General features: G+C 44.9%; 1 long non-coding RNA gene across 1 annotated transcript; it reads right to left on the bottom strand.

The window, feature by feature from the left end:
* Window positions 1–28,204: 28,204 nt before the first annotated feature.
* Window positions 28,205–43,730, bottom strand: LOC137376941 (uncharacterized). Its single transcript, XR_010976332.1, has 4 exons — window positions 43,649–43,730; window positions 43,470–43,509; window positions 41,058–41,175; window positions 28,205–28,247 (listed from the first exon to the last, which is right to left on the bottom strand). It is a non-coding gene; the product is annotated as an uncharacterized lncRNA (long non-coding RNA).
* Between the last annotated feature and the right edge of the window lie 28,359 nt (window positions 43,731–72,089).

Genomic DNA, 72,089 nt, shown 5'->3' with positions numbered 1-72,089 from the left:
ACTCTAATTTACTAATTCATTTTAACAAACATTGTTTTTACTCCCAATAACTGCTGAAATACACCAGCACAAGCTACTTGCCCTATTACATTATATCATCTTTCTCTCCGTGTCAAATACACTAGGGTGGACTGCACGGACAGGGCAGAATATTTGTGCTTTTTACATGGTCAGCCAATCCCATTAGATTTCAGGGGCTGCCGAATTTAAGTCATTTCCTCATGTTCTTTGAACACTGAGTGACTTGGGGAACACAAGCGTTTCTTACAGAATTGATGCCTTTAATAAGGGTAGCTGGTGGAGGTGACATGCAGTATGGTGGCTGAGGTCTTTTTGGGGCAGGAGCAACTGCACTCTAAACCTTGCAACTACAATGATAAGAGAAGCTTTACTGTAGTAAAATGTTCCAAGGCACTTCACAGGAATATTATCAGAGCAAAATCATTTTAAGGAGCTTCTTAAAGGAGAAGGGAGGTAGACAGATGGAGATATTTAGGGAGAGAATACCACAGTTTAGGGCCAAGGCAACTGAAGGCAAGGCAGACAATGCAGGGGTGAAGGAAATGGAAGCAAGCCTTGAAAGATCCCAGAGTCATGTAAGTATGTCTATTGAAGCACCAGGAATCAGCAAAGAGAAGCAAGTGGAGGTGATGACAGAGCCCTCCCCCCTCCCCCGTCCACTCTGCCTCCAAAGGGCTTAGATATCAGTTATGTTCATTTATCAAACAAAAACAGAATATTTTAGCCCCAATCAAAGATGCATATTTCAACATCTGCAGAGATCTTTTTCAAACTTAGAAACTAGTGTTAACAGACCCAACCCACTACTGTGCTGTCAAAAAAGTATGGCCCCTCCAATAGCCAGTGCTGACCAGTGCCAGGAATACATCAGTTTGTTAAACTGCATATTCCCCTCTGTAGTTCTGCCAAACACTAGGATCTCTTTCCACAGCATTGCTAATTCACAGGACTCCGGCCTTACTACTGCCAAGCTCTAACACGTCACCAAGTGCCGAAAATCTCCAGTCCCCACGATCAGTTGGATAGGAAGGAATTGTACTTCAAGAATATAAATTGTATGAACGCGCAAAAAGAGAAAAGGCGCTTAGTCCATTCTGACCCATCCTTCTAATAGACAGTTTCCAATCACATGATCTCTTCCCAAATTATTTACTTTCCTGTCAAAAGTGAATCAAATAATGAAGACAGTGATTTTGCGAAATTTCTCTCTGCTGATCTTAAGCAATTGTGTGCAGGTTCAGCAGATCATTTACCAGTGCACATCACACTCTTTCAATTATCAGTCTATCAAAGGCACAACACTTTTCAATCATCCATTCAACATTGCACCCTACATTCTCCAATCCTCAATTTAACATTGTGCCTTGCAGTGTTCAATTATCAGTTTAATATTGTTCCCTATGCTTCCCAATCCTGACTGGTCATTACTATGGTACAGCTCGAGATGAAGAACTAGAAATAACAATTCTGGAGGAGGGAACAAATGTCACGTTTTTGAGAATAAATGTTGGCATTTCAAATTAATTTTGAATGCTAATTATTTTCAAGGACGTAACTCTGTAGTTCTGATAATGACACCTGTGACAGTCGTACACTAGATTCTGAAGTGCCACAAATATTAGGAGGAAGAACCACCTTGAGAACCATTGGAAATGTTTGCAGTGTTCTCGGTTTAACCGGATAAGGCACTTACGTTCCGGTACATGATGTGCCTATACACTGCGTCTGTGTGTGGAAATGTGCCTGTACTTTGGTACAACCACATGCATCACAAATGACAGGTGCTGGCTCTGCAAGGGTACTCAGTGGCAGAAGACTTATGTTCATTTACTTTTCATTTTTGAACACATTTTATTCAGGAAATTTCTATTACATATCAAAAATCTCAGGCATTTCGTCTCGGTGTAAAGACAGTCTTGTTTCTATTATTTTCTGCAACATGGCTGAGTGAATAACTTTCTGTGAAATATAATCCTCTGCCCTCTTTTAAAGTCCTCCAGTTTGAGCAGTAACTTCAGATTTCCATGAATGCTGTCAGTGTTTAATATTGAAACTTGGAACTAACTGTAAACTGGAATTAGACATCCCCACATTCACAGACATACCAAACTTTAGCATTTTACACTGACAGCTGTGTGTCAGTGTTCGCTGTCAACAATCAGCATGGGCCAGTCCCTCTCCCCTCAGTACTGCTGCTGCCACTAACCAAATATATTCCAGCCACTGTATACTGTCAGAGAGAATTCTCCTGAGAAAAGAAGTTTTCCACCTACATTAAAAAGGATTCGCAGAAACAACATGGTCCACCTTGATTTAAAGTATCAGCATCTAAAGCAAAAATTCAACATTTTCCAGGCTATATGCCCCCGAGAAATCCACCATCAATTTTGTGCCTTCAATATTTAAATTTCCCCAACCAGATTGCCATGTAGTTATGCTGTCCAAAGGTAAGGATGAGAATTAAAATGGCAAGCCGGTCATTTTAATTCTCTGCCCCACTCCCACTCTGATGTCTCTGTCCTCAGCCTCCGACTCTGTTCCAATGAAGCTCAACATAAGCTGAAGGAACAGAATGTCATCTCTTGATTATGTACATTTTAACCTTCCAGTTTCAACATTGAGTTCAACAATTTCAGATCAAAACCACCGCTTCAATTTTTGCTAATGATTCTGCTCCTCCAAATCTATCTTCCCATAAAGAGATAGAGCACTGAAACAGGCCCTTTAGCCCACCAAGTCTGTGTTGACCATTAACCACCCATTTATACTAATCCTACATTAATCCCATATTCCCTACCACATCCCCACCTTCCCTCAATTCTCCTACCACCTACCTACACTAGGGGCAACTTACAATGATCAATTGACCTATTAACCTGCAAGCCTTTGGTTGTGGGAGGAAACCGGAGCACCCAGCATGCAGTCACAGAGAGAACTTGCAAACTCGGCACAGGCAGTACCCAGAACCGAGCCCAGGTCACTGGAGATGTGAGGCTGCGGTGCTAACCACTGTGCCACCCCTGTTTCTTTACTTGTCCCATTACCATCTTCTTTTGCCTTGCACCATCATCCCTTTTGTCCTTAATCTCTCCTGCCTTCCACCATATCACAGACCTTCCCTTTTGTTCTTACCCTCTCCCCACTTTCCCTGCCTCTGCATTTGCTTAAAATTTGTCACACTAACTTTTCCCAATTTTGATGAAAGGTCATTGACCTGAAACAGTAACTGTGTCTCTCTCTACAGATGCTGCCAGAGGTGCTGAGTATTTCCAGCATTTCCTATTTTTATTTCAGATTTCCAGCAAACACAGTATTTTGCTTTTGTATCAGTAAGAGAATAATTGGTGTCTCTATAGTTTATATTCATTCTTGGGATGTGAGTGTCCCTGACAACCCCAGCATTTATTGTCTATCTTTAATTGCCCTTGAGAAGGTGGTGGTGAGCTCCCTTCTTAAATCATTGCAGTCCATCTGGTGCAGGTACACCCATGTTGCTGTTAGGGAGGGAGCTCCAGGATTTTGACCCATCGACAGTGAAGGAGCGGCGATATATTTCTCAGTCAGGATGGTGTGTGACTTGGAGGGCAACTTGCAGGTGGTGGTGTTCCCATACACATGCTGTCATTGTCCTTCAAGGTGGTAGAGGTCATGGGTTTGGAAGGTGCTGTTGAAGGAGCCTTGGTGAATTGCTACAGTGCATCTCGTATATGGTACACACTGCTGCCACTATGCACCAGTGGTGGAGGGAGTGAATGCTTAAGGTGCTGGATGGGGTGCCAAACAAGTGGGCTGCATTGTCTTGGATAGGATTGATCTTCTTGGGTATTGATGGAGCTGCACGCATCCAGGAAAGTGGAGAGCATTCCTTCACACTCTTGACTTGTTCCGTGTAGATGGTGGACACGCATTGGGGAGACAGGAGATGAATTACTCATCACCGAATTCCCAGCCTCTGACCTGTTCTTGTAGCGATAGTATTTATATGGCTGTTCCAATTAAGTTTCTCATCAATGGTGACCCACAGGATGCTGACAGTGGGGGATTCAGTGATGGTAATGACATTAAACATCAAGGGGAGATGATTAGATTCTCTATTGTTGGAGATCGCCATTGCCTGGCACTTGTGTGACACGAATGTTACTTGTCACTTATCAGCCCAAGTCTGAATGTTATCCAGGTCTTGCTGCACGCGGGCATGGACTGCTTCAGTACCTGAGGAGTTGCGAATGGTACAGAGCATCGTACAATCATCAGTGAACATCCCCATTTCTGACCTAAAGATAGTTAGGCCTCAGACACTACCCTGAGGACCTCCTGCAACAATGTCCTGGGGCTGAAATGATTGGCAACCACAATCATCTTCCTTTGTACTAGGTATGACTCCAACCATTGGCGAGTTTCCCCCTGATTGACTTCAATTTTGTTAGGGATCCCGGATGCCACACTTGGTCAAATGCTGCCTTGATGTCAAGGGCAGTCTCTGTCACCTCATCTCTGGAATTCAGCTCTTTTGTCCATGTTTGCACCAAGGCTTGCACAGATGAGGTCTGGAGCTGAGTGGCCCTGGCAGAACTCAAGCTGAGCATCACTGTGTCCAGTGTCAAACTCCAGAAAGCTGGTGATGGAAGGATAATGCTGGAGCCTATCTTCACTCAGTTTCATGTTTATTGTAAAGAAGAAAAGGATTACATACATGTAGCTCCTCACTCAAAAACCTCCACCAGTCTCAGTGAGTGTCTGCTTACAAGTGCTCAAGTAAGACCCTAATTAACACCTTCACCTGCATTTAATCAAACAATTACACCATTAACAGATTAACATCCAGTGCCTTCAGCCATTTCTTGAAATCATGTGCAGTGAATCAAATTGTCTGAAGACTGGCATCTATCATAGTGAGAACCTCAGGAGGAGGCTGAGCTGAATCATCCACTCGGCATTTCTGGCTGAAGATGGTCACAAATGCTTCAGCCTTGTCTTTTGCACTGATGTGCTGGGCTCCCCCATCATTGAGGATGGGGATGTTTTAGGAGCCTCCTCCTCTGGTTAGTTCTTTAATTGTCCACCAATACATAACTGGATGTGGCAGGACTACAAAGCTTTGATCTGATCCATTGGTTGTGGGATCACCTTAAGTGTGCCTGGTGCAGCTCCTGGCATGCTCCCCTGCACTCCTTATTGAACCAGGGTTGTATCCCTGGCTTGATACTAATGAGTAAGGAATTTAAAAAAATTATTTCATGGGATGGGGGCGTTGCTTGCAAGGCCAACATTTGTTGCTCCCTAATTTTCCTTGACAACTGAGTGGCTTGCTAGGCCATTTCAGAAGGCAGTTCAGAGTCAACCACATTGCTGTGGGTCTGGAGTCACAAGCCCAGGTAAGGATGGCAGACTTCCTTCCGCGAAGGACATTAGTGAACAAGATGGGTTTTTATGACAATCTGTTGGTTTCATGATCATTATTAATGAATAAATTATGAGCTCATGTGACTGCTTATTTGCATGTTAGATGCCGTGAATTGCCCCAGGGCTTCTGCTGCTGCACTGCTGTAACTTCAATGATGGTTTGGCGGAAACCCTACTTACCTACTTAATGGGATGATCACCAAAATTACATCAGTGGAGCTGGAGAAACCCTGAAAAAATTCACAACAGCCTCATAACCAGAGCCACCCCAAAATTAACAGCATTTGGGGCTTCCGGACAGATTAGATTAGAGATACAGCACTGAAACAGGCCCTTCAGCCCACCGAGTCTGTGCCGAACATCAACCACCCATTTATATTAATCCTACACTAATCCCATATTCCTACCAAACATCCCCACCTGTCCCTATATTTCCCTACCACCTACCTATACTAGTGACAATTTATAATGGCCAATTTACCTATCAACCTGCAAGTCTTTTGGCTTGTGGGAGGAAACCGGAGCACCCGGAGAAAACCCACGCAGACACAGGGAGAACTTGCAAACTCCACACAGGCAGTACCCGGAATCAAACCCGGGTCCCTGGAGCTGTGAGGCTGTGGTGCTAACCACTGCGCCACTGTGCCGCCCAGCTTTTGGTTAGTTTGCTAGATTGGCTTGTAAGCATTTTTTTTAAGATTAAGTGCTTGTTATTGACTCAACATAAGTGGGATGGCAGCGTGGAAAGGGAATAACACCTGATTGCTCCTGTTAAATCCTCACAAAACCTCAAATCAAGAGGAGTTTCCAGGTCCCAATCCTTCGCCATTGCTGGAATGAACGGATGGTCGGGTTCTGAGGAGCACCAGTTAGCACTGTCAATCCATAATGTTTAGAGAGAGGGATTTTCAATGCTCATGTGCTAATGGAGATTAAAATGCAGATATTTAAAGTTGCATTACTAATGCTCGCTGGGTAAAGCCGATGATACACTAATTCGATTACTATAGGGCCATTTTAAGTTTTGCCGCCGAGTGTGAAATAGCCCTCAGCAGATCGCCCGCCAGTTTAACATCCCAGCCAATTTTCCTTCCCATTGACTTTACTGCTGAACTGCTGCCACATTTTCTGTTCAGTGGGAACAGTTAAAATCAACTCCATGTTACAAAACTATGGGAAAAGCTTTCAACCAGGCTGGGGCTTTAACTGTCAATGATGGATTAACTCCCATATATACCCTGCTCAATTTCCCTTTCCATCGACTTCAATCCAATCAAATTCCGCCATTTTGTGCCGCACTGAAGTTGAATTTATCAGTCTATATCTCAGTATTAGCATAGTCCATCAACATTGTAAACTTTGCAAAACAAGAGTCTAAATTAAGACGGAGGAATGAGTGTTGAATTGTGTAACACTTTGGACAAGGACAACAGCTGTTGGGCAAATCTTTCCGGTACATACACTACCTGAATCCTGCATGAATGATCTATAGCTGAAAGATTGAAAAACGTGTGTTTATATAGTATCTCAGCAGATCTTGCAGAAGCAGAGCTCAGTGCTTCAGTGCACCTGGAGTATTGTGTACAGTTTTGGTCTCTTACCTAAGGAAGGATATACTTACCAGAGAGGGAGTGCAATGAAAGCTCACCAGACTGATCCCTGGGATGACGGGATTGTCCTACGAGGAGAAATTGAAGAGACTAGGCCTGTATTCTCTAGAAGAATGAGAGGTGATCTCATAGAAGCATGCAAAATTCTTACAGATCTCGACAGGGTCAATGCAAGAAAGGATATTTCCCCTGGCTGGGGAGGATCTAGAACCAGGGGGCACAGTCTCAGAATAAGGGGTAGGCCATTTAAGACTGAGGAGGTATTTCTTCACTCAGAAGGTGGTGGATATTTGGAATTCTCTACCCCAGAGGCTCAGTCATTGAATATATTCAAGTCAGAAATCGATAGATTTCTAGATAATAAAGATATAAAGGGATATGGGGACAGTGTGGGAAAATGGTATTGAGAGGTAGAAGTTCAGCCATGATCTAGTCGATTGCAGAGCAGGCTTGAGGAGCTGAATAGCTTACTCCTACTCCTATTTCCTATGTTCAAACATTTGCTCATAGTAAGACGCCACAATCAGCAACGAGGTGCATGATCCGTTAATAACAACAGAAAATGCCAGAAATACTCAGCAGGTCTGGCAGCATCTGTGGAGAGAGAAACAGAGTTAATGTTTCAGGTCGATGACCTTTCATCAGAACTGATCAGTTAATCTGTCTTGATGGTGTTGGTTGAAGGAGGAAATGTCAACCAGGATATGGGGAGAACGCTCAGCTTTTTCTGAATGGTGCCACAAGATATTTAATTTCCAACTGAGCCACTTAAATGGCCAGACTTTAAGAAGACAAGACTTCTAACAATACATTCCCTTAGTTATGCACTGACGTGTAGGCTCAATTATTAAGTCCTGAGTGGGGGTTCAATCCATACACCCTACTGATTCAGTTTCTTTTTTTAAACAAACGTGAGGAATGGTGGGAATAAGTTACGTTGATGAATGTTGGTGTAATTTATGGACTAGTACCATGACTGGGACACGAAGTTTAATGTGATAAATGTGGGAAACCTTGCTTGGCCCTGGTACAGAAATGATTGCCACATTGATAGCCTGTTCCTTTTGTTATGCGTATTGGAACAAGGCCATTTATAATTACTGAAGCCATTTGTTTAATTGTGGCAATAAATGAACCAGCTCCAAAATAGTGTGTGGCCCTTAGCACCAGTGCTGCTGCAGCTTCATAGGTGGATTTTATGTAGTTCCGAGTGCCTAAGCTTCCAGCAGCAGGTGATAGAATTGATGGAAAAGGTGCAAAGGATGAACTTGTCCCTTCAGCTGCTTTTGTACTTGGTGGGAAGTGGACAGCCCAAATGGCCCTGATCACAAAGTCTGCCACTGAATGGGGGAGGAATGGAAGCAGGAGATGCTACTGAGGGGTCATAGGAAGAGTTAAACACAATGTAGTAAGCCTAGATATTTGAGACAATGGGTTAAAGGCAACCACTGACCACCTCCAGTCGCTTACCCATTGTCTCTCGAGACAAGGAGGCCAAAGAAGACAAAGAAGAAGAATGAATTATTGAAGACACACTTAAATTGTGGACATTCCTGCCTTGCAGTAATTGGAGACCTCTGACACTTGTGTTCTCCCAACAATTCAAATCCCATTATCCTCTCGCCTTGTTCAACCTAATGAGTTCCAGGAAGCCCGTGTGAATCTGAGCCCTGGGTTAAAAGAGCAGCTAATGAGCAGTTTACATATTTAAATGATAAACCCACCAGTGTCACAGAATTGTCTATCCGGTACTGATAGCTGATATCTGAAAGTGTCGATGTGTCAGGAAACCCCTGTGACACTGGTGGGTTTGTCATTTAAATATGTAAACTGCTCATTAGCTGCTCGTTTAACCCAGGGCTCAGAGCAAATGGGCTTCCTGGAACTCACTAGGTTGAACGAGGCGAGAGGATAATGGGATTTAATGGGGCTGAGCCACGGACAGGCAAGAAATGCTTTAAATGTTGAGATAGGGCAACTGCTTCCTTACCTAACTGAAAGGTTTTTGATCACAGAACTTGTTCTGGGAATGTGCTTTCACTGCATTGGAGGCCATTTCTGCTACCTTGGAGTTTTTTTGCCTTTGATCTGCACATCCGAGCTGTCACCCTTCACAGCAACATTGAGGCTGTTTATGCAACTCTACTTTGGACCCCAGATGAGGAACAAGAAAAGCAGCAATACCGACACAAACAACAGCAAGAACAGCACCCAAAGCAGCAGCAGCCTTTTCCTCAACCACCAGCCGCTCGACAGGATTGAGGAGGGTGAGCACAACGCTCCAGCTCGTAGGGCGGCACAGTGGCGCAGTGGTTAGCACTGCAGCCTCACAGCTCCAGCGACCCGGGTTCAATTCTGGGTACTGCCTGTGTGGAGTTTGCAAGTTATCCCTGTGTCTGCGTGGGTTTTCTCCGGGTGCTCCGGTTTCCTTCCACATGACCAAAAAAGACTTGCAGGTTGATAGGTAAATTGGCCATTATAAATTGCCCCTAGTATAGGTAGGTGGTAGGGAAATATAGGGACAGGTGGGGATGTGGTAGGAATATGGAATTAGTGTAGGATTAGTATAAATGGGTGGTTGATGGTCGGCACAGACTCGGTGGGCCGAAGGGCCTGTTTCAGTGCTGTATCACTAAACTAAACAGTAAACAATCGCCCCAACACAGGGTATTCTTTTGGGCCTCCTTATCTCGAGAGACAGTGGATACGCGCCTGGAGGTGGTCAGTGGTTTGTGAAGCAGCGCCTGGAGTGGCTATAAAGGCCAATTCTGGAGTGACAGGCTCTTCCACAGGTGCTGCAGAGAAATTTGTTTGTTGGGGCTGTTGCACAGTAGGCTCTCCCCTTGCGCCTCTGTCTTTTTTCCTGCCAACTACTAAGTCTCTTCGACTCGCCACAATTTAGCCCTGTCTTTATGGCTGCCCGCCAGCTCTGGCGAATGCTGGCAACTGACTCCCACGACTTGTGATCAATGTCACACGATTTCATGTCGCGTTTGCAGACGTCTTTATAACGGAGACATGGACGGCCGGTGGGTCTGATACCAGTGGCGAGCTCGCTGTACAATGTGTCTTTGGGGATCCTGCCATCTTCCATGCGGCTCACATGGCCAAGCCATCTCAAGCGCCGCTGACTCAGTAGTGTGTATAAGCTGGGGGTGTTGGCCGCTTCAAGGACTTCTGTGTTGGAGATATAGTCCTGCCACCTGATGCCAAGTATTCTCCGAAGGCAGCGAAGATGGAATGAATTGAGACGTCGCTCTTGGCTGGCATACGTTGTCCAGGCCTCGCTGCCGTAGAGCAAGGTACTGAGGACACAGGCCTGATACACTCGGACTTTTGTGTTCCGTGTCAGTGCGCCATTTTCCCACACTCTCTTGGCCAGTCTGGACATAGCAGTGGAAGCCTTACCCATGCGCTTGTTGATTTCTGCATCTAGAGACAGGTTACTGGTGATAGTTGAGCCTAGGTAGGTGAACTCTTGAACCACTTCCAGAGCGTGGTCGCCAATATTGATGGATGGAGCATTTCTGACATCCTGCCCCATGATGTTCGTTTTCTTGAGGCTGATGGTTAGGCCAAATTCATTGCAGGCAGACGCAAACCTGTCGATGAGACTCTGCAGGCATTCTTCAGTGTGAGATGTTAAAGCAGCATCGTCAGCAAAGAGGAGTTCTCTGATGAGGACTTTCCGTACTTTGGACTTCGCTCTTAGACGGGCAAGGTTGAACAACCTGCCCCCTGATCTTGTGTGGAGGAAAATTCCTTCTTCAGAGGATTTGAACGCATGTGAAAGCAGCAGGGAGAAGAAAATCCCAAAAAGTGTGGGTGCGAGAACACAGCCCTGTTTCACACCACTCAGGATAGGAAAGGGCTCTGATGAGGAGCCACCATGTTGAATTGTGCCTTTCATATTGTCATGGAATGAGGTGATGATACTTAGTAGCTTTGGTGGACATCCGATCTTTTCTAGTAGTCTGAAGAGACCACGTCTGCTGACGAGGTCGAAGGCTTTGGTGAGATCAATGAAAGCAATGTAGAGGGGCATCTGTTGTTCACGGCATTTCTCCTGTATCTGACGAAGGGAGAACAGCATGTCAATAGTCGATCTCTCTGCACGAAAGCCACACTGTGCCTCAGGGTAGACGCGCTCGGCCAGCTTCTGGAGCCTGTTCAGAGCGACTCGAGCAAAGACTTTCCCCACTATGCTGAGCAGGGAGATTCCACGGTAGTTGTTGCAGTCACCGCGGTCACCTTTGTTTTTATAGAGGGTGATGATGTTGGCATCGCGCATGTCCTGGGGTACTGCTCCCTCGTCCCAGCACAGGCATAGCAGTTCATGTAGTGCTGAGAGTATAGCAGGCTTGGCACTCTTGATTATTTCAGGGGTAATGCTGTCCTTCCCAGGGGCTTTTCCGCTGGCTAGGGAATCAATGGCATCACTGAGTTCCGATTTGGTTGGCTGTATGTCCAGCTCATCCATGACTGGTAGAGGCTGGGCTGCATTGAGGGCAGTCTCAGTGACAGCATTCTCCCTGGAGTACAGTTCTAGGTAGTGCTCAACCCAGCGGTCCATCTGTTTGCGTTGGTCAGTGATTATGTCCCCCGATTTAGATTTGAGGGGGGTAATCTTCTTGATGGTTGGCCCAAGAGCTCTCTTCATGCCATCATACATTCCTCTGATGTTTCCGGTGTCTGAGGCCAGCTGAATATGACTGCATAGGTGTTGCCAGTAGTCGTTTGCGCAACGCCTAGCCGTTCTTTGTGCAGTACTTCTGGCTGCTTTAAGTGCTGCGGATGTTAAATCGCTGGGGGCTTTCTTGTAGTTCAAAAGTGCAATGCGCTTAGCGGCTATGACAGGTTCCAGCTCTTCATTATGAGATTGAAACCAGTCTGCATTTCTCTTCGCACTTTTGCCGTAGGTGGTCAAAGCTGACTCATAGATGGCGTCTCTGATGTGGGCCCACTTGGTCTCAGCATCCCCTGTGGGAGTGTTTTGAAGGGCTGTTACAAGTGAATTTAGAAATTTTTGTAACAGCTGTGGGTGAGAAATTCTGCTCGTGTTGATGCGCGGGTGGCCCTTCTGCTTGGAATGATGCAACTTCTTTGGTCTGAGTCTAACCTTGCTGCACACCAGGGAGTGGTCGGTGTCGCAGTCCGCACTGTGGAAGCTGCGTGTGATTTGAACACTGTTTAAGGCGGCTCGCCTTGTGACAATGAGGTCTAGCTGGTGCCAACGACGTGATCTTGGGTGCCTCCATGAAACCTGGTGACAGGGTTTAGTGTGAAAGAACGAGTTGGTGATGCAGAGGTTATGATAGGTACACAACTCAAGCAGTCTCTGCCCGTTCTCATTCATCCTTCCAACGCCATAGCGCCCAAGGCAGGAGGGCCATGAGTCATGGTCGGCCCCAACCCTGGCATTAAAGTCCCCCAGCAGGAATAGGTGTTCGGTGTTGGGGATGCTGCTAATGATGTTATGGAGTTGTTCATAGAACTGGTCTTTAGCTTCAGGTGCGGAACAGAGTGTTGGAGCATAGATGCTGAGTAGGTGTACTGGACCAGAGGTGGTGAGCAGTCGGATGGACAGTATGCGTTCCGAGCCATTTGAGGGAGGCTCTATCATGCTGAGCAAGGAGTTTCTGATGGCGAAGCCCACTCCATGCTGTCTTGGTTCTTCAGGATCCCTGCCCTGCCAGAAGAAGGTGTAGTCTTGCTCTGCTAGAGAGCCACTCGCGGGGAGGCGAGTCTCCTGAAGTGCTGCAATGTCCACATTGAGTCTACTGAGCTCGTTGTTAATGATGGCGGTCTTCCGAGAATCGTTGATTTGTGTAAGGTCTTCCGACAGGCCAGGACACATAGTTCTGACGTTCCAGCTTGCAAAGCGAAGGGCTGGTACCTTCTTTCCTTTTTTCATGTTGTTTGGTGCGGTGTATCAGTCCACCTTTCGGGCAATGACCCTGAGCTCCAAGCACCCATTGAAGCAGGCAGACTGTGGCGGGACAGAACCTTATTGACCGGGGGCTGCCCGGTTTGAGGCGGGCGGTATACAGACAGAGAATAAGCTTATTTATTTATTTAGAGATACAGCACTGAAACAGGCCCTTCGGCCCACCGAGTCTGTGCCGACCATCAACCACCATTTTATACTAATCCTACACTAATCCCATATTCCTACCACATCCCCACCTGTCCCTATATATTTCCCTACCACCTACCTATACTAGTGACAATTTATAATGGCCAATTTACCTATCAACCCTGGTGATAGGTGATGATCCTGGTGATGACTGTGAACCAGTGCCTCAGGAAGGTCAGAATTTCCCATCAGGTAGCCATTTGGTGTTTGCAGCCTCCTGGAAGACAGGCTTTTGCCAAGTGGACCAGATGAACAAGCACTGTTGGTAGTGGTCAAGGTCACCACAGCCCTGAATTTCTTTGCCTCTGGCTCCTTTCATGGATCTGCTGGTGACATTTGTAGAATCTCACAATCTGCTGCCTACAAGTGCATCTCTCAGGTGATTAATGTTTACCAGGGCCATCACTTCCTTCCAGTTCACTACTGATGAGGCCAGGCAGAGTGAGCAGTCACTCAGATTTACTGCTTTGTCAGTCCTCCCACAGGTCCAGGAGTCATGAACTGCACACACATCACCCAGAAATTTTCATCAACTGAAAGGGATTCCATTCTATCAATGTTCAGCTGCTCTGCAACCACCAAAAGATCATTGTGAATGTTTGTGCTAGATTCCCAGGGATCTGCCATGATGCATTCATCCTGCACCCATCACATCTTCTAGAGGATCTCACACCTCAAAACAAAGTCAATGGCTGGCTCCTGGGAGACAGGGCTAGCCTCTGAAGACTTGGCTGATGATACCTGTGAGGAGCCCAAACATTGATGCTCAGGAAAGGTACAACTGAAGCCACATGAGTATCAGAGTTGTAACTGAGCAAGCAATCAGGATGCTGAAGATGTGGTTCAGGTTCAGTATGCACCAACAAGCGTTTCCAGAATGGTAGTAGTCTGTCATGCCTAGCATGACATTGTACAACAGCGAGGACTGGAACTCCAAGAGAAGGAAGGTGAGGTGGAAGATTGGAGAGGCACACATGAGATCATGTGCACAATACACAAAATCCAGTCCAGATCACAAAGATGTTACACCCAGGGTTATGTTATGGTGTGAATAGATATTAAACAGTATGGGAACACTGCCCAATGAAAGAAGCACAGAACTTTTATGGGAGTGACTAACACCACTGAAGCCAAGAGAATAGCTGAGGCATACCCAAGATTTGCAGCAATTGCTGGCAGCTGCCTGGGAAACTGGATTATATCAGTTATGCAGGTGGTTCAAGGTTTTTAAAACTTAAACATTGGCTGCAATTGTATGGAGCCTTGGTGAGACCGCACCTGGAGTATTGTGTGCAGTTCTGGTCTCCTTACCTATGGAAGGATATTCTTGCCATAGAGGGAATGCAACAAAGGTTCACCAGACTGATTCCTGGGATGGCGGGATTGTCCTATGAGGAGAGGTTGAGGAGGCTGGGCCTGTATTCTCTAGCGTTTAGAAGAATGAGAGGTGATCTCTTTAAAACATACAAAATTCTTACAGCACTCAACAGGGTAGGTGCAGGAAGGATGTTCCCCCTGGCTGGCGAGTCTGGAACCAGGGGACACAGGCTCAGAATAAGAGAGAGGTCATTTAGGACTGAGATGAGGAGGTATTTCTTCACTCAGAAGGTAGTGAATCTTTGGAATTATCTACCCCAGAGGGCTGTGGAGGCTCAGCCACTGAGCATGTTCAAGACAGAGATCAATAGATTTCTAGATATGAAAGATATCAAGGGATATGGAATAGTGCAGGAAAATGGCATTGAGGTAGAAGATCAGCCATGATCTAGTTGAATGGCGGAGCAGGCTCAAGGGACTGAGTGGCCTACTCCTGCTCCTATTTCCTATTTACTATGTTCCTAAAAATAAACTGAACAGAATCAGTGCGAGTCAAAAAATGTCCAAATTGAAAGAAGCTGATCTTGAGTTAGCAAGGTTAGTAGCAGGGGAAAGCTGAGCTTGGAGAGAGAATTCCAGTGAAAAGAAGCATGAGCTTCAATTACAGAGGCAGTAATGCGTTTAGGTATGTTATTGGATTCAGATTCGGTGCAGTGCAGATAACAAAGTGCCTAATCACAGCAAAGGAATTAGAAAGTAAAAATGCTCATGGGCCCTTATTATCATTAAATAAGTTGTGGTGGGGTGGGGGAGGGGTGGTGGTAAGCAGTGCTAGTTGCACTAGCTTATTGGCACCCTGTCTAACCGGAGGTGTGAATATCAGGTGTTCTTAATACAATTTAAAGGCAGCCAGCACCTTTTAAAGGAGAGTCAGGAGTCGGAGCAGCATTGCCACTAGGCAGCAGTAAGAGAACCTGCTCAGCAGTACTGGGCACAGCTAACAGAGTGCATTAGCATCAAGAGCATTGCCCCACTGACCTGGATTTAATGCAAGAAAAAAATTTAATGACCTGCCCAGGGCTGTCAAGGTAAAACTCCCAACTCTGATTTTGCATCACTCTCTGTTTCACCCTGCACTACCTGAAACCCTAACATTCATAACCCAAAAAGTCAAGCATGCAGGTACAGCAAGTAATTAGGAAGGAAAATGGAATGTTGGCATTTATTGCAAGGGGGATGGAGTATAAAAGTAGGGAAGTCTTGCTATAACTGCGTAGGGCATTGGTGAGACCACATCTAGTGTAGTGCGTACAGTTTTGGTCTCCTTACTTAAGGAGGGATATATTTGTATTGGAAACAGTTCAGAGAAGTTTCACTGGGCTGATTCCTGGGATAAAGGCGTGACTTATGAGAAAAGGTTGAGCAGGTTGGGCCTATTCTCATTGGAGTTTAGAAGAGTGAGAGGTGATCTTATTGAAACATATAAGCTTCTGAGGGGCTTGACAGGGTAGATGCTGAGAAGATGTTTTCCCTCGTGGGGTAATCTTAAACTAGGGGACACAGTTTTAAAATATAGGTTCTTCTTTTTAAGATGGCGATGAGGAGGAATTTCTTCTCTCAGAGGGTTGTTAATCTTTGGAATTCTCTTCCCCAGAAAGCAGTGGCGGCTGGATCATTGAATATATTTAAGGCTGAGTTGGACAGATTTTTGATCTAAAAGTTAGTAAAGGGTTATGGGGGACAGGCAGGAAAGTGGAGTTAATGCCACATTCAGATCAGCCATGATCTTATTGAATGGAGGAGCAGGCTTGAGGGGCCGAATGGCCTACTCCTTATCCTATTTCTTATGATCTTATTATGGTCTTTCCTCTCCGAATATCAGTACTGTCCTCTGATCTCTGCAGCACACTTCACTCCATAATATGTGCTTCTAATGCCACACACTACACCTCCTACTCTCCTCATGATTATAGCCTTCACCTCCTCACATTTCTGCCACCATTCACAACCAGCACTACTAATCTATCTTGACATGCATATTCACTTGGCTTTTCCCTTCTTTCTTGTAGGACAAGCTCATGAGCAATAACTGGAAGCATGTGAGGACAGGAGGAAGAAACTCAAAGAAAACATCATGTAGATAGTGGGAATGGGTAGTGGTGGGTGGCAAGGCTGGAAGACAAGTCCAGTAGGGTTCTTGGATATCAACCACTCTTTCTCTTCCCACTGATATCTCATCATCAGATACTAGGCATAACAAAGAGCAGCCACTCATCTGTTTCTGCTTATCCTTCACGTTAAGTGTTAATCCATGCCCTCATGCTCCTTTCAGATGAAGCATGTGCAGAGTGCACAGAGGCTGAAGAGGGAAGAACTCATCATTCCACAGCACTACTTGACTATTTGACTGTACCTTGCCAGCTCAGAGACTGGAACTGCACATACTTTACAGAATAGGCACGACAGGTCTGCACTCAGAGACTCACAGGACAGCAGTACCCAGGAGCATATCAGAGAGATGGAACAGCCCAGGAAGAAGCCTTTTAGAGGGAGAACTTGCATTCTAGCCTGCTTCAGAGACCACAGTTTAAGACTTAAAGGGCACAGTCTACAATATTTATATATACCAAGATCTTTTCAATGCACTGTACAGTCTGCTAGTGAACTTGGCACAATGGCAGAGTATGGAGGAATCCAGCACCAGCTTGTCATTGAGCATGGCATTGAGACCATGCAGTCAATCATACAGCAAATGGCCAGCTTGGTGAAAACTGCAGTAGGGCCCCCAATGATGGTGCTTCAGGTAATCACTCAGATAGCTTCCCTGGGTGCTCAGACTGCTGCCACCATGGCTATATGGCCTACAATTTCTTCAGCCTTTCATTTATGAAGGAGAGCATGGTTAGGAGTGTGGCGAGCATGGATGGAGTCTTCCACAGCAATACTATACTCCTTCACTGTTCTCACACTGACCAGTGGGAGTGTAGAGATGCAATACTTTGACAGTGGCATTGGCTCCATGGCAGTGACTGATGATGCCCTTTCTCAGGATGACAGGACGTCTGATTCCGTGCCAGCCTTTGTTGGTTCCACATAGCCAGTTGGCCCTAGAATTCCTCAGCCGATGCCGAAACATAGAAATCTGCAGCTCGGACCTCAATAGACAGAGCTGTTTGAGGCCCCCCACCATGGCTATCTCAAGTACACTCTGTGGATGATCAGTTGCCTTCCAGTTCTTGGCTTCTGTGACAGGAGACCCACCTCAAGGAGCACCAGAAAAGGTAAACATTCAGAGAGCAAATACTAAAGGATTGCACTAGGGTGATTCCAGTTCAACATTAAGAGAAGGGAAAGGTGTTAAATACAGAATTTACAAGATGTGAAGTAAAAAGGGTTTTTTTTGCATTGATGTTGGGCTTCATATTCTTCGTTATTTAAGAGGAACATTCAGGAGGCAGTGGTGTTGCAGGGCATTCAGAATGTGGGTGGAAGGATCGGACCATTGCTTTGCGGGAAGGGTATCTTAAGAGAATCTCTCAATAATTTGTTGCCTTACAGTTCTAGCAGCTGGCAGTCCTGCTTTGCCTTTCTCATCATCCTCCTCTTTGTCATCCCAATTTTCAGCTTCCTCCTTCAGTTCTTCCTTCTGTGGTGGATGCAAGGCTTGATCCCAGTAAATGATAAAATTGCAGCATGCAGAAAATCATTCCACATCTGGAGATTCTTGCAGAGCTATATTGCAGAGCTCCTCCAGATCAGTTTTGACATCAGAACATTTGCTTGAAGAGAGAGCTGTATTTTCTACGTAGTATCATTGTTTTGGTACTTATGGTTTTGTGCCCGGGTTCTTGAGAGCAGTCATTAGCCAATATAATTATGTGTGTAATTATGTATATATAATATGCTCGGAAGGAGTCGTGAAGAAATAAACAGTGAATTGGAGGAATTATGAATAAAAAATCAACTGTTAAACTGAACCACAAGAACATGGACACTTGTACCACAGACAAAATGGAGAAGTGATCAGGTGACCCCCCCCCCCCCCCTCCACCTCCCTGTACTGGAAATATCCAGCTCTGTCTGTGAGGATGAAACTCGTTGACCTTGTCTGAAATAGCTCTGGGGAGAACCCACTGAAATTGAAAGGAGCATCATTGCATGTTGATGACTTCTATCTACATGAATAAACTAGCAAAAAGTTCTGGAGACAGACTGACTCACAGCCCAAATCAAAATGAAGAGGGTAAAGTAGCGCCATTTAATCAGAATGGTCTCCATTCTGACATCAATAGATAGCCATGATTTCCATACCCTGATCTATTATGTGATCACACCATGGGAGACGGCCATGTGTCACCTAACAGAAACCCAAATGTGATGGATGTTTTACCTTAAAAGGTGGTCCTCTGGAGAGAGTGAGGAGATCAAGCCAAGACCACAGCAAGCCAGTTTCTAGCCAGAGGCTGTGAGAGGGATCCAGCTAAACAGAAGAACCTTGCTGAACAAGAACTAAACAATCATTAGAGCAGAAAAATCACAACGTGACTTTCAGACTCTCCATCTGTGAAGGTAAACCAAATTCACACCACAAACTTTGGGCTGAGTTTTAACTGCTAGAACTCTACACCACCTCAGCAAGTTCAAGACTGCAAACATCCAGTCCTGCACCTTTAAAAAGACTTTTCTCCCAAGAAGACACAACAGTATTCTGTAAACCATTATTTTCTCTCTATCTATTCTTGTGTATGCATGCGTGTATGAATGTGTGAGTGGGTAAAGGTTGCGACCATTTGGAATTGTTTAAAGATGGTTATCTTTTTTTAACCCACAAGAAAACCTGTCATTTGTCTGTTTATTTGACCCTAAAAACTCTGAGGGACTTACACACCTTTTTAACAAAACACAACTGCAGTCAGTTGGGAGGTGAAAAGTGGAGGCCACCCACACCACTTACCACCTATCTGTAACAAGGACCAAGTACAGATGTTTCATTTCTACTTTACTGCTAGCTTTGTGACTTGTGCAATTTGACATTTATATAGCTTATTTCAGGATTTCACTATGCTATCTGTGTGTAGCATATGATTTGTATGCTACTATTCTTCTGAGCTCAGCTCTCAAGGATTTAAATTCAAAGGCCATCAGAGAAGGAAGGTATAGATTAGATTTCAAGTGGGAACTCTGGAACAGCGCCCTGCTACAATGTAAAAGTATGACAATCTACTGACTGCACTCATTGTTCCTGCGACAGCTCTATTTGAATTTACCAGGGTCATTGCCAAGTTAGACTAGTGCTTACATTCTTGAGGGGCTATAATCCATTTGACTAAAAGCTGCCACTGGAGTCAGGCTTTGTTAAAGAAGAGAACGTGGGAGCAATCATACAGCAAGGAGGCATGAGAAGGATGGAACAGAGAGGAAGTTAGAAAATTAGCTTGAATTCAATCAAGATGATCCATTGAAGTGAGGTTGCATTTATTATTTTATATTTTTATACTATTAGACTAAGACGAGTTGTATTGATGGAAATAAGTGGAAATGATCATAACTACCGTTTTACATTCACCACACTAGAATAAAGCAGTTTAACAATTTGCATCAAACCTTGCCTCACATAATAGTAATTCAGTTCACTGTTGGGGGTTTGAAGAAATATGCATTGGAAGAGACATGTGCCTGATCCACATCACAATATTGTGACATCTCTGGTTGTGCTAATAAAGGTGCTGATATAGGGCACTGTGAGTCAACCCTCTTATAACACGAAGATGCTCAGACCACTGAAGGGAGTGACTGATGTCACTGAACTTGAGGGGTATCTACAGAAAACTCCAATTTGTAACAGCATCATCAATGTTCCCTTGAAAGTTTAGTTGTCGTGTCCGTCCCAATATCTTGAGTGTGCAGGCACTTTTAAATGTTTTTGCGCAGCCACACACACACGTGTTATTTATCCCAGAGCAAGGCCTACGTGGTACCTGCCAGTCTGCTGTGTAGTACTGGACCCACTCAGCTTAGTGGAAACATAGATCACCATATGTCCTGATTAAACAGCATGGGTTAGAAACAGAGTAAAGCTCTCACTACACTGTCCCATCAAACGCTCTTGGGGTCAAATATAACATAGATTAGATGGAGGATGAGACTCCCACTATGATGTTCCACTGATGCCTCCCAGGTCAACTACAGCACAGGTTAGATGCAGAGTAAATCTTGCTCCACACTGCTGCATCAAATATTCCCAGGTCAGGTATAGCACGGATTTAATAGAAGATGAGCCTCCCAATATTCTACTTCATTGAGGCATCCCATGCCAGGTGTGGTGAGAGGTCGATGCAAAGTAAGGATCTGTTTACATTGCCCCATCAAGGATGCCCTAGTCAGGAACACAACTGGCTAGCCGTTGAGTAACTCTACCTCTGTAAATCTACCTCTGCTGTGCTCCATTAAGCATTCTTGGGTCAAGCATAGCAATGGTTTGATACAGTGTAAATCTATCACAATATTGCCCAAACAATGTAACTAAATCCGAGGCCGGAATTTAACCCTTGGTGGATGGGAGCCGTCCATCTACTGAAAAGTCGGTGGCAAACTCGCATCCACCTGACCTGGGGATCCGATCTGCATTTTGCGGTTCCCAGGCCTTTAGTTGGTCTGAGGCGGAAACTCCACCTCATTGAGGCAGGAAGTCCTGCCTAATGGAGCTGCTGGCCAATCGGAGGGCCGGCAGCTCTCTGTCCCAGCAGTGCCACCGGGAGCGGTGGCTACTGCTGGGACTGCAACCCAGCCATCGCAAAGAAGATAACGGGGAGCCCTGGAACCAAGGTAACTTTTTGGTACCTCGCCGGGGGTGATCGCTCTGGTCCCGGCGAGGCAAGGGTGGTCGACTGGGGGGACGGTGGGGGGGGGGTGGGTGGCTAGGTGTGGAGGGGTGGTTGGGGCAGTGGAGGTAGCCCTCCATCCGGCACAGGGTGCCTGATCATGAGGGCCCTCCCAAACAGGCCTTTAGAAAGCCGCCTGCTTTTGTCAGGCAGCTTCTCTCAGGCCTGGGCTGCCCGACCAGCCATGGGTAAAATCCCCGTGGCAGCAGGCAGAGGCCCTTAAGTGGCCACTTAAGGGCCTTGATTGGCCTGGGGTGAGCAGGCTGTTTTGCGTTGTCGCTGCCCTGCCTAAAGTGGCAACAGAGGTGGGATTGGGTCGGGAAGGGCCCCCCAACCTTCCCGCTCTTTTGGGGGGGTTGTAAAATTCTGGCCCTAATCTCAGAACAAGCTCCCCAATACACCTTTATGACATTTGTTTATGCTATGGTAGCACTCAGTGTGAGAACAGCAGGATTGCTGAATGGAGCTGTTTGAATGCATATAAACTAGGAACAGTGATGAAACAGCCACAAATCCACTTCAGTTAGGCCCCTTATGTACAGTGGTCCCTTACAATTCATCAGCCTTCTGCTGGAGGATTTCCCAAAAGTCGATAGAGTAATTGGGGGTGCAGATTTCACTGCAGGTTAGGGTTTCCCTTCAAAGTGGCACATGTGGCAACTCCTCCAGTACTCCACCTAATCTTTGTGGAGTATCGGCCAGTCAAACTGTCTCCTGCCACTGCCCTGTCTCTCTGACCTCCTTCGGTCTTTCTTTCACTACTGGGGAAGCTACCGCCTTCGCCCCTGCCAGATCATTGCCGAGGAGCAGGTCAACCCCGTCCACAGGCAAACGAGGGACATTCCCTACGGTTACCGGTCCTGAAACTAGGTCGCACTCCAAGTGCACCCGACGTAAAGGTACGGGCGTACACTGCCCTGCAATACCATTCACCACCATTCTGGTATTTACTGCACTCATTGGGGAAAGGTCAGGCCTTTTCCCAGTAAAATTGATCTAGTGGCCCCTGTGTCTCTCAGGATTATTATGGGCTTGCTTGCCCCACTCGACGGGCATGGGGTTACTCTCCCTTCAGACACAAAATCCTGATAACCTTCAGGAATCCTATTACATTTTCCTGCACCCACGGCAGTATGTTTTCTGGGTCCTATTATTGCTGCAGTTAAGGCCACAGCTTGTTCTGCTGTGCTTTCCATCAGGGTTCCTTCTCCTGCACTGAGCGGGTGTGCCCTGATTAACCCCATAGGTTTTCCCCGTAGTTTCCAGCAGTCAGCTCTTAGATGACCTGCCTTAGTGCAATGGAAGCACACAGGCTCCGGGTTTCACTCCTACTTGCAGCACCTTCCTTTTTGGCTGGAGGAGGGCCCCCCTGTGTGTCCTGCTTTTCTTTCTCTCCCAGAACTGCTTGGGCTCCTATCACCTTCCCAGTCTTTGTCCTTCTCGGATTTGTGGAGGTCATAGAGTCATAGAGTTATACAATGCAGAAACAGGCTCTCCGGCCCATTGTGTCTGTGCCGGCCATCAAGCACCTAACTATTCTAATCGCATTTTCTAGCACTTGGCCCGTAGCCTTGAGTGCTATGGCATTTCAGGTGCTCATCTAAATACTTCTTAAATGTTGTGAGGGTTCCTGCCTCTACCACCCCTTCAGGCAGTGCATTCCAGATTTCAACCACCATCTGAGTGAATTTTTTTTTCCTCAAATCCCTCTAAACCTCCTGCTCCTTACCTTAAATCTATGCCCCCTGGTTATTGACACCTCCGCTAAGGGAAACAGTTTCTTCCTATCTAACCTATCAAAGTCCCTCATAATTTTGTATACCTCAATCATGTCCCCCCCTCAGCCTTCTCTGGTCGAAGGAAAACATTCCTAGCCTTTCCAGTCTCTCTTCATAGCTGAAATGCTCCAGCCCAGGCAACATCCTGGTGAATCTCCTCTGCACCTTCTCCAGTGCAATCACATCCTTCCTATAGTGTGGTGCTCAGAACTGTACTCAGTACTCCAGCTGTGGCCTAACTAGTGTTTTATACAGCTCCATCATAACCTCCCTGCTCTTATATTCTATGCCTCGGCTAATAAAGGCAAGTATCCCATATGCCTTATCTACCTATGCTGCTGCATTCAGTGATCTATGGACAAGTACATCAATGTCCCTCTGACCCTCTGTACTTCCTAGGGTCCTACCATTCGTTGTATATTCCATTGCCTTGTTAGTCCTCCCAAAATGCATCACCTCACACTTCTCAGGATTAAATTCCATTTGCCACTGCTCCACTCATCTTACCAGCCCATCTATATCGTCCTGTAATCTAAGGCTTTCCTCCTCACTATTTACGACATTACCAATTTTCATGTCATCTGCAAACTTACTGATCATGCCTCTTATATTCATGTCTAAATCATTAATGTACACTACAAACAGCAAGGGTCCCAGCACCGATCCCTGAGGTACACCACTGGTCACAGGCTTCCACTTGCAAAACCAACCCTCGACCATCACCCTCTGCCTCCTGCCACTAAGCCAATTTTGGATCCAATTTACCAAATTGCCCTGGATCCCATGGGCTGTTACCTTCTTAACCAATCTCTCATGTGGGACCTTATCAAAAGCCTTACCGTAGTCCATGTAGGCTACATCAACTGCTTTATCCTCATCTATACATCTAGTCTCCACCTTGAAAAATTCAATCAAGTTAGTTAGACATGATCTCCCCCTGACAAAGCCATGCTGACTATCCTTGATTATTCCCTGTGGAGATTAATCCTGTCCCTCAGAAATTTTTCCTATAGTTTCCATACCATTGATGTTAGACTCAATGGCTTGTAATTACCTGGTTTATCCCTGCTATCCTTCTTGAATAGGAAAGGTTTTCCCTGGGGGAACTGACTTGCATACTAAAGCAAACTCATTAGCTAGAACTGCGGTTTGCCTGGCTCTATACATTTTTTGTTTCTCCAAATGAGTCTTTATGGAGAGTGCGACAGAGTTTTTAAATTTCTCTAGCAAAATTACCTCTCTGAGGTTTTCATAGCTGGTCCAAAAGCCAGCTGCTTACTGCTCTCAAACTCCACGTAAGTTTGATCAGCTTGCTTCCTGAGGGTTCGAAGCTTCTTGTGGTAGGCTTCCAGTGCAACCACATATGCCCCGAGGATAGCATTTTTGGTCAGTTCATAATTTGATGAACTCTCATCTGACGACAGGGAATAAACCTGTTAGCTTACTTTGCAGCAGAAGAGTTCAGCTCTCAGCTGGCCATTTTAACTACCTTGTAGGTTTCTCAAAAGGTACGTCTCCTTCACTGAATTTTCGAATCAATTGGGAATTTTTTTAAAGCTCAATACACAGCCCTGAATTACTATTCTCCATATTGGCCATGCTTTCACTGGGGTTACTCTGTCGCCCCCTTAGTTAATTCAAACCACCTCAGCTCTTTCCTCCCATTCCTTCTGGAAATTTCTTTCATTTTCTCCTCTCTTTTTCTTTCTCCTGTCTCTCCCTTTCTCTCTCTCTTTTCCTATCTTCTAATTCAAGTTTCCTCTGTTCCAATTGTATCTTTGATAGCAATACCCTGTCGGTGTCTATTTCTAACCCTGTCTCTACTTCTTCGGATTCAAGCGAAAAATGGTTGGCCACTCGTCATAGGAGTTCGGACATCCTAGCCTTGGCAAGGTCAGTGATCCCACACTGCTCAGTCATATATCTCAACTCTTCCATAGACAGTGCCTTTAATTTATCCCAAGTTACTTCACCCTGGCTTGGGGAGTTACTGGCTTCAGTTGCAGATATGTTACTATTCTAGCACACACAACCACAAGAAAACCTGTGTTGAAATCATTTATTTTTTTGATTGGTATCAATTTGACTTCCCGCTTCCAATTTCTCGTTTGTCTGTGGGTCCAATCTGGGACGCTAGCTCCCAAATTTCTGTTCCGACCAGGTGAGGCAGGGGTCTAGGGCTCCCCGCTCAGCTTTTTCCTGGTTTGGCCGTAACAGGGTTAAACTTTGAAAACACCATGTTTTTAGCTTCCCCTCAGTGAATCCTTACTCACTGCTCTCTAATTGTAATTGCAAAGAAATCAACCAGACATGTTTTTCTCAGATTTAAACAATGTGTAAGTTTATTCACCTTAAAACTTAAACTTAGTTAAAACTACTAAGAATATGCGATGTGACGCAACCACACTAGCATGCATACTCAAAAAACATACACACACAAATAGAGATAGAGGAAGCGAAAGAATTAAGGGGGAAAGGTTTTAAGTAATAGATGGTATTCAGTTACTGGTTCTGGGTTAGATGTAAAGCCTTTGATTGAATTTAAGTCTTGCAGTTCTCATTGGTGCCCAGCGTACACTTTCAGACTTGTTTCGCTGGTACTGCAGGAGTCTTCTGGCTTGAGGCTTGGGCTATTTCCGTGGGTCCTTGTAACTTTGCGTGTGAGAGACCGAGAGAGAGAGAGACAGACAGACAGAGGGAGTGGTCTCTTCTTGAAGTTCAATTGCAGTCTCTTCCTTTCTGTGTCAGGCACAATTCAAAAAGTCCCAGGTTGGCCAGCAAGTTAGTCATGTGACTAGCTCCTTGTTTGGAGCAGCCTCGCCTGCAAGGTTTGTGGTGACCTCCAAGCTTACCAGACACTCTCAGTGGGGGTGGGGGGGGAGGGGCGGTGGTAGGGGGGCTGGTGTGGGGGGTGGAATCCTGTCTCTTACACATTCAATGACTCTCAATGTCTTTTGATCATCACTATTGACAAAACCATCTGGCTAATTGAATCTGGGTTTCTCCCATTGTTTATCCCACTGTCTTTTACAATGCAAATGTGCAGCCATGTTTTCAGCCACTGTTCTGTGGTCTTTTTAAAACAAGTTATGTTCAATGTCCAGTAACAGTTCAAAAATAACATTCCATATGACGAAATTAATGTTTCATTTTGGCAGGTGTGGTTTCCGTCACAACAGTCACTCCAGATAATGTGAATTCATTTTTTTTTTACTTGTCAGATGATTGTAATCAATTTATTTTGAAGTAAGAGAAGCAATGCATAACAAAAAGGCATAAAAGAAAGAAAGCATTTTAAAATTAGGTGAACAATTAATCATTGGGAAAATGGGAATGTTCAGCATTTTAAATATTATTGATGGTTCAGTTTCAAATTTATAGATGAAGAATTGCCAGATAACAAGGTGTTCAGAATCTTAAATACTCACTTCATAGTATACCGTCTCAGAGGTGACAAATAGGTTAAGAAGCGTTCAAGTTATATTGTTGGCAACATCGGAATATTTGAGTGTTGCAAATTGGTTACTCCGGACCCCATTCAACCTTCTCTCCTGCCATAGTAATGGACTTTGGGAGAAGGGCTTAAAGTGTAGGAAAGCAGCCTTGCAGGAGCAATTCGGATTACATTTGATTGACAGCTAACAGGAGAGCATAGCTAGTGCAGCTGAGCTGTTGGAAAACTTCATTATCCTTCGCTTTGCTTTTGAATTGTATAGTCACATTTCTCTCTCTGTTAGCAGTGGGTAAAAGAACGTATATGCTGGGGTATGGGATCTAGTTTGAAGTCATATGTTTTGAGTTTTTTAAACTCAATGTCCAGGGCTGAAAGAAGAGAATGTTTTAAGTTATCACCATACCTTGATCCAACAAAATGTTTGGTTAAAGCAACATCTCTTTTCATGTGCTTAGTAGCCTGAGTGTTAGACCTCACAAAAAGATCATTACTGCTTTGGACATACCGAATGTTGAATCCATTGTTAAATAGAATTTAGGGCTTGGTGTCACAGAGTTAAAACAAGTCAATTAATGAAAGCTCAGACAACAAATGTGGTCGATTTGCTTTTATTCACCATTATTATTGTGATTAATAGAAGAGCTCACAGTAAAGCTCAAAGCAAGGAGGTTTACGTGTAATCAGAATGCATGCAGAAATACCAAGCATAAAAAGCAAGGGTGAGACTGTAACTCCAACTCTTGCATTTACAACTTTTCAGTTGTTCTTACAAGTACATTTGTTTACAAAGCAACAGCTAGAAACACTGCCTTCAAAATAAGACACAAATTAGAAAGAACTGAAATAGCAGATTACTGTTTTTAATCTAACTGTATAACTGTAGGCAGTGATCAACAGTGTTGCCTTATCATTCAGCAGGCTAATAGATGGGATTGTGCAACAAACAGGATGGAGTATGTTTCATTTCTATAATAAAAGCAAAATACTGCGGATGCTGGAAATCTGAAACAAAAACAAGAAATGCTGGATTCACTCAGCAGGTCTGGCAGCATCTGTGGAAAGAGAAGCAGAGTTAACGTTTCGGGTCAGTGACCCTTCTTTGGAACTAAGTTCCGAAGAAGGGTCACTGACCCGAAACGTTAACTCTGCTTCTCTTTCCACAGATGCTGCCAGACCTGCTGAGCGAATCCAGCATTTCTTGTTTTTGTATGTTTCATTTCTATCTGAGCCCTTTTGAATTGATCACAAGAAGATAAAATGATGAACAAATACATGACAGTGTTTAAAGAAGGTAGAAACTGTATCCTTGACCTTCATGTTCATATTAGCACTTGTCTGAAAATTCGACTGAAAGATTTGGTGAATTTCCCAATTTATGTGGGTATCTGAGAGCTCCAGATTTTCTATACTTTGTAATCTTTGTTCTTCTTCAATTTACTGGGGGAGATCTTATGAGTTGGAGGCTCCGGCAACTGTTTGATTGGTTCTCCACATTTTGTAGATACACAGCCGCAATTCGTTACATAGATGTAGGTGAATTCAATTGTCGAGTCATCCGGACAAAGTAATGTGATATTTTGCTTGCCAGTTGCTAACTCCTGACAGCAGGTGCAGTTATGTGAAATCACATTTGCTTCAGCGGAATACCTGTCATAGACCAAGGGGAAATGTTACTTTGAATACTGGCTTCTAGATGTACAAAAATAAATTATTGATCTATCAACAAGTAGTATATTAAAAATATTAAATCTATGTGCACTTCCTGTCAACTTCTTTGATTATAAGCTTCTACTTTCACATTTATAACTGTCTATGCCAACTTGTCATACTGTCATTACTGACCACCCTAGTGGAGGCACTGTAGCATAACTAATGTGATTATGGTGCGGCAAATTTACAAAGCTAGTGTCTATTATAAACATCGACATAGGACATAGGAATTTGCAATGGGAATGTAAAAAATAAGAAAGAGTGTATGACTTTAAACTGAGGACTGACTGCCACCAGGGTGTAATTGAAGAATAACAAGTTTAAATAGACAGTTTCTACTATAAATGTGGTCACAGAAATTTATAATAGAAATGTACCAAAATAAGGACAGAATGTATAACTTCAAAATGAGGACTGGTCTTATTTCTCCTTAACCGCTAGCCCCGTTTCACCTAATGACTACACTTGGGCTCGAGTTGCTATATGCAATGTTGTAATAGATTCAGCAAGAATATATCCAGGAATTTCCTCCGAGCTGCTCTTGCTCTGCTATTGTATCTTTACCAAATGTGCAGTAGAAATTCCGTTTCCATGCATAAACCTGTTTTCTGCTGTTCTTCCAATGAAGTTGCAGCAGCAGAACATTAACAGCTCTGAGGAAATTCCTGACACTATGTCTGCAGCATTTCCTGTCAACTTTATATCATTATAAGTCCTTACATCCACACTAATAATGGAAATAATCTATCTAGCCATGAACATACCACATGGCCACTACTGGTGAGAGCAGTTAATTATGGCTTGACAAGTTTACATAGGCAGTTTTCATTATAAATATGGACATAGAATTTATATTGAAGTATAAAAATAAGAACAGCATGTATGACTTTAAAATGGTTACTGAATTACATTGCACACCCTGGTCCAATCATCCTCTTACTTCTAATCCCTTTTTATCGAATGACTACACTTGGTCTTGACTTCCTGTACACAAGGCCATGACAGATGTATAAATTGTCTGCATAAATACTCTTTTATTAGGCCGAATCGTTCTGGAAAAATAATGGCGTGTTAACGACGCATGTCATTATTAGAGTCATAGAGTAATTTATGGCACAGAAGGAAGGCAATTCAGTCCATGGAGTCCATGCTGGCTTGCCGTAGGGCAATCCAATCAGTCTCATTTCCCCACTCTAGCCCTATAGCCCTGCAAGCTTATTTCCTGCAAATGTCCATCCAATTTCCTTTTGAAATCATTGACTGTCTCCACTTTCACCACCCTCGTAGGCAGCGAGTTCCAGGTCATTAATACTCACTGCATAAAAAAGTTCTTCCTCACGTCCCCTCTGCATCTCTTGCCCAAAACCTTAAAACCCCTAGTCTTTGTACCATCAGCTAATGGGAACAGTTTTCCTTTGTCTACCTTATCCAAACCTATCATAATCTGGTACACCTCTAGCAAATCTCCCCGCAACATGCTTTGCTCCAAGGAGAACAACCCCAGCCTCTCCAACTTAGCCTTGTAGCTAAAATCCCTCATCCCTGCAACCATTTTCATAAACCTCCTCTGCACACTGTCAAGGACCCTCATATCTGTCCTAAAGTGTGGTGTCCAGAACTGGATGCAATATGCTAGTCGTGCCCTAATCAGAGCTTTATAAAGCCAGCCTTTCCAGTCCCTCCTCCAGCTCAATTTTAACCCTATCCATTTCTTCTATTCTCTCCACTTCTACCGATATTTTGTCAGATTCCCCTTCCTTAGTAAACACCGATGCAAAGTACTCATTAAGTATTCTAGTTTTGTCCTGCACCTCTAAGCATGTATTACCCTCTTTGGCCCTAATAGGCCCCACTCCACCTCTTACTAGCTGCTTACTATTTACATGCTGGTAGAAGATTTTTGGGCATCCTTTTATGCTGACTGTCATTCTATTCTCATATTCTCTTTTTGCCAGTCCTTTTTTGCCTCTTCATCTCCCCTCTCAACTTATTGTATTTGGCTTGGCTCTCACCTGGCATGCATCATACACCTTCTTTTCTGTTTCATCATAATCTCTGTCTTCTTGTCATCCAAGCAGCATATGCAAATCAGCCAGAAGGTTCAAAGGATTGTGTAATACGCACGAGTTATGAATCTTTACAGCTTGCTAGTCGATTTACACCACTCCTTCATTTGCTTCACACAAATGCTATCTCACCCATAGCCTCCCCATTATTGTTAAGAACTTGCTTGAGTTGCCCATTAGTTATCCATTAACCTCACTGCAGAATGTTAGGAATGGAATTTAACAGCATAAGCGCTTTGTTAACTACATGATACTTACTACTGCAATGCCAATCAACCTCTCTGACCCAGAAAGCTAACAATTTAAACCGTTCAATCTCATTCCTGCATGCAGTAAATTGTTAGAATTCTTATTTTTCCTTTCTGCCTCTTTTTTCTCGCTTAATCAAATCATTTTTCCCTCTCTTTATTTCTCATTCTGAACCTGATTTGACTTTAATTCATGCTAATTCGCCCTCCTTCTCCAATGTTCCTGTTCTTTCTCAATCTTTTAGTCTCATTGGTGAGGAGATACTGTTGATCCTGCCATTCACTAGGTCCCAGATTGCCCATTGCCCCTCGCCATATTGTTATGAGCTTGTACTTCCAGCCAGTTACAGGGCAAAAACATTTTGAGCTGAAGGGTGCAGGGTAAAGTCTAACTAATGGTGTGCACTGTGAGAGGCCCTGTTCCTGCAGGATCTGGGCTATTATTTTTCTGTACTTATGTGTGCACTCATTAGAACTGAACATTTAGGTGCAGCAGGTACACTACATTAAAAGAAGAAAACAAAAGTCAAGATGCAATCTAGCACTGATGAATTATCAGAACATGTTTTGAGATGATTTAACAACACCAGCACAATTGTTGATTGAACGTGCTGTAAAAATGCTTTCCATTTTAGAACTCCTCAAGCAAAGACTCATCAAAAATCCACAACTTCTTAATTACTATAAAAAGAAGCAAAAGATGTACTATATCTTTTGAAATCTTCGCTACCAGGAGATACAAAGAGATTGCCTATACCTGAACAGAATAAAAGTGAAAAACTGGAATCGTAAGATCATATGATCAACAGTTAGTAAAGAACTGTGACCAGAGCTCATATTTCCTGACTGAAAGATTGGATTCATTTGTGGAAAGCCGAAAGAGGAAACTAAAGAAAGAAGAAACAAAATTCTGAAATAATAAACTGAACCTGAAATTAGTAAGAGTGAACCATATTGGAGATAGCAAGAATCTGACTTTCAGTTTACCTGTATAATCTATAAATGGTTTAAAAATCTTATGTTTGTATGCACTGCCTATCCACAAAACCTTATTTCCTGTTGCCATGTTTTTGGTACATTTCGTGTCGACATTCTTTCAGTATAAACTCCTGTGTCCATATTTATAACGCAAACTGCCTACATAAACTTGCCATGTTGTAATTACATTTTTCGCTAGTGGTGGCACTGTAGTACCTCTCCTTTGCATCTTTCAGCTCCTCAGCCAATACTGCAAATATACTCCTATGCACCAACCAATCCTGCTTCAGAAATGGCTGTATGTTTTTTTATATAACTATAGGTTGGGTTTCGAAGTATTCTATAAAAATAAGGACAGATCCCCTCTCCTGCACAGCTCTTCTAACCACACATTCAGCTGCCAAACCTTCCTCTGTCTGTCTCGCCCAGTGCCTGGCACAAGCAGTGTTCTGAGCTCAATGTGTTCATTAGTTTTCTTCTTTGTTTCTAATGCAAGACCTGTCTCCCCCAAAATGGCATGAATGCTGATTTAATTGAAATTCTCAAGGCTGAGACCAATGGATTTTGTTAAATGAGGGAATTAAGGGAAATGAAAAAAAGTTGAGCAAATGGAGCTGACGTACAGATCTGTAATGATCTAACAGAATAGTGAAAGAGGCTTGAGGAATTGAACGGTTTACTCCTCCTATATTCTTATGTAAAATCCTTTCCTCAGTCTTACCAGTGTCGTTAGTCTCCATGTGGAATAGGGCCACTGGCTCCCCCAAACAACCCAAACGCCTGGACAGGATTTTTCCGTGGGCTTTGAGACCCCGATGTTAGGACCAAATGGGGACCCCCGAGCCTGCACTTGCCAGAAGCCAGACTGGGGAAGCTATTATCCTGAAGGCAGCCTCCTAATTGACCGCCTCTGTATTCGGTGTCCAATTAAGGATGCCAGGGGGGCTCCCAATGCTGCTGGCACAACCACAGGGCCGAGCACTCAAGTGCCTGAGCACCATTAAATCGCACCAGTGGTGCGTGGGGGGCTTTTCCCTCGCCTTTTCGGCCTGGCATTAGGTGACTCGCTGGCATGACTAAATTTAGCCCTTTCTCTCTGATGTTTTTCTTAGATCCTGCTCTCTCTCACTGTTGGTCTCAAAATCTGTGTACTCACTATGTTGTTTCCCATGGACTCTGTGCTCTCTCCCTGTAATTTACACACACCCTGTACTCTCTCCCTCTTGTTTCTCTCAGACTCTGTGCTCTCTCTCTGTTGTTTCTACAGACTCTGCGCTCTCTCTGTTGTTTCTACAGACTCTGTGCTCTCTCTCTCCCTGTTGTTTTCCACAGACTCTGTGCTCTCTCTCTGTTGTTTCTCTCAGACACTGTACTCTCTCTCTCTGTTGTTTCTCTCAGACTCCGTGCGCTCTCTCTGTTGTTTCTACAGACTCTGTGCTCTCTCTCTCCCTGTTGTTTTCCACAGACTCTGTGCTCTCTCTCTGTTGTTTCTCTCAGACACTGTACTCTCTCTCTCTGTTGTTTCTCTCAGACTCTGTGCTGTCTCGCTATTGTTTTCCATGTACTCTGTGCTCTCTCACTGTTGTTTCCACAGACTCTGTGCTCTCTCTCTCTCTGTTGTTTCTCTCAGACACTGTACTCTCTCTCTCTGTTGTTTCTCTCAGACTCTGTGCTGTCTCGCTATTGTTTTCCATGTACTCTGTGCTCTCTCACTGTTGTTTCCACGGACTATGTGCTCTCTGTCTGTTGTTTCCCATAGACTATGTGCTTTCTCTCTTGTTCTCTTAGATTTGATGGTATCTACCTGATACTTCTCTCATAGAAATTTAAGACACAGAAGAAGGCCATTCAGACCATCTTGTTTGTGCTGGCCAAAAAATGCTATCCAGCCTGATTCCACTTTCCAGCTCTTGATCTGCAGCCTTACAAGTTAGGGTACTTAAGGTGTAAATCCAAGTACTTTTTAAATGTGATCAGGGTTTCTTTAACTACAACACTTTTCAGACCCTCACCACCCTCTAGGTGAAAAAAAATGTCTCCTCAACTCTCCTCCATTCCATCTTCTAATTACTTTAAATCTACAGCCCCTAGTTATTAACTTTTCTGCTAACATAAACAGATCTTTTCTATCTCCTCTATCTAGGGCCTCATAATTTTGTAGAACTCAATTAAATCTCTCCTCAGCCTCCATAGTTGCTAAGAAAACAGCTCACCACATCCTTTTCAAGGGCAATTAGGGCCTGGCAATAAATGCTGGCCTTGCCAGCAATGCCTACATCCCATGAAGTTAAAAACGCAGCCTTTCCAATCTTTCTTAATAGCCAGTCTTATCAATAGCCAGGCAAATCTCCTCTGTACCCTCTCTGGTATATCATTCTTGTAATATGGTGACCAGAACTGCATGCAGTACTCTACTGTGGCCTAACAAGTGTTTTAAATGGTTCTTGCATAACCTCCCTGTTCTTATACTCTATGCCTCGGCTAATAATGGCAAGTATCCCATATACCTTCCTAACCACCTTATCTACTGTGCTGCTGCCTTTAGTGATCTCTGGACAAGTACACCAAGGTCCCTCAAATTCATGCCAGTTACATCAAACATACTACCCTCCTCAGCCCTCTTGTTACCTCCTCAAAAAATGTAATCAAGTTAGTCAGACACAACCTTCCCTTAACAAATACATGCTGACTGTTCTTGATTAATAACTTCTAAATGATGATTAATACTGTCTCTCAGATTTTTTCCCTCATTATCTGCTTAGCTGAATGGCCTGTAATTACTTGGTCTCTCCCTTTGTAAACAATGGTACAATGTTAGCAGTTCTCCCGTCCTTTGGCACCATGCAGATAGACAGAGAGGATTGGAAAATAATGGTCACAGCCTCTGTTTCTTCTCTTGCCTCTCTTAACAGCCTGGAATACATTTCATCCAGGCCTGGCGATTTATCTACTTTCAAAAATTTCTTAATAATATCCTCTCTCACTATGTTTATCCCATCCAATATTTCACACGCCTCCTCCTTAACTACAATGTCTTTATCACCTCCTCTTTTGTGAAGACAGATGCAAAATATTCATTAAGAACCATGCCCATGTCTTCGACCTCCACACACAGGCTATCCTTTTAGTCTCTAATAGGCCATACTCTTTCCTTAGTTATTATTTTACTCCTTATGGATTTATAAAAGGTCTTTGGATTTTCCTTGATATTATTTGCAAATATTTTTTCATGCCCTCTCTTTGTTTCCTAATTTTTTTTTCAATTTTACTCCTGCATATTCTATACTCCTCTGTAGTATTGCACTCTAGGTATCTGACATAAACTTCCCTTTTTTGCCTTATCCTACCCTGTATTCTCCCTGGCACCCAAGGGGCTCAAAATTTGGGAGTTCCACCCTTTTCTTGTGGGAATATATTTGTTCTGAACCTTCACTAATCTCCTTCTTGGAAGCATCCAGAGCTCTGACATTGCTTTACCTTCAACATAGGAACAGGAATAGACCACTTAGTCCCTCAAGTCTGTTCTGCCATTCAATGAGATCATGGCTTATCCATATACTCCATAACTCCATATACCTGCTTTTACCCCATATCCCTAAATATGTTTTAACAAAAATCCATCAATCTCAGATTTAAATTTAACAATTGATCTAGCGTTAATTGCCCTTTGCAGAAAAGAGTTCCAAACTTATACCACCTTTTTCACATAGAGTATTTCCTAATTTCACTCCTAAAAGGTCTGGTTCTAATTGTTAGACGATGCCCCTTGTCTTAGATCCCCAACCAGTGGAAATAATTTCTCTCAATCTACCTTATCTGTTCTCCTTAATATCTCGAAAACTTTGATTAAATCACCCCTTAGCCTTCTGAATTCGAGGAAATTCAACCCTAATTTGTGTAAACTCTCCTCGTAATTTAATCCTTGAAGTCGAGATATTATTCTGGTAAACCTACGCTGCACTCGCTAAAGGACCAATATATCTTTCCTAAGTTATGGTGCCCAGAACTGCTCACAGTACTTCAGGGCTTTGTATAGCTAAAGCATAACTTCTACCTGCTTGTATTCTAGTCCTCTGGATAGAAAGATCAGCATTCCACTAACCTTTTTGATTATTTTCTGTACCTGTTGATGACATTTTAATGATTTATGTACCTGGACCTTCAAGTCTCTTTGGAACTCCACTGTTTCTAGCTTTACACCATCTAGCAAGTACCCTTTTTGGGTGAAAAGTAGATGACTTCATATTTGCCACAGTTTTGCCCTTCCACTTCATCTATCAATATCTTCTTGTAATTTTGTGCTTCCATCTACACTGCTTACAATGCTGCCTATCTTTGAGTCATTGGCAAATGTGGATATGTGGTTTTCCAACCCATCATCTAAGTCATTAATAAATACGCTGAATACCAGGAACGGAAACACAGTGGTAGTGAAAGTAATCCAGAAGCCTGGACTAATGCACAGGAGAAATGTGTTCAAATCCCACCACGGCAGATAGGGGAATTTAAATTCAATTAATTAAATAATCTGGAAGAAAAAGCTAGTCTCAGTAATGATGGTCATGATACTGTCCTTTAGGGAAGGAAATCTTCTATCTTTACCCAGTCTGGCCTACATGTGAGTCCAATCAACAGCAGTGCGGTTGACTCTGAACTGTCCTCTGACATGGCCGAGCAAGCCCCTCAGTCGGATCAAACCATGTCAGAAAAGTTGAATAAGAATAAAAACAGACGGCCTACCCAGCATTGACCTAGGCACTAGATAAGACAAAGGCATACCCTGCCGAATCAACCCTGCAAAGTCTTTCTCACTAACATCTGGGGACTTGTGCCAGAATTGGGAGACATGTCCCTCAGACTTGTCAAGCAACAGTCTGACACAGACATACTCGCAGAATTATACCTTGCAGCCAATATCCCAGACTCCTCCATCTTCATCCCTGAATATATCCTGTGTCATAAGCAGGACAGACTCAATAGAGATGGTGGCACAGTGGTCTGTAGTTGGCAGAGACTGGCCCTGGGAGTCTGCAACATTGACTCTGGACTCCATGAAGTCTCATGGGATCAGGCCAAGTATGGGAAAAGAAATCTACTGATTACCACCTACTGCCCTACTTCAGCTGATGAATTAGTACTCCTCCATGTTGAACACCACTTAAAAGAAGCACTGAGGGAAGCAAAGGCACAGAATATAGTTTGGGTGGGGTCTTCAATCCATCAGCAAAGGTGGCTTGGTAGCACCACTACTGACTAAACTGACTGTGTCTTGAAGGACATATCTGCCAGACTGGGTCTGCAGCAGGTGGTGAGAGAACCAACAAGAGGGAAAAACCTACTTGACCTCGCCCTCACGAATCTACCTGTTGCAGATGCATCTGTCCATGACAGAATTGGTAGGAATGACCACCGCACAGTACTTCTGGCGGCAAAGTGCTGTTTCTACACTGAGGACTGTCTCATCATGTGTGCAACTACCACTGTGCTAAATGGGATAGATTCAGAACAAATCTAGCAGCTCAAAATGGGCATCCATGAGGCACTGTGGGCTATCAGCAACAGTATTGTACTTTACCACATATCCCTCACTAAAGAAGTGACAAGTCCCCAGGACCAGATGGGTTCAATTTCAGCATTGAAAGGAAAACATTGCAGATGACCCAACTATAATGTTCCAAAGTGCTCTCAAGTCAGGAACTTTAGATTATAAAATTACACATGTTACTCTCTGATTTAGGAAAGATGAGAGAGAAAAACCCAGGAATCATAGCCCAATTAATCTAAAATCTGTTGTCGGGAAATTACTAGAGGCTATCATTAAAGGTAGGGTGACTGAACACCTTGAAAATATTCATCCGATCAGAGGGAGCCAGCATGGATTTGTAGAGGGTAGGTCATGCCTGATGAACATGATTGTATTTTTTGTAGAGGTCACTGAAGTAGTGGACAGGGGAACATGTATGGATGTTATTTATATGGACTTCCAGAAGGAATTTGATAATGTCCCTTATCAGAGACTGTTAGCTAAAGTTGAAGCTCATAAAATTGAAGACAAATTATTGACATGGTTAGGAAATTGGGTAAGTGACAGGAGACAGAGGGCTGTATCTTATTTTGAAGACAGAGGTCCTGGCCCTCTGTCAGACTGCCGAAGCCATTCCATGGCCGGGAGGCAATTGACTGGCCCCTGTCAGGGACCCTCTCCCTTTAAGAGGTGAGCTCCCGCCTCCAGAGCTGCCAGCCAATCAGAAGAACGACTGTGCTGCACAGGCAGCACCACTGAGAGCAGTGGTGACTACCATTCTGCAGGATGCCCTCCAGTACTGAGGAAAGAGAAGATTCCGGGAAAGATCAGTGGGGTTGGTGTTGCCAGGGCCATTCAGGCAGGCCCCGTCAACGGGGTGGAGAGGGTTGTGAGGGCAGGGGGTGTCTTCTTGTGAGGAGGGGAGGGGTGGCGATCATCGCTGGGGGGAGGGGACTCCAGGGGCCCTGGATTGCCCCCAAATGAGGCACCCACCCTGACCCCACTGTGGTTGCCAGGCTTTACCTGGCAGTATCTCCCTGTGGCAGTGGGTCCCTCCACTTTCCACCAAATTGAGGTGGAAGCAGGAAGAGGTCTTTAAGTGGCCATTGATCATTCTCAGCCTTCCCCACCCTGGACAAAATGTCAGGGGGCCTGGGCAACATCAGGAAGAGCACCCCCTGCCATTTTGTTCACCCACCCACCCTTGCCTCTGTGCCCGCCTCCAAGGGCAAAACAAAATTCTGCCCAGAGAGTAGGGATAATGTGCACATATTCGAATTGGCAGTATGTGACTAGTGTTGTCTCGCAGGAATCTGTGTTGGAGCCTGAACTTTTTTTTATTCAATGGATCTGGTAAGGCCAATATTTATGGCCCATCCCTAATTACTCTTGAGAAAATGGTGGTGAGCTGCCTTCTTGAACTGCTGCAGTCCATGTGGTGTAGGTACACCCACAGTGCTGTTTGGAAGAGTGTTCCAGGATTTTAATCCAGCGGCAAGTTGTCGTTGTTGCTTTATTTTTTTCATTTTGGTTTGCTTTTTCTTTCCGTTTGATGTTATCTCTTTAGTTGTCCATGGCTTTTGTTGGCAAGTAGATCTCTTGCTCCTTAGGGGTATAAACTAGTTCTGTGTTATAATAAATGATTTTGTGAAAGCCTCTCACTGATCTTCTGTTGGTTTGTCCATTAACAGGCTTGCTCTGTTTACGGTGGACTCATTGCATTGAGGTCAACAATATCTAAATTTAGACTCTTAGGGTCGAATTTTACAGACACCCCGTCATCAGGGGTCATGGCGGGGGGGGGGGGGGGTGCCCAGAATATGCCTCTGGGACAGGTCTGCCACGGACCTCGACGGCAGGAAGGTCCGGTCCAATATTGCCGGCGGTGGCTAGGCCACGTGATGGCCCCCCAACTACTTGGCGAATGGAGGCCAATTTAAATAAATTAATAAATTACCTTCTTGCTCCCGCCGTCTGTCCCGGTGCGATATTGGTGCCAGCGGCCGGCACTCCCGCACCTTCGGATTCACATCCGGGGATCCAAGGTGGAACACTGGCGGGGAGGGGGGGGAGCAGGTGAGTTTCTCTGTGTGGGAGGTGGGGAGTGGGGTCATAGTATGACAAGGGATTGGTGTAGGGGATGGTGGGAAGGGGTAAAGTGCCGGTGGCGGGGGGAGGTCAGGTACATAAGGTAAGTGTTTTTGGGGGGGAATAGGGCAGGTAATTAAAATTGAGGCAGGTGGGAGGGGGGGCAAGATCACTTTAATTTTTTGAGATCACTCTCTTTAAATATTTAAATTGATATGTAGGGCTTGAAGCCCTTTAAAAATCATGTCAGTGCCTGCGCAAAGGCAGCTGACACCATTGCCGGGTATGGATCGCCTGCCCCTCCACGTCATTGATGTGGGCGGTTCGTCTCAGCTATTTAAATGAGCCACCGCGCTTAATATCGTTGCGGCTCCATGGCGAGCGGCCAGCATCGGCGGACCGCCATTGTTTTTGTCGGCAGTGGAAGTATAAATTCCAGCCCTTAGCGGCTATTTTGCGTTTCGCCCTATGTTAAACTTGATTATATTATGATCACTATTAGATAGATGTTCATGCACTGTTAGGTTGTTATTTAAATCTGGTTCATTGCTCATTACTAAATCTAATATGATATGCTCCTATAATAAAACCAAAACGTGCTGGAAATATTCAGCAGCTGTGGCAGTATCTGTGGAGAGAGAAGCAAAGTTAACACTTCTGGTCAGTGACCTTTCATCAAAACTGAAACATTAACTCTGCTGCTCTCTCCACAGATGCTGCCAGACCTGCTGAGTTTACAGCACTTTTTGGTTTTATGAATGCATTTTAAGAATTCTGCACCCTCTATGTCTTTTAAAATGATTCTATCCCAGTTAATAATAGGGTATTTGAGGTTCTCTATTATTGTGCCATTGCTTTTGCACATCTTAGAAATATGCTTACAAAGTTGCTCTTCTTTCTCTCTTCTGAATCCATGCTTAGCTTCCCACCCCGCTGCCAAGCTAATTTAAGCCTGACTCTCTGAACTCTTCCTCTCACAGTCTGTGTTCATTCCATGATGTTTTTCACTGCCTAAACACCCTCGCTCTGATATTTCTCTCAGACTTGGTGCTCTTAATTCCTCTCAGCATTCTCTGAATATTTGACTCTCTCTCTGTCTCTCATGTTTCTGCCAGATTATCCCTTTCTCCCCAATGTTTTTCTCACATATTGTGCTCTCTCATGTTACTATTTACCTTGTTATGCTCTCCTTGATGTGTTTTTTTGAATTGACACTCGCTCCTTGATGCTTCTCTTCCACTGTGCTGCTCCTTTCATAACATGTGCTCTCCTCCTGAAATTTCTTCCAGACTCAAGTCTCTCCCCTATGTGCTCTCCCTCTAATGTTTAGTTTAGAGATACAGCACTGAAACAGCCCCTTCGGCCCACCAAGTCTGTGCCGACCATCAACCACCCATTTATACTAATCCTACACTAATCCCATATTCCTACTGCATTCCCACCTGTCCCTATATTTCCCTAACACCTACCTATACTAGGGGCAATTTATAATGGCCAATTTACCTACCAACCTGCAAGTCTTTTGGCTTGTGGGAGGAAACCGGAGCACCCGGAGAAAACCCACGCAGACACAGGGAGAACTTGCAAACTCCACACAGGCAGTACCCAGAATTGAACCCGGGTCGCTGGAGCTGTGAGGCTGTGGTGCTAACCACTGCACCACTGTGCCGCCCGTTTAGCTGACTATTTGACTCTATCTTATGCTTCTGCCAGATTACCCCTCCATGAAGTGTATGTTGCACTGTGCTTCTCCCTGATGTATCTCTCAGACTGAGTGCTCACACTTTCATGTTTCTCTTAGATTCTTCTCCTTGAGCTCACTCTGATATTTCTCTATACTTACATAGAATAGGTCACACAGCGTCCTTCACAGTAAGTCATGACCACTTTTTGTTCAGATTGACATCCATGGTGGTTGATGTAGGTTGTGGTTTGTGCAATGCTACATGTCTTTGGAAGACCTGAAAATGTGATCATAATTAAGTTCATTAAAGTTCAGTGAGTTGAATTCAGCTTCTAGAACTTTATCATACATTAAAGGAAACAATAAGATGAGGGTAGAGTTTTAAATTCAAAATATTGCATGATTTTGTACTGAACTCATCAAAATCTGATTTGATATATTATTTTTAAAGTATACTTTTTTAACCTGCGGAGAGGCACAGCAGATCAGGTCTTTTTCCCTGCTAGACCATTCCATGAAGTCACCAACACTGAGCTCCATGTGCATCCTGGAGCAGCTCCATAGAAAGGCAACAGGGCTAGCGGCTTTGGATCAGCCTATGAGTGTATGGGTGTTTAGTTGTTTGTGATGATCTCTATAATTATGCTTGTTAAGGACATTGTCACCAAGGATTTGAAGCTTGAAAGCAAGAAATTCCTATATGGACTACAGTTGATTCAAAGTGAAATGTATAAAATAAATCTTATTAAGTCACAGTAATTGTTACAATGAGGAACTTGGGATAGTGAATATATCACCTCCAAAGGGCTGCAATAAGGCCTTTAAAGGTAAACATGAAAGCATTGACATTTACAGCAAGTACTTCATTTAAAGTGGATACAATAATCCAATGGGTCTGTCAATCAGAGATCAACAATGACAGTATCAATCAAAGGAAGCAGCTTCCTAGACTTTGATTCTAATTGTACAATAATATCTGGAGTATCACTTGCCTCACTATATGACCCTTTTTGGTTAATTCCATCTATGTATTTATATGATTATTGTTTTGGTAATAATTCCCAGCTTAGATTTCGAGTTATCTTTCATTAAAGCTGCTGACCTGACCCTGGGGACAACAGGTCGTTGGCCAACTAGGATCTACTTTCAGAACCACACTGTCCTCTTTGATTATGGGCTTCATGAGCGTGGCAGCAGAGTGCAGGTACTGTGAGACCTCAACTCTTGCTCTAAGCTTGGTGTATAGATTGTTCCCCACTCTGGTCCCATTACCTTTAGACAAACAACATTCATTTAGGTTGAGGAAATCTTGGAGAGAGTACAGAAAAGATTCATGAGAATGGTTCCAGGGATGGGGAACTTCAGTTATGAAGATGGATTGGAGAAGTTAGTAGTCTTTTCCCTGGAGAAGAGAAAGCTGAGAGGTGACTTAATAGAGGTATTCAAAATCATGAGTGGTCAGGACAGAGTAGATAGAGAGAAACTGTTCCCACTCATGAAAGGATCAAGAATGAGAGGTCACAGATTTAAAGTACTTGGTAAGAGAAGCAAGAGTGATATGAGGAAAAAGTTTTTCACACAGCGAGTGTTAAGGTCTGGAATGCACTGCCTGAGAACCTGGTGGAGGCAGGTTCAATTGAAGCATTCAAAAGGGAATTAGACTGTTATATGAAAGGGAAGAATGTGCAGAGTTATGGGGAGAAGGCAGGGGAATGGGACTGAGTGAATTGCTCTTTCGGAGAGCCAGTGCGGACACAATGGGCCGAATGGCCTCCTTCTGCACTGTAACGATTCTGTGATTCTGTGATTTATGAACTGTCTTCTGTGTGATTGTCACTTGCCGAAATAGATCTGCACTAGGTCAATTGTATTTTAGTTAAAAGAAAAACCTTTTCTAAAAATGTTCTGCCTGTAAATGTCACACTGTCCTACATGTCACTGCAAGTCACAGATAGAGAGGCAAAAGTGCTTGTATATTTTGCATTTAAATGGGTCATGTGATGGCTGTTTCATTTTGGCCAATAGTAAAAAAGAATTTGCATCCTCAGGATAGCCCAAATAGCTTTACAGTCAATTAATTAATTTTAAAGTGTATTCATTATTGTTTTAGAGGCAAACGTGGCAGCCAATTTGTGCTCAGGGAAGATCCCAAAAATGGAAATTAGGTGAATGACGAGTTAATTTGTTTTAATGATGTTGGTTGAGGGATAAATCTTGGCCAGGCAACCAGGAGAGCTCTCTGCTCCTCTTCAAATAATGACATGGTGTCTTTTACATCACACTGACAGGATACACAGGGACCTTGGTTTAAACCATCACCTGAAGGATGGTATTACTGACAGTGAAGTATGCCCTAGTAACAGCATCACAGTGTCAACATCAATTACTCAAGGGCTGAAATTAGTTTTAAAACCAATGACCCTCTGACTAAGAGGTAAGAGTGTTTATCACTAAGCCAAGGTTAACACTGAACTAAATTCACTTTTCCCAGAATTAGTAGCTTTCAACATTTGAATCCATCGTAATCAGAGCCACAGAGAAGTTTCATCATAGATGAGATACACTACTTACATGTCTGACAACAGCCATCTGAGTCCATGTGTATTGTTCCCTGTCACAGAGAGAATACCATCAGAAATAAATTTATTTGAAAGCACAAATCTAACAAAACCTCTGATCATTTAATTTCACAGAACAGATTTTGTTCTTTTTATTTGAAAAAAATGAATATATAATTGTTTTGCACTCACAGGTTCACAGTTATCATGATCCAGTTGGGGACACCATTGATTATAGATGTTTGGAACAAAGTGAGATCCAATTTTATGACACTCATATTTAGTGCAGTTGTCCTTTGGATCTGACGTTATCGTTCCAGGCTGTGCAAGAATAGGAAAGGAAAAGTTTTCAATGGTAAATAAACATTTTGGAGCTGTGGGCTCCGACAGTGCATCGATCTTTACTACTACTATAACAGCATGCACTAAATGTCAAAGGGAATGGACATGTACTCGATGGGCACACAAAATGGCAAGGGGTAGCGTTGGGCAGAGTGCCTGACATTGTCCTGGCTTCCTGACATTTCATCCAGGGCAGGGAGGCCGAGGTTGGCCTTCCTGCCTCCAGCCAATTGAGGCCATTAAGTGGCCAATTAGTGACCACTTAAGGGCAGCTTCTCACCTCCACTCTGACTTTACTGAAGTCAGAGGGTCCTGCCTCTGTGTGGAGACACTGCCAGCTCTCACCTGGCGGCCTTCTAGTGGGCTCAGTAGGAAGGTGGTGGGGCTGGTGGGGTGGTCAATGCAGGGCCACTGGAGGCCTGCCCCCAGTAGCAATGACCACCTCTGCAGCAAAAATGCCTCCCACCCTCACCAGCCCACCCACCCCCAACCCCTCCCGAGAGCCAGTCAGGCAGACCCCACCGACTCCAAGTGCACTTGCCTGTGGCCTGGGGTCTTTTTTCTTATTAGTTCATGGGACGTCGGCATCACTGTCTAGGCCAGCATTTATTGCTCACCCCTGATTGCCCTTGAGAAGGTGGTGATGAGCCGCCATCTTGAACTGCTGCAGTCCATCAGGTGCGAGTACTTCCACGTTGCTGTTAGAAAGGGAGTTCCAGGATTTTATGCAGCGACAGTGAAGGAACAGCAATATAGTTCCAAGTCAGGATGGTGTGTGGCTTGGAGGGGAACTTGCAGATGGTGGTGTTCCAACATGTCTACTCTCCTTGTTTGGAAGGTGTTGTCTAAGGAGCTTTGGTTGCTGCAGTGCATCGTGAAAATAGTCCACACTACTGCCACTGCATGTTGGTGGTAAAGGGAGTGCATGTTTGTGGATGGGGTGCCAATCAAGTGGGCTGCTTTGTCCTGGATGGTGTCGAGCTTCTTGAGTGTTGTTGGAGCTGCACCCATCCAGGCAAGTGGAGAGTATTCCATCACACTCCTGACTTGTGACTTGTAGATGGTGGACAGGCACTGGGGAGTCAGGAGGTGAGTTACTCGCCGCAGAATTCCTCACCTCTGTCCTGTTCTTAGAGCCAAAGTACTTACATGGCTACTCCAGTTCAGTTTCTGATCAATGGTCCCCAGGATGTTGATAGTGGGGGATTCAGTGATGGTAATGCCATTGAATGTCAAGGGGAGATGTTGGATTCTCTCTTGTTGGAGATAGAGTCATAGAGAGATCCAGCACTGAAACAGGCCCTTCGGCCCACCGAGTCTGTGCCGACCAACAACCACCCATTTATACTAATCCTACATTAATCCCATTCTCCTAACTCCTACCTACACTAGGGGCAATTTACAATGGCCGATTTACCTATCAACCTGCAAGTCTTCGGCTGTGGGAGGAAACCGGAGCACCCGGCGGAAACCCACGCAGTCACAGGGAGAACTTGCAAACTCCGCACAGGCAGTACCCCGAATCGAACCCGGGTCGCTGGAGCTGTGAGGCTGCGGTGCTAACCACTGTGCCACTGTGCCACCCCTTGGTCATTGCCTGGCACTTGTGTGGCATGAATATTTTTTGCTGTTGATCAGCCCACGCCTGAATATTGCCCAGGTCTTGCAAAATATGGAATGGACTGAACTTTGTGAAATCATCAGAACACGTCCCCACTTCTGACCGTATGGGCCCAGGACAGGAACTCCTCCAGTGATGTCCTGGGACTGTGATGATTGACCTCCAACAACCAGAACTATCTTCCTTTGTGCTAGGTATGATCCATCCAGTGGAGAGTTTTCCCTCTGATTCCCATTAACTCCAGTTTTGTGATGGCTCCTTGATGCCATACACAGTCAAATGCTGCCTTGATGTCAAGGGCAGTCACTCTCACCTCACCTCTTGAGTTCAGCTCTTTTGTCCATGTTTGGACCAAGGCGGTAATGAGGTCTGGAGCTGAGCGGCCCTGGAAGAACCCAAACTGAGTGTCAGTGAGCAGGTTACGGCTGAGTAAGTGCACTTGAAAGCACTGTCAACGACCCCTTCCATCACTTTGCTGATGATTGAGAGTAGACTGATAGGCAGGTAATTGGCCGGGTTGGATTTGTCCTGCTTTTTGTGTACAGGACGTACCTGGGCAATTTTACATATTGTCAGGTAGATGCCAGTGTTGTAGCTGTACTGGAACAGCTTGGCTGGGGGTGTGGCTAGTTATGGAGTATATGTCTTCAGTATATTGCTGGAATGTTGTCAGGGCCCAAAGCCTTTGCAGTATCCAGTGCCTTCAGCCATTTCTTGATATCACGTGGGGTGAATCGGATTGGCTGAAGACTGGCATCTGTGACGCTGGGGAATTCAGGAGGAGGCCGTGATGGGTCATCCACTTGGCACTTCTGGCTGAAGATTGTTGCAAATGCTTCGGCCTTATCTTTTGCACTGATGTGCTGGGCACCCCCATCATCGAGGAAGGGGATATTTGTGGAGCCACTTCTTCTAGTTCGTTGTTTAATTGTCCACCACCAATCACGGCTGGATGTGGCAGGACTGCACAGCTTAGATCTGATCCGTTGGTTATGGGATCACTTAGCTCTGTCTATCGCATGCTGCTTATGCAGTTTATCATGCAAGTAGTCCTGTGTTGTAGCTTCACCAGGTTGACACCTCATTTTGAAGTATGCCTGGTGCTGCTCCTGGCATGTCCTCCAGCACTGTTAATTGAACCAGAATTGGTCTCCCGGCTTGATGGTATTGGTAGAGTGGGGAATATGCTGGGCCATGAGGTTACAGATTGTGGTTGAGTACAATTCTGCTGCTGCTGATGGCCCACAGTGCCTCATGGATGCCTAGTTTTGCATTGCTAGATGTGTTCGAAATCTATCCCATTTAGCACGGTGGTAGTGCCACACAACATGATGGACGGTATCCTCAATGGGACTTCACCACCACAAGGACTGTGTGGTGGTCACTCCTACCAAGACTCATGGACAGATGCATCTGCGGCAGGCAGACTGGTGAGGATGAGGTCAAGTATGCGTTTCCCTCTTATTGGATCCCTCGCCACCTGCCACATGCCCAGTCTAGCAGCTATGTCCTTGAGGACTCGGCCAGCTCGGTCAGTAGTGGTGCTACCGAGCCACTCTTGCTGATGGACATTGAAGTCCCCAACCTAGAGTATATTCTGCGTCCTTGTCACCTTCAATGCTTCCTCCAAATGGTGTTCAACATGGAGGAGTACTGATTCATCAGTTGAGGGAGGGCAGTAGGTGGTAATCAGCAGAAGGTTTCCTTGCCCATGTTTGACCTGATGCCATGAGACTTCATGGGGTCCAGAGTGAATGTTGAGGACTCCCAGGGCGACTCCCTCCCTACTGTATACCACTGTGCTGCCAACTCTGCTGGGTGAGAATAATATCCAGCCTAGGTAAATCCATCAGAGGCATTTGCTCTGGTGCATAGCGGTAATGTCACTGAACTAGTAATCCAGAGGCCCAGGCAAATTCCCTGGGGACATGGATTCAAATCCCACCATAGCAGCTCATGGAAATTAAATTCAATTAATTTATTATGAAAAATCTGGAATTTAAAACGGCTAGTCTCAGTAATGGTTCCATGAAACTATTATCAATTGTCTTCAAAACTAATCTGGTTTACTAATGTCCTTCAGGGAAAGAACTCTGCTCTCCTTACCTGCTCTGGCTTATGTGTGACTCCAGACCCACAGCAATGTGGTTGACTCCTAACTGCTCTCTGAAATGGCCTAGCAAACCACTCAGATGTCAAGGGCAAATAGGGATGGGCAACAAATGCTGTCCTTGCCAGTGATACCCATATCCAATGAAAGAATAAAAAAAAACCTTCATTGGTGGGTCCAGAATTTCTTACCTCAAATCATAAGACTACTGTAATATGAGCAGAAATTTGATTTTGCATAGGATTTAGATGTGGGTCCACACAAAGCCCACTCTTTTTTTTCCTTTTTATGCATTCTTGGGACGTTGGCATCACAGGCCTACTTGCCCTTCAACAGGTGGTGGTGAGCCGTCTTGAACCGCTGCAGTCCGTGTGGTGTAAATGCATCCACAGGGCTATTAGGGAGGGAGTTTTTCACTGCCTTGGTTGACGCTGGGTAGTGCATCTATTGTTTAATTCTTATTCAACTTTGATGTAGTAGTTTGATACAACTGAGTAGCTTGCGAAGCCATTTCAGGGGCAGTTAAGAGCTGTGGGTCTGGAGTCACATGAAGGTCAGACTGGGTGAGGACAGCAGATTTCCTTCCCTGAGGGACACTGGTGAACCAGATAGTTTCATGGTCATTATTAATTTATTTATTCAAATTTATTAAATCAATTTAAAGCTGCCACAGTGGGATTTGAACTCATGTTGCCAGATCATTAGTCTGGGACTCTGGATTACTCATCCAGTAACATCACCATGATGCTACTCTCCCCTCCCCAGAATGGGGAGGCACATTATTATATTGTACAAATACAGAAAATACATCAAATGACATATTTCCCACAATTTATATATTAACACTGCTGGGAACAAGGGACTCTTTTACACATTTTAGGACTCCACCCACACCATTGACAGTGCAACTCAGTTCCCTAGAATTTGTGGGGAGTGCTATGGGAATTTGCTGTGGCAATTTGCTGTAGCATAAAAAGGATAATTGTACCACCCAATGAATTTCCAAAGGGCTTTTTAAATAGGCTGGTTTCACTTTGTAATCGATTGCCGTGGAAGTGATTAACATTAATAAAATTTTGGTTCGGCCTCATCTGGAGTTTTGTGTCCAATTCTGGGCATCACACTTTAGGAAGGATATAAAGGCTTTAGAGAAGTTGTAGAAATGATTTACAAGGGACCTCATGGAGAAGCTGGGGCTGTTCTCCTTAGAAACGAGAAGATTGAGTAGAGATTTGATGCAGATGTTCAAAATCATGAGGGATCTAGACATAATAGATAGGGAGAAACTGGTTCCTTTGGTGGAGGGGTCAAGAACCAGAGGACGCTGAGTTAAGATAAATGGCAAAAGAACCAAAGGCGACATGAGGAAAAGCATTTTTATGCAGCAAATGGTTAGGATCTGGAATGCACTACCTGAGAGCGTGGTGAAGGTAGAAACAATTGGGGCTTTCAAAAGGTAAGTGGACAAACACCTGAAGAGAAAAAAATTGCAGAGCTATGGGACGAGGGCAGGGGAGTGGGACTCGCTGAATTGCTCTTGCAGAGAGCTGGCATGGACATGATGGGACAAATGGCCTCCTTCTGTGCTGTAACAATTCTATGATTCTATAATTAGCCTTCCAAATTTAAATGCCTACCAATGCCCTTAGCAATTATCATATCTCCAAATTTTTACTGTTTCTTTTTCTTATGTTTGATTTATGGACTGTTGCATTTTTCTCAACCCCATCAACTTGGTCCTCACCTGATCCAAATGGTGTAAGTTTTTTTAAATTCAGTTCCTTTGATTAAATCTTCACTTTCACTTGACAATTCCAAATCATTTTTTTTTATCTTAAGTTATGATACAGTTCATCATGTGGTTCAAGGATGAATCCACTAAATATTTCAAGTAGTCTCTTACGCAGCAACATATTTGAATGTTACATGCGATTCTTATGATGATTGACTTCTGAAATGTAATATGCATACCTGAAGGATTATTGGTGGTCTATTTGGCATATCAATTATACAGTCAACCTGGGTACAATTTCCACAACATTGCCCTTTCACCTCCTTATATTCAAAGCCCTGTAAGGAAACAGAACATTGATGATTACTCTCCTTTCACCAACTCAAATAGAATCATTAATGATCTGTGGATTGGATGCTTACCAGTGGACAGTGAGAATCACACTTAATGGTAGTACACTCAATAGTCTTGTGCTTGGTCGATGGATCAACTTTATTAGTACATTTGCAATTCTTACATAGGCCCTGAGGAACAGTCATTCCCGGCTGGAAAAAAAGGTAAAGCTTCGACTGAGAGGTGTTTTAAAATTGTGTTGGATTTTTTATACAGCTGAACGAGTGGATTCTTATACAGTAAAGTTAATTAAAGCTATGGAGGTTTAATTTGATCTGATACGTCATGGCTTTGCACAAAATCCATTTGTGCACTACTTTAGCACAGTTATTAACTCATTTATTTTAACTAAATTCTAGTTTTAATTGTAGTCTCCTAAATAAATATTGCAATGAAAAAAGAAGTGCACTGTTTCAGTTTACTTCTTACAACATGTTCACATTAAAAGTTGTTTGGAAGTTTTCATGGTGAGAGTGGTAATGTTGAGTAAGGCGATTTTACAATTTTATACATGCAATTTCAGAGCAAATTCACATGATGTAAAACTGCCTTACACAATGTTCACGTTATTTATTAATTTTGTGCTGCTCTGATTTTGTAGCTCCAGAGATTCTTGAAGTCAAAATTTGGTGAACAAGACAGAAATATGAAAATTATGCACTGAACAAAATGAGAAGTAGGTGCAAAACGAGAAATCATATCTCCCAACATATGTCCCAATGTTAATTACCTTGTACTCAGTGTCATTGTACACACACACGGGCTTTGGCTCTGAAAATAGAATAATATGTCTTTAATTTAATAGTTAATTTACAGCTAAGGTACAGACTGTACGCATGTTACTTCAAATTGTTACGGCAACAACAGTAAAATGTTACCCACCTCGGATTAAAGAGAAATGCAACACTTACCACATGTGTAATCTGGGCAACATTTGTCTTCATGAATATGGTACACTGGTTCATATCCAGGTTTGCAATCAAATTTCACAGTGGGACAGTAGGTTATATTACATTCTAAATGAACAAAAATTGCCACTGGTTAAAAAGCAGGAAGCTATTCTTTCATCTCGGTACTAAGTGATATTAATTAGAAAGGTTTTATTCAAATGAAACAAAAATGTACTTTCTAATACTGCTGTGAATCAGTGAACATTTTGTAGTAATTCAATGGTGCTACCTGCAGAGTAGAAGAATTAAAAGAGCTAGATTTGATTACCAAACTTGTAGGGTCTTCTTTACTCCTTAATAGAAGCATCAACACATACCCCAGGAGTAATCACAGATAACAGCAGGAAAAGCTGATACTCTTCCGTAATAAATTTTGGTTCAAATTACATGGTGCTTTTGGGATTATTGTCTATATTTGGTTCACACATGTTTAAAAGCTTGTCCCTTGAGGTGATTTCGGAATTTTACGTCCCCTGCAAGATTGGGCTGGAGTTTTGAGGGGGCAGAGGGTTGCATAAAATTGCCTCCCCCCCCCCCCCCCCCCCCCACCCCATCTCCCCTCTGCAACTTTACCAGCGACAGGGGAGGGGACAAACAGCCTGCCTGCCCCAGGCCAATTAAGGCCCTTAAGTGTCCAATTCGTTGCCACTTAAATGCGTCCTCACACCGCTGCTGGTATATTACCTGCAGCAGGCGAGCAGTTCAGTAGCTCAGAAGACCGCTGACTAAAACCTGCCGGCCTCCTTGCAGACTGTGGCGGGGGAGGGGGGGGGGCCTACTGATCGGGCATCCTCTGCCCGATGGAGGGACCTCTCACGGCACAAGCTGGTCCCACTGGAGCACCTCTCCCCCCCCCCACCCTCCCACCTTGAGCAGCCCCACCTCCCCCGCCTTGCCGGGACACAGCTGATTGTCCCCAGTAGGCCCCACATACTTACCTCTATTCTGGGGCTTCTTTCATCTTGCCAATTGGCCAGCAGCTCTTCTAGGTGGGACTTCCAGCCTCAGAGGGGCGGATGTCCTGTCCGAGGCCAATTAAGGGCCTGAGCCATGTAAAATTATTGTGTAGCTTTCAGGCCCGGCGGAGGCACTGACTTTTTCTTCTGATGGGCAGGGCATCCAGCCCGACGTAAAATTCCGGCCGATATCTCAGGTTCTTTTCCCAAAAAGGGCAGCCATAAATTAGATACATCAGAAAGACTTAACTTTACACAACGGTTAAGTGGAATTGTGGTATGTAGCGGATGCTTCATTTCAAAATCCAATGAAGTTCTTATAAGCCAGATATTATAACATTCTTCTTCCTTGCACTACCTATTGTATATTACAGAATACTTTATTAATAGTTTCTTTGAGAACCTGGCCTAAAAATCCCAATTGCACATTTGCTCCATTGGAGGTGTGGTGGAATAATGCTTATGACCATCATTTGCTTCAACATTGATCACCAGAAACTGTATTTGAATAATTTAAGGTGGATAGAGAGTGTAATTTGAGTCTGCCATATCACAGTTGCACCGGGAAGATAGTGTGCAGAATTTTGTGGTGAGTCAGGAACTTGATCCAAGAGGTACCCTGAATGGTAGCTAGCAGAAGAGGGGGAATTGAAAAATAAGAGATTGGTACAGCATACCAGTGCAGCAGGAGGAAGGAAGACAACTGGGAGCAGCAGCCATGTCAAAGAGGGCAAAAAGAAAATCTCAATTTCACAGTTTACTTGCAGAAATTCAATGTATGAGGGACCAACTGATTGGTACTGGAGGAAGAAAACCTCTGAGACAGTAATCAAAGCCAATGCCTCAACAGTTTATAGAATCATAGAATGGTTACAGCACAGGAGGCCATTTGGTCCATCGTGTCCATGCGGCTTTCCACAAACAAGAGCAATTCACCTAGTCCTACTGCGCCACCCTTTCTGCAAAGCCCTGCAAATGTTTTCACTTCAGGTGCTATCCAACTGCCTTCTGAAGGCCTTGATTGTATCTGCCTCCACCACATTCTCAGGCAGTGCATTCTAGATCCTAACCACTCGCTGCATAAAAAATTTTCCTCATGTCGCTGTTGATTCTTTTGCTAATCACCTTAAATCGCTGTCCTCTGGTACTCAACTATTCTGCCAATAGGAGCAGTTTCTCCCTGTCTCTCTGTCCTGGAGTTTCCACTAAGTTGCATTGATATTTCCAGAGCAGTTTGCCCAAAATCAGCTAAACCAGCACAAAAGATAAGGAATTTCACAAATTACACCCAGCATAAATTGAGTTTCTGAAATCTATTGTATTAACTTAAAAAAAACACTGTGCTGGAAGCTGGCCCTGCCCACTAAACTGGTCATATCATAACTCAGATCGAATTTATTACGATGCAAGTTTCCACAAATTGTGCTGGTTTACGGGTCTTCAAAGAGGTTCTTTGAATTAAGTTTCTTTAAGGCACATGGACACTACTAGGAGCCTTTTTAAAGCTTTTAATTATTTTTGTTAATTTCTTAAAAAAACTGATTATTATAGCTAGTAAGTGGCTCTTTTTAGTTTTTAAAAATCATTCCCAGTTATTTAAAATCAGGTCACTCACAGGTGCTGGACTAGACACTCTGCTTAAAAATGCTTACTTTTTGTAATAAACCCATTTACAGATGTATTAATAAACCCACAGCAGGTTGCAAACCATAAAAAAAAATTCTAAAATGTTGCCCAATTGTGTTTTACAGTCAGCACATAAATTTGAGCTGAAATTTGAGCAAAAATTTCACTTTGCGGATCTAGCATGATTTTGACTGCAATTTGCAGCCAGATCACTAATTGTGCCTGAAATGGAAACTCTCGTCCATTATCTAAACGTTATCTCATTTCTGATTTGGGACCTTGCTGAGTACAATTTGAACGCTGAATTTCCGATATTACAGCAGTGATTAAACTTCAAAAGTACTTCATTGGCTGTAAATTTCTTCGGAATGTCTTGAGTTTGTGAAAGACGGTACATAAACGCAAGTTCTTTTCTTCTATCAGTTATAATATAGTGGGACTATATTAACTTCTTTAATATTGTGGGTTCAGGTTAACTGTTTTGATAAGGTGGACCAGATTGCTAGCTTTGATACAGTAATAAGGTTACCTGTTTTGGTAAAATGATTGTAATAACAGGAAAAACTGGTGATCCAAGTCAATAGATGTCTTCTGACAACATAACGTAGTTCAACCTTGGCACTTTAAAACTGATGGTCCATTTGTCACTTTTGGGCAACATTTTAGAAAGACAGTATAGTAAGTTATTGCTGAAAGTGAAAGTTTATGTTTGTCAGTAGTGAACAAAGTTTGTTCAGGTTTGTATTTTTTGGGAGATTCTGTCGCAGGTTGTAACTTTTTGTCATTGTGCTGGGTGTTACAAATTTACAGGTCTCTGGTAGATATTTTCTCACATCTCTATTCACAAGCATTAAATGGGCCTTACGTTCCCTATGACATGTCGAACACATTTACTGCCCAATATCTAGTTATAGTTTATCATGACTCGGGTATCACAACAATAATATTCCTTATTGTGTGCATTGGACACAATCTTGTATGTGCTGCCACATGTTTTCTCCTAGTTTTTAGAAGGCAAGTTCTGAAAAGTAATTAGGAGAGTGAAGAGGGGACGTGAAAAAACACTGGCGGACAAGATAAAGGAAAATCCTAAGGCATTTTATAAGTATATTAAGGGCAAGAGGATAACCAGGGAAAGAGTAGGGCCCATTAAGGACAAAAGTGGCAATCTGTGTGTGGAGCTGGAGGACATAGGTGTGGTTTTAAATGATTACTTTTCATCTGTGTTCACTATGGGGAAGGACGATGTAGGTGTAGAGATCAGGGAGGGTGATTGTGATATACTTGAACATATTAGCATTGAAAGGGAGGAAGTATTAGCTGTTTTAGTGGGCTTAAAAGTGGATAAATCCCCAGGCCCAGACGAGATGTATCCCAGGTTGTCATGGAGGAGATTGCAGGGCCTCTGACACAAATTTTCAAATCCTCTCTGGTCACAGGAGAGGTACCAGAGGACTGGAGGACAGCAAATGTGGTACCATTATTTAAGAAGGGTAGCAGGGATAAACCAGGTTATGGGCCAGTGTGTCTAACATCAGTGGTTGGGAAAATACTGGAAAAAATTCTGAAGGACAGATTAATCTCCACTTGGAGAGGCAGGGTTTAATCAGGGATAGTCAGCATGGCTTTGTCAGGGGGAGATCATGTCTAACAAACTTGATTGAATTTTTTGAGGCGGTGACGAAATGTGTAGATGAGGGTAAAGCAGTTGATGTAGTCTATACGGACTTCAGTAAGGCTTTTGATAAGGTCCTTCATGGGAGATTGGTAAAGAAGGTAAGAGCCCATGGGATCCAGGGCAATTTGGTAAATTGGATCCAAAATTGTCTTAGTGGCAGGAGGCAGAGAGTAATGGTCGAGGGTTGTTTTTGCGAGTGGAAGCCTGTGACCAGTGGTGTACCACAGGGATCGGTGCTGGGACCCTTGCTGTTTGTAGTGTACATTAATGATTTAGACTTGAATATAGGAGGTATGATCAGTAAGTTCGCAGGTGACACGAAAATTGGTGGTGTTGTAAATAGTGAGGAGGAAAGCCTTTGATTACAGGACGATATAGATGGGTTGTTAAGATGGGCGGAGCTGTGGCAAATGGAATTTAATCCTGAGAAGTGTGAGGTGATGCATTTTGGGAGGACTAACAAGGCAATGGAATATACAATGAATGGTAGGAAGTACAGAGGGTCAGAGGGACCTTGGTGTACTTGTCCATAGATCACTGAAGGCAGCAGCACAGGTAGATAAGGTGGTTAGGAAAGCATATGGGATACTTGCCTTTTTAGCTGAGGCATAGAATATAAGAGCAGGGAGGTTATGATGGAGCTGTATAAAACGTTAGTTAGGCCACAGCTGGAGTACTGTGTACAGTTCTGGGCACCACACTATAGGAAGGAAGTGATTGCACTGGAAAGGGTGCAGAGGAGATTCAGCAGGATGTTGCCTGGGCTGGAGCATTTCAGCTATGAAGAGAGACTGAAAAGGCTAGGGTTTTTTCCTTAGAGCAGAGAAGGCTGAGGGGAGATATGATTTAGGTATAGAAAATTAAGAGGGGTATTGATAGGTTAGATATGAAGAAACTTTTTCCCTTAGCGGAGGGGTCAATAACCAGGGTGATAGATTTAAGGTAAGGTGCAGGAGGTTTAGAGGAAAAAATGTTTCTCCCAGAGGGTGGTTGGAATCTGGAATGCACTGCCTGAAGAGGTGGTAGAGGCAGGAATTCTCACAACATTTAAGTACTATTTAGATGAGCACTTGAAACGCCATAGCATACAAGGCTACGGGCCAAGTGCTGGAAAATGTTATTGGAATAGTTAGGTGTTTGATTGCTGGCACAGACACGATTGGCTGAATGGCCTGTTTCTGTGCTGTATATCTCAATGACTCTATAAGTTGAAAAACACTCTAGTAAGATGAAATATGACTGTAAGCTAACAAAGTAGTTTATTTTATGATATATGAATGAGCAGAATGAAGTTTTCATAGTGAAATTTACCTATTTCTTACTAAAATCATAAAATATGTAACTTTGTCCTGCTACAGTCTGAATCCCTGAACTTACTAATACTAACCTCTCCTAATATGGATCGCATGCATTCATGCCTCAGCCTAGAGTCTCATCGGCTCTCTCACTACCTGGAGAGAAGGTAAGGCCTCACTGTCTCCCTCAATATCCCATGCTCATACTGCTCAAAACTGATTTCTTTAGCAGAGACACGAAGGCTGACCTCTCCCTCATCTCTCTCTATTGAAGATTGGCTTGCTGAGCTGTCAATCAAAGTTACCAACTTGAATGAGAAATCCCCTGCAATGATGTGGGGGCTATGACAATTACATTGTCTGTTTATCTAAGCCCTTTCTGGGCTTATTGAAAGAAAATAATTCATGCATTAAAGATGCAAAATTGGTTGAGTGACAGGAAGCAGAGCAGTTGTGAACGGTTGCTTTTTGGACTGGAGTAAGGTATATAGTGAGGTTCCGTGGGGGTTGATGTTACGACTCCTGCTTTTCTTGATACATATTAATGGCCTAGACCTGGTTGGACCGGGCACAATTGCAAAATTTGCGGATAACACAAAATGTGAAAATAATGCAAATTAATGCAAGAATGTGAACTGCGAGGGGGATAGTGATAAACTTCGAAAGGGCATAGGGGCTGGTAGAATGGGCGGACAAGTGAAATGTGAAATTTAATGCAAAGATGTACTAAGTGATACATTTTGGTAGGAAGAACGAGGAGAGGCAATATAAATTAAAGGTGCAAAGTGGGTGCAAAAGTAGAGGAACCTGGATGTTATGTGCACAAATCATGGAAGATGGCAGGGCAGGTTGAGAAAGCAGTTAATAAAGTATATGGGATCCTGGGCTTTATAGATAGGGGCATAAAACACAAAAACAGGGAAGTTATGATAAACCTGAATAAAACACTGGCTTGGCCTCAGCTGGAGTATTGCATCCAGTTCTCAGCACCCCACTTTAGAAAGAATGTAAAGGCTGCAGAAAAATATTCACAAGAATGGTTCCAAGGATGAGGAACTTCAGTTATGTGGATAGGCTGGAGAAGCTGAGTCTGTTCTTCTTGGAGAAGAGAAGATTAAGAGGAAATTTGGTAGAGGTGTTCAAAATCATGATGGGTCTGGACAGAATAGATGGGGAGAAACTGTTCCCATTGGCAGAAGGTTGGGCAATAGATGCTGGCCTAGCCAGCAATGCCCACATCCCATGAACAAATAAAAAAAACGTTCCAGAACCGAATGACACTGATTTAAGGTGATTGGCAAAAGAAGCAACAGTGACATAAGTTAACATTTTTTACCTAGGGAGTGGTTAGGATCTGGAATGCACTGCCTGAGAGTGTGGTGGAGGCGGGTTCAATTGAGGACTTCAAAAGAGAGCTGGATAATTATCTGAAGATAAAAAAATTGGAGGGGAGTGGGACGAGGTGAGTTGCTCTTGCAAAGAGCCGGCACAGACACATGGGCCGAATGGCCTCCTTCTGTGCTGTAATCATTCTGTGATTCTATCCTAGGAGTAGGGTTATTATCTAAAGACTGATGTGATTTGTGAGACTACACAACTTGATGGCTGTTTCATATGGCATTCCAACTATTGTCCTAGATCAACAGCCTAGGTGGTTCATGTTGCTGGGACTTAACCTTTTGTGAACTAAATGTAACATTTATCAAAATCATTACATAAATAAACAAAACCTCCTTCTAGGCCAAATAGGCAAAAGTACTGAACATATTTTGTGTCATTTTTAGATACTGGAATACCTCATCCCTCTGCTGCACAGTGAAATATTCATACAGAGCGGAATGTGCAACATGTCAAACTTACCGCACTTGGTTTCTGTACAGCAAAGGTCACTTTGGCTTCTTTGAACTACAGGTACAAAACCTTGGCCTTTGCATATTATTGGTGGCGATGGAGGGCATTTGTGGGGTTTGCAGACAGTGCTCAGTGTTGCATTATTGCAGAAACAGTCCTGACAATTGCTTTGCCAAGTTTCACCAATCTGTCACAAATACACAAAAACATGCTAGGAAATCTTTATTCAGGTTAAAACTGAAATGAATGTTAAAAGTACTGAAAGATATCATCTGCTTATCTAAATAACTTACCTGCCTTGGTTTTCCATCAGGTCCTATGCACTCTGGTAGATTAAAACAAATCACAAATAATGTTTTATAAACTGATGCAGCACCAAAACACATTAAAAGCTAAATAACCACAGCGAGGAAGGAAAGATAAAACTAATTTAAAGAGAAGTGAAAGATGAGAATAAGTGATTACTGATCAGAAGACATAACACAGACTTCAAGAGATAGTCAACCAGCAGCATATAAGGCCATCTGACAAAATAACCACATGATTGAAATGTACTTTCCTTTGAGTTATTTTCGCTAATTTTCTTCTATCCTTGTACATTACATAGCTCCCACCATGCAGAATTCTGTCTGCAGTTCTCAGATGCAAATAAAATCTCTCCCCTGCTGCTGTGGCAAACATATTGGAGCAGTTCAGAGATGAATCATGTGGTCTTCCGGGCTAGATTCAATTCCTGGAACTTGGCAGTGACCCTACTGCATACTATAGAAATTGTTACTAAAGAAATAGGCCTACCACAGTTGTCTACGCAGATCTCTGATGGTGCAAAAAGGAATTTTCCATCTGGGCAAAAACAACCTTCGTTATGACCACTGTTGGGTCTAGGGGCATTTCCGTCAGTGTACCTAATCATAAAAGAAAGAGCATCAAATATATACAGTAAATAGAGGTGGGGGAGAGAGAGAGAGAACATAAGAACATAAGAACTAGGAGCAGGAGTAGGCAATTCAGCCCCTCGAGCCTGCTCCGCCATTCAATACGATCATGGCTGATCTCACCTCGGCCTCAACTCCACTTTCCTGCCCGTTCTCCATAACCCTTCAAGCCATTACTAAAAATCTGTCTATCTCCTTCTTAAATTTACTCAATGTCCTGGCATCCACCGCACTCAGGGGTAGTGAATTCCACAGACTCACGACCCTTTGAGAGAAGTAATTTCTCCTCATCTCTGTTTTAAATCTGCTACCCCTTATCCTAAAACTATGACCTCTCATTCTAGATTTCCCCACAAGAGGAAACATCCTCTCTACATCTACTTTGTTAATCTCTTTAATCATCTTATATACCTCAATTAGATCTCCTCTCATTCTTCTAAACTCTAGAGAGTAAAGGCCTAAACTGCTCAATCTCTCTTCATAAGACAAACCCCTCATCTCTGGAATCAATCTAGTGAACCTCCTCTGAACTGCCTCCAATGCAACTACATCCCTCCTCAAGTAAGGGGACCAAAACTGTACACAATACTCCAGGTGCAGTCTCACTAATGCCTTGTACAGTTGCAGCAACACTTCCCTACTTTTATACTCTATTCCTTTAGTGATAAATGCCAAAATTCCATTTGCCTTCCTTATTACCTGCTGCACCTGCATACTAGTTTTCTGTGATTCATGCACGAGGACACCCAGATCCCTCTGCACCGAAGCATTCTGAAGTTTCTCTCCATTTAGATAATAAATTTCTATTCTTCTGACCAAAATGGATAACCTCACACTTATCCAGGCTAAACTCCATCTGCCAAATTTTGGCCCATTCACCTAACCTATCCATATCCATTTGCAAATTTCTTATTTCTTTATTGTAACTTACTATCCCACCTATTTTAGTGTCATCTGCAAATTTGGCTATAGTACCTTCTATCCCCGCATCCAAGTCATTAATATATATTGTAAATAGTTGGAGCCCGAGGACTGAACCTTGTGGTACCCCACTAGTTACATCTTGCCAACCAGAAAAGGACCCATTTATCCCGACTCTCTGTTTTTGTTGGTTAGCCAATCCTCTATCCAAGCTAATAAATTGCCCCTAACCCCATGTGATCTTACCTTATGTATTAACCTTTTGTGTGGCACCTTATCAAATGCCTTCTGGAAGTCCAGATGTACTACATCTACAGGATCCCCATTATCCACTTTGCTTGTTACAGCTTCGAAGAACTCTAGCAAATTAGTCAAACATGATTTACCCTTTATAAAACCATGCTGACTCTGATGGATTGCGTTTCGACTTTCTAAATGTCCTGTTTTACTTCCTTAATAATGGATTCTAACAATTTCCCAACGACAGATGTTAGACTAACTGGTCTACTGTTTCCTACTTTCTGCCTTCCTCCCTTTTTGAATAAGGGTGTTATATTAGCATTTTTCCAATCCACTGGAACCTTTCCCGCATCCAGGAAATTTTGCAATATTATAACCAATGGATCTACTATCTCCGCTGCCACTTCCTTTAAGTCCCTAGGATGTAGGCCATCAGGACCTGGAGACTTGTCTGCCTTCAATTCCAATAGTTTGCTCAGTACTTCTTCCCTAGTGATGATGATTGTTCTAAGTTCCTCCCTTTCTTTAACCTCTGCATTACCTGTTACTATTAGGATGTTACTGCAAAATACTGATTTAGTGTCTCCGCCATTTCTGTGTTCCCACAATTAACTCCCCAGTCACATCCTCCAAAGGACCAACATTCACTTTAGCTACTCTCTTCCCTTTTATATACTTATAGAAGCTTTTGCTATCCGTTTTTATATTTTGTGCCAGTTTTCTTTCATAATTTACCTTTGCTCTTTTTATTACTTTTTTAGTAACCCTTTGTTGATCTTTAAAATTTTCCCAATCTTCCAGCCTGCCACTGGCCTTTGCAATATGGTATGCCTTAGTTTTTGTCTTTATGTTATCCTTAACTTCCTTGCTTAGACGTGGATGTTTTTCTCCCCTCTTAGAACCTTTCTTCCTCTCTGGAATATATTTTAGTTGGGAGGAATTGAATATCTCCTTAAACATCTGCCCTGCTCATCAACTGTCCAAACTTTTAGCCTTCCTGCCCAGTCCACTAGGGCTAACTCTGTCCTCATGCATATGTAATTACCTTTGTTTAACTCCAGAATGCTAGTGAGAGACTCTAGTTTCTCACCCTCAAACTGAATTTGAAATTCTAGCATGCTATGATCACACTTCCCTACAGGATCCTTAACTAAGAGATCATTAATTAACCCCACCTCATTACACAATACCAAATCTAGAATAGCCTGCTCCCTGGTTGATTCCACAACATATTGCTTCAAAAAACAATCTCTAATACATTCAATGAACTTTCCCTCAAGGTTACCCTTGCCAATTTGATTAATCCAGTCTATATGCATATTAAAATCACCCATGATTATTGCTGTACCTTTCTTACAAGCCCCCAGTATTCCATGGTTTATACTGTGCCCCACTGTGGAACAAATGTTTGGGGACCTATAGATTACTCCCACCAGGGACTTCTTTCCCTTGCTATTTCTTATTTCTACCCAGACTGATTCTACGTCTTGATCTCCAGTGCCTATATCATTTCTCAACAGCACTGTTCTCTTCCTTTACTAACAAAGTTACACCACCTCCTTTTCCTTCCTGCCTATCCTTTCGAAATACTGAGTACCCTTGGATATTCAATTCCCAAACCTGGTTTCCCTGCAACTACGTCTCAGTAATCACCACTAAATCATACCCATTAGTCTCTATTTGTGCTGTTAACTCAGTTATTTTATTCCAAATGCTTTGTGTATTCAGATACAAAGCCTTTAAGTTTATTCTATTATCAAATTTCTCTACTCCTGTACGCTTCCTTGGTTCACATGTTCTGTCCCTACCTTTTATTTTCTGGTAACAATCAGCCTCATCACTAACCTGCACTCCTACCTTCTCCTTTAACTTTGACTTCCTAATTTTCCATGCAACTGAATCCTCCCCGGCACTGTTTAGTTTAAAGCTCTATCTACAGCCCTAGTTATGCGATTCACCAGGACTCTGGTCCCAGCATGATTCAGGTGGAGCCCGTCCCATCGGAACAGCTCCCTCCTTCCCCAGTACAGGTGCCAATGTCCCATGAATTCGAACCCATTTCTCCCACACCAATCTTTGAGCCACACATTTACCTCTTTAGTCTTATTGATCCTGTGCCAATTTGCTGGTGGCTCAGGTAGTAATCCAGAGATTATTACCTTTTTGGTTCTGCTTTTTAATTTAGCCCCAAGCTGTTCATATTCCCTCAGCAGAACCTTTATCCTCGTTCTTCCTATATCGTTGGTACCTACGTGGACCACGACAACTGGATCTTTCCCCTCCCACTCCAAGCTCTTTTGCAGCCCAGATGAGATATCCTGAACCCTGGCACCAGATAGGCAACGCAGCCTTCGGGACTCTTGATCCTGGTCAAAGAGAACAGTGTCTATGCCCCTAACTATACTATCCCCAATTATGACTTCATTTCTCTTGAATGAAGAAAAGAAAGGGCATTCCAATTGTTGTCATTGAGAATGCTTTGTTAAATAAGTTCAACAAACCTTGAACTACAGGTAGGCTGTTCCTTTGTCTCACATGATTTATACTCCATGTTTGCAGGGCAGTGATATACTGTTTGGGTTAAATACAATAAGACAAATTGAGAAATTGTGTACTCCACCCAAATCTGTACAAATATTTACTGTTTGACTTATCCGTGTTTGAAAATGTCGAGATTTATGAAGTCAGATTTAATTACTTACAACATGATCCATTGGTATGCTCTCGCCAATTGACACAGATATCTCCTTTAGATTCGCATATCTTAGAATAGATTGCTAAACTGGAACATATTATTGTCTCATTTTTCATGCGGCATCCATCATGTACACATGCTTCATAATATGGGCCAGGAGGAACTTTATCATGGCATTTTGAAAAGGCACTGAAGAAACAAAGATTATGTGATAGATTTGTACAGTTCAGTATTACAAAATCTCACTTTCTGTGCGGCTGCTAGTATAAATTGATTCCTTGGCCTAGGATGTTATAGCATGCATGAAGCAGACAGGCTCACCAGCTGTCCATCTCTGATAGTGGTGGCAAGTATGCCAGTCTAAATGGGACAGCAAAAGACACAAAGATACTTTCAGACTGCAACTGCCTTGTTTAAAACAGGCAGAGACTGAAAATCAGTCTTACGCAATTATAGCCCACACAGAAAGGTCACACTACACGCACACTGCTTCCAGTTCACACCACACACAAAATTAGAGCCCACATTGCATACAAATAGTGACAACCCACACGAGAAATACTAACAGCCCACTCTACACATAGTTACAGCCGACTCGACACAGACTGACATCCCATACTACAAACCCATTGACAGCCCACAATACACACCTGCTGACAGCCCACACTGCACATACACTGACAGCCCCACTACACACCGACCTACAGCACTAACTACACCCACTTACAGCCCACAATACACACCCACTGACAGCCCACACTACACACCCACTGACAGCCCACACTAGACAAATACTGACAGCCCACACTACACACCCACTGACAGCCCACACTAGACACATACTGACAGCCCACAATACACACCCACTCACAGCCCACACTACACATACACTGACAGCCCACACTAGACACAAACTGAAAGCCCATACTACACACCCACTGACAGCCCACACTACACACCCACTGACAGCCCACAATACACACCCGCTGACAGCCCACACTGCACATACACTGACAGCGCGCACCACACACCCACTGAGAGCCCACACTGCACATACACTGACAGCCCCACTACACACCGACCTACAGCACTAACTACACCCACTTACAGCCCACAATACACACCCACTGACAGCCCACACTACACACCCACTGACAGTCCACACTACACACCCACTGACAGTCCACACGAGACAAATACTGACAGCCTACACACACACCCACTGACAGCCCACACTAGACAAATACTGACAGCCCACACTACACACCCACTGACAACCTACACTACACACCCACTGACAGCCCACACTAGACACATACTGACAGCCCACAATACACACCCACTGACAGCCCACACTACACATACACTGACAGCCCACACTAGACACAAACTGAAAACCCATACTACACACCCACTGACAGCCCACACTAGACACCTACTGACAGCCCACACTAGACACAAACTGAAAACCCATACTACACACCCACTGACAGCCCACACTACACACCTACTGACAGCCGACACGACACATACACTGACAGCCCACACTAGACACATACTGACAGCCCACACTACACACCTACTGACAGCCCACACTACACATACACTGACAGCCCACACTACACACCCATTGACAGACCACACGTCACCCACTGACAGCCCACACGTCACCCACTGACAGCCCACACGAGACACCCACTGACTGCCCACACTACACACCCACTGACAGCCCACACGTCACTCACAAACAGCCCACACTACACACCCACTGACAGCCCACACGTCACCCATTGACAGCCCACACGAGACACTTACTGACAGCCCATACTACACACCCACTGACTGCCCACACTACACACCCACTGACAGCCCACATGTCACCCACAAACAGCCCATACTACACACCCACTGAAAGCCCACACGTCACCCACAAACAGCCCATACTACACACCCACTGAAAGCCCACACTACACACCCACTGACAGCCCACACTTCACCCACTGACAGCCCACACTAGACACATACTGACAACCCATACTACACACCCACTGACAGCCCACACTTCACCCACTGACAGCCCACACGAGACACTTACTGACAGCCCATACTACACACCCACTGACTGCCCACACTACACACCCACTGACAGCCCACACGTCGCCCAAAAACAGCCCATACTACACACCCACTGAAAGCCCACACTACACACCCACTGACAGCACACACTGCACACCCACTGACAGCCCACACTACACTCACACTGACAGCCCACACTAGACACCTAATGAAAGCCCACACAACACACCCACTGACAGCCCACACTGCACACCCACTGACAGCCCACACTACACTCACACTGACAGCCCACACTAGACACCTAATGACAGCCCACACTACACACCCACTGACAGCCCACACTGCACACCCACTGACAGCCCACACTACACTCACACTGACAGCCCACACTAGACACCTAATGACAGCCCACACTACACACCCACTGACAGCCCACACTACACACCCGCTGACAGCCCACACATCACACCCACTGACAGCCCACACTTCACACCCACTGACAGCCCACACTACACACCCACTGACAGCCACACTACACACCTGCTGACAGCACAAACTACACCCACTGACAGCCCGCACTAGACATACGCTGATAGCCCACACTAGACATACGCTGATAGCCCACACTAAACACCCACTGACAGCCCACACTAGACATACGCTGATAGCCCACACTAAACACCCACTGACAGCCCACACTACACACACACTGACAGCCCACACTACACACCCACTAACAGCCCACACTACACACCCACTAACAGCTCACACTTCACCCACTGACAGCCCACACTTCACCCACTGACAGCCCATACTTCACCCACTGACAGCCCACACGTCACCCACGTACAGCCCATACCCCACACCCACTGACAGCCCACCCTACACACCCACTGACAGCCCATAATTCACCCACATACAGCCCACACTACACATACACAGACATCCCACACTAGACACGCACTGACAGCCCACACTACACACCTACTGACAGCCCACACTACACACATACTGACAGCCCACACTACACATCCACTGACAGCCCATACTACACACCCGCTGACAGCCCACATTAGACACCCGCTGACAGCACAAACTATACCCAATGACAGCCCACTCTACACACCCACTGACAGCCCAAACTCTACACCCAATGACAGCCCACACTACACACTCACTGACAGCCCACACTTCACCCACTGACAGCCCACATGACACACCCACTGACAGCCCACATTACACATCCACTGACAGCCCACACTACACACCCGCTGACAGCCCACACTACACACCCGCTGACAGCCCACACTACACACCCACTGACAGCCCACATTACACACCCACTGACAGCCCACATTACACACCCACTGACAGCCCACACTACACCCACGTACAGCCCACACTACACACCCACTGACAGCCCACCCTACACACCCACTGACAGCCCATAATTCACCCACATACAGCCCACACTACATATACACAGACAGCCCACACTAGACACGCACTGACAGCCCACACTACACACCCGCTGACAGCCTACATTTCACCCACTGACAGCCCACATTTCACCCACTGACAGCCCACACTTCACCCACTGACAGCCCACACTACACACCCACTGACAGCCCACACTACACACCCACTGACAGCCCACACAACACACCCACTGACAGCCCCCACTACACACTCTCTGACAGCCCACACGTTACCCACTGACAGCCCACACTACACACCCACTGACAGCCCACACTACACATCCACTGACAGCCCCCACTACACACCCTCTGACAGCCCACACTACACATCCACTGACAGCCCCCACTACACACCCACTGACAGCCCCCACTACACATCCACTGACAGCCCCCACTACACATCCACTGACAGCCCCCACTACACATCCTCTGACAGCCCCCACTACACACCCTCTGACAGCCCACACTACACATCCACTGAAAGCCCCCCACTACATACCCACTGACAGCCCACACTACATACCCACTGACAGCCCACACTACACATCCACTGACAGCCCACACTACACACCCACTGACAGCCCACACTGGACACCCACTGACAGCCCACACGTCACCCACTGACAGCCCACACTACACACCCATTGACAGCCCACACGTCACCCACTGACAGCCCACACGAGACACTTACTGACAGCCCATACTACACACCCACTGACTGCCCACACTACACACCCACTGACAGCCCACACGTCACCCACAAACAGCCCACACTACACACCCACTGACAGCCCACACGTCACCCATTGACAGCCCACACGAGACACTTACTGACAGCCCATACTACACACCCACTGACTGCCCACACTACACACCCACTGACAGCCCACACGTCACCCACAAACAGCCCAAACTACACACCCACTGAAAGCCCACACTACACACCCACTGACAGCGCACACTTCACCCACTGACAGCCCACACATCACCCACTGACAGCCCACACTAGACACATACTGACAGCCCACACATCACCCACTGACAGCCCACACTAGACACATACTGACAGCCCATACTACACACCCACTGACAGCACACACTTCACCCACTGACAGCCTGCACTACACACACACTGACAGCCCACACTGGACACCTAATGAAAGCCCACACAACACACCCACTGACAGCCCACACTACACACCCACTGACAGCCCACACTACACTCACACTGACAGCCCACACTAGACACCTAATGACAGCCCACACTACACACCCACTGACAGCCCACACTACACACCCGCTGACAGCCCACACTACACTCACACTGACAGCCCACACTAGACACCTAATGACAGCCCACACTACACACCCGCTGACAGCCCACACATCACACCCACTGACAGCCCACACTTCACACCCACTGACAGCCCACACTACACACCCACTGACAGCCACACTACACACCTGCTGACGGCACAAACTACACCCACTGACAGCCCACACTGGACATACGCTGATAGCCCACACTAAACACCCACTGACAGCCCACACTACACACACACTGACAGCCCATACTACACACACACTGACAGCCCATACTACACACACACTGACAGCCCATACTACACACCCACTGACAGCCCACACTACACACTCACTGATAGCCCACACTGGACACATAATGACAGCCCACACAACACACCCACTGACAGCCCACACTACACACCCACTGACAGCCCACACTTCACCTCATGACAGCCCACACTAGACACTGAATGACAGCCCACACAAGACACACACTGACTGCCCACACTACACACCCACTGACAGCCCACACTACACACTCACTGATAGCCCACACTGGACACATAATGACAGCCCACACAACACACCCACTGACAGCCCACACTACACACCCACTGACAGCCCACACTTCACCTCATGACAGCCCACACTAGACACTGAATGACAGCCCACACAACACACCCACTGACAGCCCACACTACACACCCACTGACAGCCCACACTTCACCTCATGACAGCCCACACTAGACACTGAATGACAGCCCACACAAGACACACACTGACTGCCCACACTACACACCCACTGACAGCCCACACTACACACCCGCTGACAGCTCACACTACACACCCGCTGACAGCCCACACTAGACAACCACTGACAGCAGACACTTCAGCTAATGACAGCCCACAGTCGACATTTACTGACAGCCCATTCTACACACCCACTGACAGCACAAACTACACCCACTGACAGCCCATACTACACACCCACTGACAGCCCACACTAGACACCCACACTGATAGCCCACACTAGACACCCACTGACAGCCCACACTACACACGCACTGACAGCCCACACTAGAGACGTCCTGACAGCCCATACTACACACACACTGAAAGCCCACACTACACACCCACTGTCTGCCCACACTTCACCCACTGACAGCCCACACTTCACATACACTGACAGCCCACACTACACACCCACTAACAGCCCACACTTCACCCACTGACAGCCCACACTAGACACCTACTGACAGCCCATACTACACACCCACTAACAGCCCACACTTCACCCACTGACAGCCCACACTTCACCCACTGACAGCCCACACTACACACCCACTAACAGCCCACACTACACACCCACTAACAGCCCACACTTCACCCACTGACAGCCCACACTTCACATACACTGACAGCCCACACTACACACCCACTAACAGCCCACACTACACGCCCACTAACAGCCCACACTTCACCCACTGACAGCCCACACGAGACACCCACTGACAGCCCACACTACACACGCACTGACAGCCCACACTAGAGACGTCCTGACAGCCCATACTACACACACACTGAAAGCCCACACTACACACCCACTGTCTGCCCACACTTCACCCACTGACAGCCCACACTAGACACCTACTGACAGCCCATACGACACACGCACTGATAGCCCACACTGGACACATAATGACAGCCCACACAACACACCCACTGACAGCCCACACTACACACCCGCTGACAGCCCACACTTCACCTAATGACAGCCCACACTAGACACTGAATGACAGCCCACACTAGACACACACTGACTGCCCACACTACACACCCACTGACAGCCAATACTACACACCCACTGACAGTCCACACATCACCCACTGACAGCCCACACAACACACCCACTGACAGCCCATACGTCACCCACTGACAGCCCACACTAGACACCCACTGACAGCCCACACGTCACCCACTGACAGCCCACACTAGACACATACTGACAGCCCATACTACACATCCACTGACAGCCCACACGACACCCACTTACAGCCCTCACTTCACCCACTGACAGCCCACACTAGACACATACTGACAGACCACCCTACACACCCACTGACAGCCCACACGACACCCACTGACAGCCCACAATACACCCACAACACTACACACCCACTGACAGCCCATACTACACCCACTTACAGCCTACACTACACACCTACTGACAGCCCACGCTGCACACCCACTGACAGCCCACGCTACACAGCCACTGACATTCCACGCTACACCCACTTACAGCACACACGACACACCCACTGACAGCCCACGCTACACCCACTGACAGCCCACGCTACACCCACTGACAGCCCACACTACACCCAGGTACAGCCCACACTACACACCTACTGACAGCCCACACGACACACCCAATGACAGCCCACACTACACCCAGGTACAGCCCACACTACACACCCACTTACAGCACACACGACACACCCACTGACAGCCCACGCTACACCCACTGACAGCCCACACTACACCCACCGACAGCCCATATTGCACACACTGGCAGCCCACACTACACATCCACTACCAGCCCATACTACATACACACTGAAAGCCCACACCACGCACGCACTGACAGCCCACACTACACATGCACTGGCAGCCCACACTAGAGACATGCTGACAGTCCACACTACACCCACTGACAGCCCACACTACACACACACTGACAGCCCACACTACACACGCACTGACAGCCCACACTAGAGACACACTGACAGCCCACATTAGACACACGCTGACAACCGAAACTACACACCAGCGTACAGCCCATACTCCACATGCTGACAGCCCACACGTCACCCACTGACAGCCCATACTACACATACACTGACAGCCCACACTACAAATACACTGACAGCCCACACAGCACATAAACTGACAGCCCACACTCTACACCCGCTGACAGCCCACATTATACATACACTGACAGCCCACACTACACATACACTGACAGCCCACACTACACACCCACTGACAGCCCACACGTCACCCACTAACAGCCCACACTGGACACACGCTGACCGCCCACACTTCACATGCACTGACAAGGCACACTACACATACACTGACAGCCCACACGACACATACACTGACAGCCCACACAGCACATAAACTGACAGCCCACACTATACACCCGCTGACAGCCCACACTACACATACACTGACAGCCCACACTACACACACACTGACAGCCCACACTACACATCCACTGACAGCCCACACTACACACCCACTGACAACCCACACTACACATGCACTGACAGCCCACACTACACATCCACTGACAGCCCACACTACACACCCACTGACAACCCACACTACACATGCACTGACAGCCCACACTACACACACACTGACAGCCCACGCTACACACCCACTGACAGCCCACGCTACACATCCAATGAAAGCCCCCACTACACAACCACTGACAGCCCATGCTACACACACACTGACAGCCCACGCTACACACCCACTGACAGCCCACACTACACACCCACTGACAGCCCACACTACACACCCACTGACATCCCACACTACACATCCACTGACAGCCAATGCTACACACACACTGACAGCCCATGCTACACACACACTGACAGCCCACACTACACATCCTATGACAGCCCACACTACACACCCACTGACATCCCACACTACACATCCACTGACAGCCAATGCTACACACACACTGACAGCCCACACTACACATACACTGACAGCCCACACTACACACCCACTGACAGCCCACACTACACACCCACTGACAGCCCACAATACACTTCCACTGACAGCCCACAATACACTTCCACTGACAGCCCACACTACACCCACTGACAGCCCACAATGCACCCACTGACAGCCCACAATGCACCAACCCTACATACCCACTGACAGCCCACACTACAGACCCACTGACAGCCCACGCTACACACCCACTGACAGCCCACGCTACACACCCACTGACAGCCCATACTACACTTACACTGACAGCTCACACTCCACCCACTTCGAGCCCACACTACACACCCACTGACAGCACACGCTACACACCCACTGACAGCCCACAATACACCCACTGACAGCCCACGCTACACACCCACTGACATCCCACGCTACACCCACTGACAGCCCATGCTACACCCACTGACAGCCCATGCTACACCCAGGTACAGCCCACACTACACACCTACTGACAGCCCACACGACACACCCAATGACATCCTACACTACACACGCACTGACAGCCCACACTACACACACACTGACAGCCCACACTACACACACATTGACAACCGAAACTATGCACACTGACAGCTGAAAGTATACACACTGACAGTTGAAACTACACACCAGCGTA

The sequence above is a fragment of the Heterodontus francisci genome, chromosome 14 (genome assembly GCF_036365525.1).
Source record: "Heterodontus francisci isolate sHetFra1 chromosome 14, sHetFra1.hap1, whole genome shotgun sequence".
Classification (NCBI taxonomy): domain Eukaryota; kingdom Metazoa; phylum Chordata; class Chondrichthyes; order Heterodontiformes; family Heterodontidae; genus Heterodontus; species Heterodontus francisci.
The sequence above is the reverse complement of the archived record's forward strand: the minus strand, read 5'-3'. Positions and strand labels throughout refer to the sequence as shown.